Source organism: Sorex fumeus, unplaced genomic scaffold, assembly GCF_029834395.1.
Source record: "Sorex fumeus unplaced genomic scaffold, SorFum_2.1 ptg000035l, whole genome shotgun sequence".
Taxonomy (NCBI): Eukaryota; Metazoa; Chordata; class Mammalia; order Eulipotyphla; family Soricidae; genus Sorex; species Sorex fumeus.
In genome coordinates, this window is record NW_026606092.1 from 11,625,479 (window position 1) to 11,692,758 (window position 67,280).

Sequence of the window (67,280 nt, forward strand, 5' to 3'; positions counted from 1 at the left end):
AATATCCCAACTGCATGGCAGAGCCTGGCAAGCTAGCTGTGGTGTACGTGATATGCCAAAAACAGTAACAATAATGGGTCTCATTCCCCTGACCCTGAAAGAGCCTCCAGTATGTTGGAAAGATGAGTAAGGAGAGGCTGCTAAAATCTCAGGGCTGGGATGCTGGTGCCCACTGGAGTAAATCGAATAACAATGAGATGACAGTGATGACAGTAATACAGTGATATTCAGCAGTGTCAGGGCTTACTCCTGGCTCTGTACTCAGGAATCAATCCTGGCAGGGCTCAAGGGACCATATGTAATACCAAGGAGAAAAACTGGTTTGGTTGCATACAAGGCAAACCCCTTTCCCACTGTTACTATCACTCCAGCCCCTCAAAATGCATTTTAATTATAGAAGCTTAGTTTCTATTTGATAAGCACACTTGCTTCTCTATGGCACTAAGTATGATCACATGACATAATATACACTCTACATCTCAGAATGACTCTAAGCATGACACAGACTCACTATATAGTCATCTACTAAAATATACATATATGATATAGAAGATACAAACTCATATTTTAGGCATATTCTTGATCATTCCAATGTGTTGGACCTACTGTTTCCTAGATCTGATTAGATTGTCACATTTTTTAACTTGAAATCTGGTGAAGAGCTTGTGCTAAGAGCTTGTTTTTTTCTTGTCTGCTTGCATTAGTATTATTATTACTTGTAATAAAACATTTGCAGCAATCTTTGAGGCCATTGCAATACTACTGGAAGTGGGGGGGACTCTAAGATTTTACTACAAACTCGAACTCTTGCAATATTATTTAGCTTCAGTTTCAGAATAATATAAACTAGGATTCACTGCTTCTGACAGAAGAAAGCTAAGCCTTTCTCTTTTCTGAGACCCCATGAGAAAAACCTTATTGGAGTCTATGAAATGATCTCTAATGTCCCCGTGTGAAGCCTCAGGTTCAAAAATATCTGATTCTATATATTAGCTTGTTTCAAGATGTGCCCTTGAGTCAGTCTTTTGCAGCAAATCAACAGACATTGCTCTTAAGGATTCCACAGTTCCTACATCAGCTCTCTCGGAAAACATTATGGTGTCCCCAGTAAGATTTATAACTCTCCTACTTCAATAGTAACCTTTAACTTAATTAATTTCACCATAAGCAATGTTGCTTAGCAACCTATTTGACATACTACTTTAATCAGAAGTGGAGTGCCAACAAAAGGTCAAGATCTGACACAGAAGGAGAGAGGGGTTGTTAATGTTTATTTGTGTCATTGTGGATACCAATTTTGTGTTTGGTTAAGCAAGAGGGTATACATTTTTTGTTTTACTTAGCTGAGCACATACAGCCCAAATCAAATTACTATTTTTCAAAAGCCAATAACCAAGTGAGGATTCCTCTGCTGTCTTTACCTCAGAAAGATATACTTGTCTGAATACCTAACATACCACACGTGGTTTGGGGGCATTTGATGCATGGACTAGAGAGAATGGTGTGTGTTGTCCTCAATCAATACAGTATTTTCCATTTAATAATATGCTATGTCTTTAGTACTTAAATATTCATAAAAATGAAATGGTACCAAGATGGGAAACCACCTACCCCAGTAAATTCATAAATTTTTCCATTTTCAACTCCCATTCACCAGAGTGCTATACATTTGTTGCAACAGATTGTTCCATAATTGATTAATTTACAACACATCATAATCAGCAAAAGTCCACAATTAGGTTTAACTAAGGACAAATGATAGTAAAAGAATTGAGTCCACAGTTTCCAGTAGCTTGACAGTCACACCCACAAACTACCCCCAGCGCCATGTAATTTCATCAATGGCCAAGACCCAGAGACTATAAACTAAAGCTCCCGAAAGAGAATGATGCAGAATTTCCTGGACCTCTTCACACTATCTCACTTACTTATCAAAAGTAGCAATCATTTGTTTGGTTTTAACATACTTGCTTGTATTCTCTTATATTTAGGCTTAATTGGCTCCAGAATAAAATACAAAAACCTTCACACACTTTCCTCTTATTATGGTGGGAAGTGCTCAGTGGTGAGATTGGTGTTTGAATATTATCTGTAATGAACCATTGTGAACTACTTTTATGAAGGTAAAATATAAAAAGAGAACAAAGAGTCATGGAGAACATGATATAATGCCTTCTGACAGACTTTGATGCATGTCATTGAACATATAAATTCTCTAACTCCCATAACAGTAAATTGATGTTATTTGCACTCTATGGAATTTTTTTTAAATGAGAGTATCATACTGAGTGAAATGAGTCAGAATGAAAGGGACAGATATAGAATGACTGCATTCATTTGTGTGATATAAAAAAAAGTATGAGACTAATATCCAAGGCCAGGGCAAATAGGGACCAGAAGGACTGGTCAATGGTTGGTAGTCACCACAAGTGTGTGGTGGGCGGAGGGCAGTAAGGATAGAGAAGGGACTGGTATGGGACTAGTATGACAATAATAGTTGGAAATAATCACTCCGGACAAGAACTGAGTGTTGAAAGTGGGGTAAATATATATACATTATAACCTTTCAGTATCTATTGCAAATCATAAAAAGGAAGAAGAGGAAAAGGAGAAGGGAGGTGGAGGAGGAGGAGAAGGAGTAAAAGGGGAAGGAGGAGGAGGAGGAGAAGAAGAAGGAGGAGGTGAAGGAGAAGGAGGAAAGTGGCTGCCATATAGGCTGTTGAAGTGGGGGAAGGAGGGGAAACTGAGGACATTGTTGGTGAGAAATGTACACTGGTGAAGGAACAGGTGTTCGTACATGATATGACTGAAATCCGATCATGCACAATTTTGCAATTATGAATTTCACTCACTGTGATTCAATTTAAAAATAAATAAAAACTTTTAAAAGACACACTCAACAAATATTAGCTCTTATGACTCAAAAGCCAAAAAAAGCAGATAATAAAAATAAACATTTTGAATCTAAAGTACTGTGAGCTGTCTCTCGTATTCACCACGTCTCTGAATACACTGTTCTTAGTGGTACATGATCCAAACTCTGTTTACAGCACAAGCGTCATGCACTCACTTTGTGTACTCGGCATTATTCTTAGTGAAATTTTTTGCTGTTTTTCTTGTTTTTATTTCTCCTACTTTAGTGCTTTGCAGATGTAATATCACATGGATTACCTTGATTAAAGAAACTTTGGTACATCTATACAATGGAATACTATGCAGCTGTTAGAAAAGATAAAGTCATAAAATTTGTATATAGGTGGATCAAGATTAGAAGTATCATGTTAAGTGAAATGAGTAAGAAAAAGAGGGACAAACATAGAAAGATTGCACTCATTTATGGAATATAAAGTAACAGAATAGGAGACTAACACCCAAGAATAGTAGAGATAAGTACCAGGAAGATTACTCCACAGCTTAGAAGCCAGCCTTGTATGCTGGGAGAAAAGGCAGCTCAGATAGAGAAGGGACCACAAAGGAAAGGGTGGTAGGAGGGGCCCCTCAGGATCCAAGATGCTGGATGGAAGAAGAATATACACCGAACATGATGGCCACTCAATACCTCTATTGCAAACCATAACAGAGAGAGAGAGAGAGAGAGAGAGAGAGAGAGAGAGAGAGCGCAAAAGGAAATGCCCTGCCACAGAGGCTGGACGAGATGGAGGGGATGGGGTGGGAGTTGTAGGAGGGATGCTGGGACCATTGGTGGTGAAAAATGGGCACTGGTGGAGGGATGGGTACTCGATCATTGTATAACTGAAAGCCAAGCACGAAAGTTTGTAAGTCTGTAACTGTACTTCACGGTGATTCACTAATTTAAAAAAATTAATAAAAAAATTTTTAAAAAAGAACTGATTGTCTCTATGTGCTACAGATAATGAAAGAACAGTAAGATCATATTTGAGGAGAAAGGTTGCAGCCTGGTGGATCCCAGCTCAGGTTCACATGAGAATAACCTGGAGAGCTCTTGCACTACCTGACACTTGGTTTCCACAACAAATGTGGATTTCTTTATCCTAAAAAGTACACCTCATTAAATTTTTATTTATATAATTTACAATATAGTTAATGATAATGTTTCATATATACAATATTATACATTATACACATTATGTTTTTCTAGTTATATACATTATACTATATTATACACATCTGCATCCATTGAAATCCCACCTTACCACTTTATCCATCCTTTAGCAAACTCAGTTCTAGAGGATGATTCTCAGTGTTGGTTAATTTACCACTATTTTCTCTTATTATATGTTTCTTAATGCTCTACATATAAGTGACATCATTAAGTATTTGCTTTTAATGCTTTCGACTCACTTTGTTCAACATGATACCTTCCAATTTCACCCACATGGCTGCAAATTACAGTCCTTCATTTTTTCTTATAGATGAGTAGTGTTCTATGATGGATATACACCATCATTTCTTTAATTACTCATCTATTTGGGGTCATTTGGATTGTTTCTAAGATCTTGGCTATTCTGAACAGTGCTGAATTGTACATAAGACATAAGACATACATAAGACATACATACATAAGACATAAGACATCAGTCTAAATGACTGTACATCAGAACAGCACTTCTATGTTCATTGCTGCACTATTCACAATAGCCAATATCTGGAAAAAACCCGAGTGCCCGAGAACAGATGACTGGTTAAAGAAACTTTGGTACATCTACACAATGGAATACTATGCAGCTGCTAGAAAAGATGAAGTCATGAAATTTACATACAAGTGGTACTACATAGAAAGTATCATGCTAAGTGAAATGAGTCAGAAAGAGAGGGACAGACATAAAAACATTGCATTCATCTGAGGAACATAAAGTAACAAAATAGGAGACTAACACCCAAGAATAGCTTAGATAAGTACTAGGAGGTTCACTCCATGGCTTGGAGGCCAGTCACACACCCTAAGGGTAAAGGCAGCTCAGATAGAGAAGGGAACACCAAATAAAGGGTGTTGGGAAAATCCGCCCAGGATGGGAGATGCATGCTGAAAGTAGACTATAGACCGAACATGATTGACACTCAATTCCTCTTTTGCAAACCACAGTACCCAAAAGGAGAGAGAGAACAAATAGGAATGTCCTGCCACAGGGGTGGGGTGGGATGGGGGAGTGGGGTGGGTGGGAGGGATGCTGGGAGCATTGGAGGTTGGGAATGGGCACTGGTGGAGGGATGGGTACTTGATCATTGTATAACTGAAACCCAAGCACAAAAATTTGTAAGTCTACAGCTGTACCTCATGATGTTTCACTAATAAAAATTTTTAAAAAAGACTGTACATATTATTTTGAATTAATGGTTTAGGGCACTCAGGGTAAATGACAAAAAGCAAAATTTCTAGGATATGTGGCAGTTTAATTCTTAATTTTTTGAAAAGTTTTCATACTGTTTTCAGAAAGAACAGGAGAACATTCCCCTCATTGGGCAATGAGGATTCCTTTTCTCTACATGTCTGCCTGTACTAATTATTTCCAGTCTTTTTATGTGTGCTAGTCTCACTGGAGTGAGGTGACATCTCATATGATTTTGGTTTTAATTTCCCTACAATTATCCCTATTGAATGATTGTAGTGACAGTTGACATTTTTGTATTGTGTAAAATCTCAGAGGGAAGTCCTTCAATTTTTCACCATTAAATATGATATTAGATGTGGTTTTGTAATAAATGGGATTAACTATCTATATTAAGAAAGTTTCCTTCTCTTTCAATTGTGATGAGAGCTTTTTATCATGAAAGGTGTGTGTCAAATTCTTTCTTTCAATCAATAATACTGAACAAAGAATAAATAGATAAATCTGAAAAAGATAGGAAAAAATTATGAAAATTAAAAGATTAATTAAAAAACCTGTCCCAAAATCCACAAACAAACTGAAAGTTCAGAACTAGGTAGCTTTACCAATGAACCTTATCAAACTTTCTGAGAAGAGCCTAATCCTACTCTCCTCAGAGTCTTCAAAAATATGAAATGGAGGTTCGGTGCTGCCAGCAGGTCAATTTGTACCTGTGAGGCGAGTGCATCAGCAGCCTGATGGCACTGTCAGGCTTTCAGATACCCCAAATATTGCTGCTGTGCCTTTGGCCAGACCCCAAAAACTTGGGGCAAAGTTTACCAAGAAAGTAAACAGCCAAAAGTTAGGTATGTGGGAGATACACCCTCAAACCACCTCTGGCTCAGCTATATAATTGGAGGCATGGCCTCTCTGGTTCCTGATCGAACTGCTTAATGGCCATGATCCCAGAGACTCAGAAATGAATATTAGAACACAAAGGCTTCTTGGCAGAAATGCATCCTGTTCCTGCAGTAGGTTACTGGGGCTGGGCCACTCCAGGTGGGAATAGGTTTCTGCCTTGGCCTCTTCCCCCTGGAGGCCTGGTGACCACCATCCTCCAGAGGCCACAGGACAGTCAGGTTTGGGCCTGCAGTGATGAGACACGCAGGGCCTCACCAGATGGGGGTGGAACCAGCCCTTTCCTCCCCATCCCAAAAGGACCCCAAGTCGCCACCTACAAACGGCCTCTCTGGCTCCTGATCAAGCAGATTAACAGCCATGATCCCAGAAACTCAGAAACAAATCTCGAAACCCAGCGGCTTTTGGCAGAAATGCATCTGGACCACATACAAAGTGGCCACCGCCTCAGAGCTTCTTGGAAAGCCAGGTATGAGTCGGCGGTGACGGGGCAACTGCAGTCTCATGGGAAGGGGGGTGGTACTGGCTCGTCCTTCACACCCTACCGAGGTCACGAGTTGCCCCCAACAAGAGGCTCTCCAGCACAGCCATGGCTCCAGAGGCAAAAGGACTTAATGCAGAGCCCGGCAGCTTGCAGCAGAAAAGTGAATGGACCATTCATTAAACTACGGCACCATGCCTCCCAGGGAGGAAAAGGATGTTGCTCCCTTCCACCTTTTTCTCCCCCCAGCAGCAAGATGGCCACCACCTCAGAGCTTAATGAAAAGCCAGGTATGGGCCAGTGGTGACGGGGCAACTGCAGTCTCATGGGAAGGGGAGCATTACCGGCTCATCCTTCACGCCCTACCAAGGTCATGAGTTGCCCCTACTAGTGGCTCTCCGGCACGGCCAAGGCTCTAGAGGCAAAAGGACTTAGTCCAGAGCCCGGCAGCTTGCGGCAGAAAAGTGTTAAACTATGGTGCCATGCATGCCCAGGAGGGAAAGGGTGTTGCTCCCTTCCACCTTGCCCGCCCCCTCCCCCTGCAGCAAGGTGGCCGCCACCTCAGAGCTTATAAGAAAGCCAGGTATGAGCCAGCGTTGACGGGGCAACTACAGTCACATGGGAAGGGTGGTGGAATCAGCTCGTCCTTCGCGCCCTACCAAGGTCATGAGTTGCCCCCACAAGCGGCTCTCTGGCACAGCAATAACACCAGACGCACAGAAAACAATCTTGTAATTATTTGGCTCTTTGCAGAAATCCAAAATCACATGGCCACTATTGCGGCCATGTGAGATTATATGATTCTCATAACCAACTATAGAAAACAAAGTATTTCCCAATGCCTTTTCAGCAATTCTGATTGTTGGAGGGGGGATTCTAAACAATAATGGTATATCTTTTGTCAAAATAATGAATGTAATCAATGTAGAGAATAGGTAAGTGGAAATCATCCACCTCACAGGCATTGGGAGGGGTGGGAGAGGGGGTATACTGGGGTTCTTGGTGAAACATGAGTACTGGTGAAGGGAGAGGTGTTCGATCATTGTGTGACCGAGACTTAAACCTGAAAGCTTAGTAACTTTTCCCACAGTGATTCACTAAATAAATATAAGATGAAAAAATAATAAATAAATAAAATTATGATATGAAAAAAGTAAGATGGAGTTCATGCCCAATTCAATCAGCTAAGCAGTGGCTGAATAAATAGCAGTACTGCTACATATTAAAAAAATATGAAAGAAGGAGTTTTCTAAAATACTTTTATGACACTATCATTACCTTCATACTAAAACAATGAGAAAAGAAAGGAACAATATCTCTGAAAAACATAAATGCAAAATTCTTAACAAAGTATCAACAAATCACACTCTAAAAGACAATAAAGGAGAATTATATATTATATGTGTGGGATTTATTGCACATTCAAAGATGATTTCCTTACACAAATACTTATTAAAAGTAAAAGTAAGTAAAGGCCCTCCCATTGATCATCGATTTGCTCGAGCGGGCCCTGTAATGTCTTCATTGGAGACTTTGTTGTTACTATGTCTGGCATATCGAATACGTCACGGGGAGCTTGCCAGGCTCTGCCGTGCGGGCGAGACACTCGGTAGCTTGCTGGGCTCTCCGAGAGGGGCGGAGGAATCGAACTCGGGTCGGCCATGTTGGCCGCGTGCAAGGCAAATGACCTACTGCTGTGCTATTAAATAATTTAATAAATAAACATACAAAATAGATTAATGCAATATACTACATCAATGAAAAGAAAGACAAAAACCATGATATCAGTAGATGCTGAGAAAGAATTTAACAAGATTCAACAAACTTTTATGATTTAAAAATCTCAATAAACTGGGGTAGAAGGATGTATCTTAACATATGAAAGACCTACCCCAAAAACTATAGCCAATATACTCAATGCCAAAAAAAAATTGAAAAGTTTTTCACGTTAAGCTATGTACATCAAAGGGTAAGGGACAAATATTGGATATTTTCACTTATCTGTTGTAATAAATACAGTAGCATGAAAAGAGAATGGTAGGTATCAATGTTGGCAAACACTTGGCCCTGAATTACAGTAAAGAGTGTCAAAAAAGGGTGGAATGTCCCCAGAAGCACAAGGACTTAATGCAGAAAACCAGCAGCTTGGAGCAGAAAAGCGAACGGACTGTGCATTAATCTGCGCCATCATGCCTGCCAGGAGGGGAAAGGGTGTTGCCCCATTCGCCCTCTCCTCTCTGGAAAGAAAGATGGCGGCCGCATGGGAGCCTTGTGGAGAGCAGGTATGAGCCGGGGTGGGGACACGACTGAAACCTCATGGGATGGGGGGCGTTCCGGCCCGTCCTTCACACCCTACCGAGGTCACCAGTTGCCCCCCGCGAGCGGCTCTCCGGCACGGCCATGACTCCAGAGGACAGAAACCAATCTCTTAATTATTTGACTCTCAGTAGAAATACTTCCAGGATTAATAAGTAAAATAGCAGAAATCCAAAACCAACATCATTTAATTCTTGAACCCAGCTGTAGAAAACAAATCATTTTGCAATGCTTTTTCAGCATGGCTGATTTGGGGGGGGGGACTCTAAATAATAATGGTGCAACTTTTGTCGAAACAACAAAGCTAGTCAAAGTAGATAGTGTTAACTAGAATTCATCTGCCCCACAGGCATGGGGGGGGGGTTATTGGGGTTCTTCGTGGTGAAAAATAAGTATTGGTAAAGGGAAATGTGATTGATATTTGCATGACCGACCGAGACCTAAACCTGAAAGCTTTGTAACTTTTCCCACAGCAATTCAATAAATAAATAAATAAATAAATAAATAAATAAATAAAAAGGGTGGAATGAGAGGGGGCATAAAGAGAAGATAGACCAGTTATAATGAAGATGCATTGATTTAAAGTGAAGTAATTTTAAATATCAAAAACATAATAACAAACTCTAATAAATACATGTGTTCCAAACTATAATAATTAAACAACAAAAAAAAGAGTTAGATAAAGAAGGGGAAATATGGTGGAGTTCAGGATCACCAATGGAGGAATGCTGACAAGACTGGTGAGTTTTGTTTTTGTTTTGTTTTGTTTTGGTTTTTTTTTTGCTTAATTCTAGCTCTGTGCTCAAGGATCATTCATTGTGGGTCACAAGGGACCATATATGGTGCTACGAATAAAACCCAGGTTGGCCACATGCAAGGCAAATTCCATACCCACCCTACTATCATTCCGAACTTAGTGGTGGGTTTGGTGCTTACATTTATTTATTTTTTTATCTTTTTTGGGGAGGATGGAGGCACACCTGGTGATGTTCAGGAATAGCTGCTCACTCTACACTAAATAAATTAGTCCTGGTGGGATGGGGGAACATATAGAATACTGGGAGTCAAACCTGGATTTGCAAGGCAAGCACCCTACCTGCTGCGCTGTCTCTCCAGCTTCCTGGTGCTAACTAAATTTTTTAAATAAAAAATTTAAATTAAATTAAAAACTTTATTTTAAATTCAAGAACAAAATAAGGTTTTCCACTATTCCCAATTCTATTTACTTTGTTTTGTAGGCCTTAGCCACAGCAATTGGAGAACAATAAAATGATCCAGATAATATTTTATAAGAAGTAAAACATCATTATTTCCAAATGATATGATAATACATATAATAAGCCTTAAAAACAACAAAAGCAACTATTATAAATAATTAATATGATAAAACTTTTGTTTAAAAATGCATGAAAAAAGTTTCTCCCTCTTTTGCAAACCACAACACCCAAAAGGAGAGAGAGAACAAAAGGGAATGCCCTGCCACAGAGGCAGGGTGGGATGGGGGGGATGGGGGTGGGAGGGATATTATCCATGGTGGTGGAAAATGGGCACTGGTGGAGGGATGGGTATTTGATCAATGTATAATCGAAACCCAAGCACAAAAAATTGTAAATCTACAACTGTATCTCATGGTGTTACACTAATAAAATTTTTTTTTAAATGCATGAAAAAAGTTTCTGGCACATCGATCCAATGGAATACTACAGTCAGGAAAACTGAAGTCACGAAATTTGCCTATAAATGGATGGACATAGAAAGTATCATGCTGTCAACTGGTTCAGCCCTTCTGGAAAACAGTATGGACGATTCTCAAAAAATTAGAAATTGAGCTCCCAGTTGACCCAGCAATACCACTCCTGGGAATATATCCCAGAGAGGCAAAAATGTATAGTCGAAGTGACATCTGCACTTGTTTGCTCATTGCAGCACTCTTTACAATAGCCAGAAACTGGAAGAAACCTGAATGCCCAAGAACAGATGACTAGTTAAAGAAACTTTGGTACATCTACACAATGGAGTACTATGTAGCTGTTAGAAAAGATGAAGTCATGAAATTTACATACAAGTGGTACAACATGGAAAGTATCATGCTAAGCGAAATGAGTCAGAAAGAGAGGGATAGACATAGAAAGATTGCATTCATCTGGGGGACATAAAGTAACAAAATATGAGATTAATACCCAAGAATAGCTGAGATCAGCATCAGGAGGATTACTCCATAGCTTAGTGGCCAGTCGGGCATTCTAGAGGAAAGGGCAGCTCAGATAGAGAAGGGAGCACCAAATAAAGGGTGTTTGGAGGATCCTCCCAGGAAGGGAGATGCATGTCGAAAGTGGACTATGGACTGAACATGTTTGTCACTCAATGCCTCTTTTGCAGACCACAGCACCCAAAAGGAGAGAGAGAACACAGGGGATTGCCCTGCCACAGAGGCAGGGGGAGATGCGGGGATGGGGGTGGGGGGGATATTATCCATGGTGGTGGAAAATGGGCACTGGTGGAGGAATGGGTATCTGATCATTGTATAATCAAACCGAAGCACAAAAAATTGTAAATCTACAACTGTACCTCATGGTGTTTCACTAATAAAAAAAAATTTAAAAAAAAAAGAAAGTATCATGCTGAGTGAAATGAGTCAGAAGGAGGGGACAGATATAGAATGAAGGCATTAATTTGTGGTATATGAAAAGTATATAGTAAAAGACTAATATCCAAGGCCGCGAAATATTTTCCCACTACATATGCCATAGGAACCATAAGCTAACTTCTTAGATGGAAACTTCTCTATTTTAGCTCAGCCACTAGAAAACACAGTAGCCAATAACTCATAAGCCTATCTTAACTCACACTGCATATCAAAGCAGAATAGTAACAGTGAACGTGAAGGACTAAACCACACCTCTCACAATGGTAAAGCAACGCAAAAGCCCACCAAACTTTCATATTGAAGAGTCTAGCCCAGATGACACCAACAGTACTGTAGTGTTAGACAACCTCTCTGACAAGGAATTCAGAAGGGAGCTACTTAGGATGCTTAGGGAATTAAAAGAAACAATGGAAAGCAATGCCAATAGAAGACAAGAGGATCTGAAGGCAGAAATGAGGAAAATGCAATCAGAAATGTCAGACCTGAAAAATCTCGTAGGCGAATTGAAAAGCTCAGTGGAAGGCCTCAGCAGCAGAGTAACAGCTGCTGAGAAAAGAATCAGTGAGCTCGAAGATGAAGTTCAGAGACTCTCCAGAAAAGAGCAGAAAATGGAAAAGAGACTCACAATTCGGGAACAGATGGCAAGAGAAGATCGTGATGAAGCCAAGAGGGGTAACATAAGAATTATTGGAGTCCCAGAGGGACAGGAAGAAAACCTCGATGAAGAAGAAACTGTCAAAGAAATCATTGCTACAACATTTCCAGAGCTGAAGAAAACTTGTGACCACATTCAGGAGGCCCGAAGGGTACCAGCTAGAAGAAATCCGAATAAAAATACCCCAAGACACATTCTGATCAAAATGACCAAAACCTTAGACAGAGACAAAATTCTGAAAGCAGCAAGATCGAAGAAAGAAATCTCTTACAAAGGAGCATCCTTAAAATTCACAGCTGATTTTTCTGATGAAACCCTCATGGCCCGAAAACAGTGGTGGGACATAGTAAAAAAACTCAATGAAATAAATGCCTCACCCAAAATACTTTTCCCAGCAAGACTCTCATTCATAATAGAAGGAACAACACACAGTTTCACAGACAAACAACAGCTCAGGAACTTCATAGACTCAAAACCATGGTTACAAGAACAACTAAATGAGCTACTTTAAGGCAAGAAAGGCCCCTCAAATACACCAAATTTTAACAGAACAATGGGACAAAATCCCATAACAATAATCTCTCTCAATGTCAATGGGCTAAATGCACCAATTAAAAGACATAGAGTGGCAGGATGGATTAGAAAATTGAACCCAACATTCTGTTGCCTGCAAGAAACGCATCTCAATAGTCAAAGCAAACACAGACTCAGAGTCAAAGGCTGGAAAACAATCCTACAGGCAAACAGCTCCCATAAAAAAGCTGGGGTAGCCATCCTTATATCAGACCACATCGATTTCAGAGTGAGGAAGGTCATAAGAGACAGTGAAGGCCATTTCTTATTGATCAGAGGATCTGTACAACAGGAAGAACTTACAATAATAAATGTATATGCACCTAATGAGAGACCAGCAAAGTACTTAAAACAACTACTCATAGATTTGGAAAAAGACATCAATAGCAACACAATACTAGTGGGAGACTTCAACACTGCTTTGTCACCTCTTGATAGATCAACCAGACTCAAGCTTAGCAAGGACATACTTCATTTGAGGGAAACAATGGAAGAAAGGGACTTAGTAGATATATACAGGACACTTCATCCACAAAAAGCTGAATACACATTCTTCTCAAGCGTACATGGAACATTCTCCAAGATAGACCACATGCTGAGCCACAAAACATGCCTCCATAAAATTAAGAAGGTAGAGATTGTATCAACAATCTTCTCAGACCATAATGCGCTGAAATTAGAAGTAAATCACACACAAAAACAGAAAACTAAATCAAACACCTGGAAATTAAACAGTGCACTATTGAACAACGAGTGGATTAGACAGGAAATCAAAGAGGAAATCAAAAGATTCCTAGAAACGAATGAAAATGAGAACACGAGTTACCAAAACTTATGGGACACAGCAAAGGCTGTGTTAAGAGGAAAGTTTATAGCTCTACAAGCATTCCTCAGGAAGGAGGAGCGAGCACACATAAGTAACCTAACCTCACAGCTTAAGAGCTTGGAGAAGGACCAAAAAAAGGAGCACAACCCAAACAGGAGAAAGGAAATAATAAAACTCAGAGCAGAGATTAACGAGATGGAAACCAAAAAAACAATCCGAAAGATCAATGAAACCAAAAGCTGGTTCTTAGAGAAAATTAACAAGATCGATAAGCCTCTAGCAAAACTCACAAAGAAAGGGAGAGAGAAAACCCTAATAAAACGAATCAGAAATGAAAAGGGGGTCATTACAACAGAAACCACAGAAATTCAGAGGATCCTCAGGGAGTACTTTGAGAAGCTTTATGCCACGGAACATCAAAACCTCGAGGAAATGGATAAATTCCTAGACTCCTACAGACTCCCAAGGCTGAACCAAGAAGACCTGGAATATCTGAACAGACCTATCACCATCAAGGAAATTGAAATGGTAGTAAAAAGTCTCCCCAAGCACAAAAGTCCTGGCCCGGATGGATTCACTAGTGAATTCTTCCAAATGTTTAAAGAGGACTTACTCCCGATGCTCTTTAAGCTTTTCCACGAAATTGAAATATCAAAAACACTTCCAAACAGTTTCTACGAAGCAAATATCACACTGATACCAAAAGCAGACAGAGATACCACAAAGAAAGAGAATTACAGGCCGATATCCCTGATGAACACAGATGCAAAGATCCTCAACAAACTACTAGCAAATAGAATCCAACTACTCATCAAAAAGATCATACACCATGACCAAGTAGGATTCATCCCAGGGATGCAAGGATGGTTTAACATTCGGAAATCAATCAACATAATCCACCATATCAACAAAAGAAAAGATAAAAAGCATATGATCATATCAATAGATGCAGAGAAAGCATTTGATAAGATCCAGCACCCCTTTATGATGAAAACCCTAGCCAAAATGGGTATAGAGGGGACCTTCCTCAACATAATTAAAGCCATCTACCACAAGCCTACAGCAAGCATCATCCTCAATGGGGAAAAACTGAGAGCCTTCCCTCTAAGATCAGGGACGAGACAGGGATGCCCACTCTCTCCAATTCTGTTCAATATAGTACTGGAAGTACTTGCAATAGCGATTAGGCAGGAAAAAGATATTAAGGGCATTCAGGTAGGAAAGGAAGAAATCAAGCTCTCACTATTCGCAGATGATATGATACTCTACTTAGAGAACCCAATAACTTCCACCAAAAAACTCCTAGAAACAATAGACTCGTATAGTAAAGTTGCAGGTTATAAAATCAATACCCAAAAGTCCATGGCTTTCCTATACGCAAACAGTGAGAAAGAAGAAAGCAACATGAAAAAAACAATCCCGTTCACAATTGTGCCCCAGAAAATCAAGTACCTAGGAATTAGCTTAACTAAGGAAGTAAAGGACCTGTACAAAGAAAACTACAAAACGCTACTTCAGGAAATAAAAGAGGACATGAGGAAATGGAAAGATATCCCCTGCTCATGGGTCGGGAGACTTAACATTGTCAAAATGGCAATACTACCAAAAGCATTGTATAAATTCAATGCAATCCCTATAAGGATACCCATGACATTCTTCAAAGAAATGGAGCAAACACTCCTGAAATTTATATGGAACAATAAGCCCCCACGAATAGCTAAAGCAATTCTTGGGAAAAAGAAAATGGGAGGAATCAACCTCCCGAACTTCAAACTGTACTACAAAGCAGTAATAATTAAAACAGCATGGTACTGGAACAAAGGCAGAACTGCAGACCAATGGAACAGGGTTAAATACACTGACATCTCTCCTCAATCATATGCTCATCTAATCTTTGAAAAAGGTGCAAGTAATGTGAAGTGGAGTAAGGAAAGCCTCTTTAATAAATTGTGTTGGCATCACTGGATGGCTACATGCAAAAAAATAGGCTCAGAACTCTGCCTAACACCATGTACAAAAGAAAGATCAAAATAGATTAAAGACCTCAACATCAGATCAGAAACCATAAGGTACATTGAAGATAAAGTTGGCAAAACCCTCCATGACATTGAAGCTAATGGTATCTTCAAAGATGCCACGCCACTGGCCGAGCAAGTGAAAACAGAGATAGATAAATGGGACTATCTTAAACTAAGAAGCTTCTGCACCTCCAAAGAAACAGTGACCAAAATACAAAGACAGTCTACAGAATGGGAAAGGATATTCACCGAATACACATCTGACAAGGGGTTGATATCCAGGATATACAAAATACTGGTTAAACTCCACAAGAAGAAAACATCCAACCCCATCCAAAAATGGGGCAATGAAATGAACAGAAACTTTCTCAAAGAAGAAATCCGAATGGCAAAAAAGCACATGAGAAAATGCTCTACATCATTAATCATCAGGGAGATGCAGATCAAAACCACAATGAGATACCATCTCACACCTCAGAGACTAGCCCACATTCAAAAGAACAAAAGCAACTGATGCTGGCGTGGATGTGGCGAGAAAGGGACACTCCTTCACTGTTGGTGGGAATGTCCACTGGTTCAGCCCTTCTGGAAAACAGTATGGACGATTCTCAAAAAATTAGAAATTGAGCTCCCGTTTGACCCAGCAATACCACTCCTGGGAATATATCCCAGAGAGGCAAAAATGTATAGTCGAAGTGACATCTGCACTTGTTTGTTCATTGCAGCACTCTTTACAATAGCCAGAAACTGGAAGAAACCTGAGTGCCCAAGATCAGATGACTGGTTAAAGAAACTTTGGTACATCTACACAATGGAGTACTATGTAGCTCTTAGAAAAGATGAAGTCATGAAATTTACATACAAGTGGTACAATATGGAAAGTATCATGCTAAGCGAAATGAGTCAGAAAGAGAGGGATAGACATAGAAAGATTGCATTCATCTGGGGGATATAAAGTAACAAAATATGAGATTAATACCCAAGAATAGCTGAGATCAGCACCAGGAGGATTACTCCATAACTTAGAGGCCAGCCGGGTATCCTAGAGGAAAGGGCAGTTCAGATAGAGAAGGGAGCACCAAATAAAGGATGTTTGGAGGATCCTCCCAGGAGGGGAGATGCATGTCGAAAGTAGACTATGGACTGAACATGTTTGCCACTCAATGTCTCTTTTGCAGACCACAACACCCAAAAGGAGAGAGAGAACACAGGGGATTGCCCTGCCACAGAGACAGGGGGGATGGGGGGATGGGGGTGGGAGGGATATTATCCATGGTGGTGGAAAATGGGCACTGGTGGAGGGATGGGTATCTGATCATTGTATAATTGAAACCAAAGCACAAAAAATTGTAAATCTACAACTTTAAAAAAAAATAAAATACAATAAAGGGAAAAAAAAAAGAAAAAAAAAAGGAAAAAAAAAAGAAAAAAAAAAAAGAAAAAGAAGATGGAGGAAGCAAAAAATTACCTGATTTCATACTATATTACCAAGTAAAGGTAATAAAAAAATGCATGGTACTGAAATGAAAACAGACACATAGTCAATGGGGTAAAATTTCATTAACCACCCCCACCACACACACACACACACACACAGACATATATATATATACTACAAAGGATATCCATTCAAAGGAAAAAGATACTTGGAAAATAGCACAACAACATGCAAAAGAATAAAAGTTTACACTGTTTAATTCTTTTTTAACCCCAAAGACAAAAATAAGTTCTAAGTGGATTGAGGACTTGGGTGTAAGATCTGAAGCCACAGGAATAGAAGATAACATACATGAAACATTACATAAAAAAGTGTTAGAGAAGTCTTTGAGGATTTAATCCCAAGAAGAAAGAAACAAAAGCAATGAAAAACAATTAGAGCCGTGATTAAATAGAAAAGCTACTGTATAACCAAAGAAATTTATATTTATATTCATTTAATCACTTAATCACTTAACTTCCCATTAGTCGTCGATTTGCTTGAGCGGGCGTCAGTAACGTCTCCATTTGTCCCTGTGGCGTGCTAGTGTAGCCCAATGGTATCTGTTCGCTCCGGGAACATGAAGGGCCTCAAACCAATCATTCATGATCTTGACGAAGAAGTCTGATCATCTGGTAGGTGGGCGGCCACGCGGTCTTTTGACATCCCATGGAATCCAATCAGTAACAGCTCTAGTCCAACGGTCGTCTTTAAATCTCATTACGTGACCAGCCCATCTGATTTTCGACACCTTGGCAAATGAGACAGCGTCCCTGATTCTTGATCGTCCACGGATGTCAGAACTCCAGATTCTTTCTCTGATTTGAGTGAAACGTGATATTCCAAGCATAGTTCTTTCTATTCTTCTTTGGGAGACCTGAATAGCGTTCTCATCTTGTTTGCGTAGGGCCCAGGTCTCTGAGGCATATGTTAATGCAGGAAGAACAGTGGTATCAAAGAGATGTGCCCGGAGCCGGAGGTTCTTCGTCCCCTTAGCTATTTCTTTGACGTTCTTGAAGGCATTCCAAGCCGCTCTCTTCCTCTTGCGCAGCTCGGGTGCCAGGTCATTTGTCATGTTGACTTCTCGACCTAGGTACACATAGCTGTTGCATTCGGAGATGGTCATTCCATTGAGACTGAATGGGGCATCAGGAACGAGGCTGTTTCTCATAAACATTGTCTTCGTAAGATTCAGCTGTAGTCCTACCTTTCCACACTCACAGTCAAAGTCGGTCAGCATTTGTGCCGCTTGGCTGATGTTTGGTGTTATTAAAACAATGTCATCAGCAAAGCAGAGGTGGTGTAGTTGCCGACCATCTATCTTCACTCCCATTCCTTCCCATTCCAGTCGTCGCATGATGTTCTCGAGGGTGGCACTGAAGAGTTTCGGTGAAATGGTATCACCCTGCAGCACCCCTCTCTTGACATCAACAATCACTTCTTTGTAGAATGGTGAGATCCTGGTAGTGAATCCACAATACAGCTCACGGAGGATCCTGATGTATTGGGCTTGAATGCCCTGATTGGCTAGGGCTTCAATGACCGCTTCCGTCTCAACAGAATCAAAGGCCTTCTTTAAATCAATGAACGTTAGACAGAGCGGTATCTTGAACTCCCGAGAAACCTCAATGAGCTTGGTTATCATGTGGATATGGTCGATGGTGCTGAATCCTTTGCGGAACCCAGCTTGCTCGCATGGTTGTCCTTCATCTAGTGTTCTGCCAATCCGATTTAGGATGACTCAAGTGAACAACTTGTAGATTACAGACAATAGGCAGATCGGGCGATAGTTGCCAATGTCATGGATGTCTCCCTTCTTGAAGAGTAGTACGGTCCTGCTGGTTTTCCATTGGAACGGAACCTTGCATTCAGACAGGTAGCGAGTGAAGAGCCGAGCCAGTGTATTGATGAGTACTGACAGCAGGTTCTTCAGGTGTTCAGGTCTGACCTTGTCTGGGCCAGGGGCTGTTTGTTTCTTTACCGATGAAATGGCGTGTTGGATTTCGGAAGGGAGAACGTTGGGAACGACATATCCATCCTGTGGAATTTGGTATGTCGGCAAGTGGACATGGCTATCGAAGAGATTTGAGTAGAAGTCATGGATAATCTTCTCCATTGCCGTTCTGGAGGATGTGATAGATCCATCAGGACGTCGGAGGGCAGTCATCTTGGTCTTGTAGTTGGCGAAGGACAGGCGGGCGTTACGAATACTTTTCCCGGCTTCTGCCGCATCTACCAGTACTTCTGCTCTTCTCTCTTTGAGGTCTTCCTTGATCGCATCTCTGCACTGCTTTGCGAGCTCGGGCGTTAGCTTGCGGTTGCCTGAGGCATGCGCCAAACCACGCTGGTGAATTAGCTCAAGAGTTTTTGAAGATAGGCGATTTTTTGTGGCTATCTCTCTCTTGGCGTTCCTCACACATTCATGGAGGTGCTGAACCAGTCGATCATATTCCTCGTCAATGTTGTCAACAATGGCATCTTCCCATGTTGCCGCAATAGTGCAAAAGAGTTCCCAGTTGGTGGTCATTCTGGGAGTTCTCTTTTTGAACTTTGCAGCCCTTTCTCCCCGCTCTGTGAAGTAGAATTTTGCATGAAGGAGACGGTGGTCCGATCCCGTTCAAAATTTTGGGACAACAGCGACATCAGTCAGGCAAAACCGTCGATTGAATATGATGTGGTCTATTTCGTTGTGGAATCGTCCACCGGGAGACTCCCATGTCCATCATTTAGATTCTGCCTTCTGGAACTGAGTTACCATGAATGGTCTTGGTCGACATGATGAACTCAGACAGTCTCTCACCCTGTTCGTTCCATTCTAGGCCATGGGTCCCGATGTGAAGTTCTTCAGCTGATCTTCTCGGTCCTATCTTGGCATTAAAATCACCCACAATGATCTTGTAGAAGTTGTGGTCTTCTTTATAGAACTTCTCTAGCTCCATGTAGAACTTCTCGATTTCTTTTTCATCATAATGAGATGTTGGTGTGTAGACAATGAAGATAGAAACTGCAGGCAGTGAGCCACATCTATTCAAATGTAAACATCCGATTCGGGTTGTTAGGCATTCGAATGAATCAATGCTCTTGGCCAAGTTTGTGTTGACAAGGACACCAACGCATCCAACACCTCTTTTATCGCATGTTCCGAGGAACAATTCTTCTCCAGTGTCGAAAACGGCATGATGAGATTCGTGCCTTCTTGTCTCGGTCAAACCAATGATGTCGTACTTGATCATTCGCGCTTGTACCATCAGGTCCTCGATGGATGCATCTGATGCTAGCATACGTGTGTTGAAAGTACAGAGATCATTTTTGTCTTCCTTCGTTGTGGCAGCCTAGGTCGGCCTTGAGATTTTGTCAGCCTCTCCTTTCTCATCCTTCTCAGTGCTGCCATGTTGGTGAAGCCTTCAGGGTCAGGTGAATGAGACCAGTTGTAGTTACTGGTTTTGGCATATCGAATACACAATGGATAGCTTGCCAGGCTCTTCTGTGTGGGCGGAATACTCTCGGTAGCTTGCCAGTCTTTCCGAGAGGGATAGAGGCTTTTGGGGCGACCTCTAATCACCCTTGTAGGTGTTATCATATTTGAACCCTATCAAATACGGTACAAAAATTCCGGAAGATGGGTATTTAATGTCTTATGATGAGTCGCGCGGCCGCTTTGCGGTCCAGAAAGCGTCCTGGAGTGTGGCGACGGCTGGGTAGTGGGAGTAGTGTTGATAGTGGAAGTCTGCCAGTGGGGTATTTATCTGGGTAGGGTGGGTCTCCTGTGCGCAATTTGATCCCTGGGTGGTTGATGGAAGCAGACAGGGCAGGGTAGGGTGGGGCTCCTGATTAGAATCCCTTTGTCACCTGTGGTTGGTGGGAGCAAGCAGAGAAGCTCTGTCCCTGTGTCCGCCGAGCCTGGAGTCCAAGGTCTCAGAGAGTTCCGCTTATCTTGTTCTGTGGGTCTTCAGTCGTGCGTGGGTCTCGGCCGGAGCTGCCACGCGGGTCCGGAAAGCATCCTGCAGTGTGGCGACGGCTGGGTAGTGGGAGTAGTGTCGATATAAATATAATATAATATAATATTTATATTATACAAAATTTAAATTTTAAATTTATATTATACAAAAAGATTAGTAAATGAAGGACTGGAGAGATAGCACAGCACGTAGGGCATTTTCCTTGCACACAGCTGACCCTGGTTCAATTCCCAGCACCCCATATGGCCCCCTAAACACCACCAGGAGTAATTCCTGAGTGCAGAGCCAGGAGTATCTCCTGTGCATCGCCGGGTGTGACCCAAAAAGAAAAAAAAAAGATTACTAAATGAGAAGGTAGTTAATAGATATCTGATAAGGAGTTAATATCCTAGTTATATTTTATTTAAAAAACTATACAACTCAAGAATAAAAAATTAAAATATGAATAAAATATCTGAATAAACACTTCTCTGAAAGAGTTCATAGAGGGGCCAGAAAGATAGTACAGGGTTTATGGTGTTTGCATAATTTACACAACCCAGTTCAATCCCTGAAACCATGATCCTTGAGCAAAGAGCCAGGAACAAGTCCTAAGCACTTCTAGGTGTGTCCCAAAAATAGATGAAAGAAAAGAAAAAGAAAATGAAAAAATAATTTACAAAAATCCAGCAGAGATATGAAGATACTGACCATCACTGATTGTTTAAGAAATGTAAATTTAAAAAAATAAGATACTACCTCACATCCATGAGAACAACTTACATCAAAAGAAATAGTACAAGAAAAAGAGGATTTTATTGCCTTCTATGCAGCCTACCCTGGTTATATTCCTTGCCTCATATTTGGTCCTCCCAGCACCGAGTACCAGCAAGGAGCATTCCTGAGCACAGAACCTGGAATAGTTCTTGAGACAAACACATCCACAATGGCCCCTGAAGCACAACAAAAATGTTGGTGAGGATATTAGACGTGTTACGGGAAACTGAATCATCACTGTCAGTAAGAACATACATACGGGCAGCCATACTGGAAAATAGTACAGAGCTTCCCAGGATGGGAGTAGCATGCTGAAAGTAAACTATAGACCAAACATGATTGTCCCCCATTGCCTCTTTTGCAAACTACAACACCCAATAAGAGAGAGAGAACAAAAGGGAATGCCCTGCCACAAAGGCAGGGTGGGATGGGGGGGATGGGGGGTGGGATCTGTGGTGGTGGGAAATGGGCACTGATGGAGGGATGGGTATTTGATCATTGTATAATTGAAACCCAAGCACAAAAATTCGTAAGTCTACAACTGTATCTCATGATGTCTCACAAAAAAAAAAAAAAGAAGTCAAAACTAGAGATACTCACCAGTCCTGCAATTCTGTATCTGAAGAACAAGAGAGCATTTTTTTTAAAAAAAAGCTATATTTGCCCCAAAATATACTTCTGGATTATCTACACAAGTTAAAATATGGAAACAACTGAAGTGCCCAGCATAGATAGCTGGATTAGTATCAATGCTGTGGAGGTGTCAGTAATACGTATATAGGTAAATCACAGAATCATCAATACTATACGTATGTTACCCAAGCCACAATAAACTTTAACATATTCCTGCTCGGACCAGAGCAATAGGACAGAAGGTAGGGTACTTGTCTTGCATGCAGCTGACCTGGATTTGATCCCCAGCATCATATATGGTTCTCTGAGCCCACCAGGAGTGATCCCTGAGCACAGGTGTACTTTTCTCCCCCCACCACACAGACACACAAAATGTTTCTGTTAAAGCTGGGAGGGAGAGAGAAACTGAGACAATAGTGGAGGGAAACTGACACTAGTGTCAGAACACTGTATGGCTGAAACTCTTATTACAGATACCAACATATTTGTAAATCACAGTGCCAAGTTAAAAAATGTGTTTTTAAAAATATATGGTTCATATGCACAACAGAATACTATTCAGATATAAAAAGAAGGATTCTGCCTTCTGCTAACAAAATGGAAGGAACAAATGCTAAGCAAAGTCAAAGAAAAAGGCAAGAATTAGACAAACTCATCCATTTGTGCAACACAAGAATATATAATTTATTAAGAGAAAAAAAAACGGTGGACATTGATACAGAATACACAATAAACAAGTTTATTAAAACTTTTGTGCAGTTTCTTTAAAAACATGAATTTAAAAATAAGGTATTACCTTCATACTTGTAAGAATAACTTGAGATCAAAAAAACAAGTCTTGGGTTCAAAGAAAAGAGGGAAATAAAGACAATGTTTTTGTATAACATCCAGGTTTACAAACCATAAAACCCCAATGAGTACTGCTAGAAATGACACCCATGACAATGAGTACTACTGAACTCAAAAATATCGATAATAAAATAAAAAGACTAAGATAATCAATCGTGAGCTTTTAAAAAGAGAGAGATTTGTAAATACATAAGAAAGTCCTCTAGAAAACACTGCAGAGTGGGCCAGAGAGAATATAAAGTGGTTAGGACATTCTCTTTGCATTCAGCCAATCTGCTTCTATGCAGAGCATATCAAGAATAATCCCCAAGCACTGCTGCATATGGCCCAAAACCCAAAAAGGAAAAAGAAAAATCTTTTTAAAAATTCAGGCATTTTCATGAGGGAATCTGCAGAAAAACTCAGGTATACAGGACCTGTGACTGAAATTTCCAAGCTCACTCAGCGGGAATGGGCCTCCTACCCCCATCTTCCAAGTTTTCCAGTATTTGGCAGTCACACCCACAAACTGCCCCTGGCGCCATATAATCTTATCAATGGCAATGATCCAGAGACTCAGAAATAAAGCTCCCAGAAGAGAGCAGCATAGGCCTCACCCACGAGTGAATCTGCTTTATTATTGTATTCTAAATTTTAGAGTCCCTGGAGCAAACTCTCATACTCTATACTACTGTTGTACCAAGAGCAGCACACAACATTTGATTGCGTTTAACAAACATGTCTGTAATCTCTTAATGAAGGGCGTAATGGCTCCAGGCTCAAATAGAACAATCTTCACATATTGTCCTCTAAGGAAACTTTATTGGACCATTTTTAGCTGATTATTCATAACAAGCAATACAAAATTGATTGTTTTGTTCTGCTTTCGGGGAGCATGGTTTGAGATTTGGGGTAGAAACATTGGAAATATGGTGATGGGAAGATACAATACTGGTGGGATTGGTGTTTGAATATTAAATGTAATGAATTATTATGAACAACAAACAAAACAAACAAACACTGTCCTCCCGTTGTTCATCAATTTGGCTTTAGCGGGCCCAGTAACGTCTCCATTGTGAGACTTCGTTGTTACTGTGTTTGGCATATCGAATACATCACGGGTAGCTTGCCAGGCTTTGCCATGCAGGTGAGATACTCTCGGTAGCTTGCCGGACTCTCCAAGAGGGGCGCAGAAATCAAACTCGGGTCGGCCATGTTGGCTGCGTGCAAGGTAAATGCCCTACCCACTGTGCTATTGCTCCAGCCCAACTTTGTAAAAAAAAATTAGAAGATAAAAAATTTCAGGCATGTTTTAATCTTTGTAATTTTTCAAAAACATTTGTAAATTGGGAAAATACATAATTGTTACTTTTGGAAAGAGCCGCTAAGTGTGTCCCATTATCCATATCTTCTGTGTAATTGCAGCTATTATTACAAGTAAACCACTAAATTAATTTTATATTATAGATAGTACTACTTTATATTAACAGAACCCAATTTAGCTAAGAAATTTTATGCCCATAAAGCTTTTTCAAAGGTCAAGTCATCTTAGCTTCTTCTGAAATCTTAAATGCTCGCCTTCTTAAAAAAAAAAATCTCCCTACCTCAAGTGACTCCGTCTTAAAAAACTTACAGATACATGGGGCATCTTATAAATGATGGGATTTTCTTTCAGAAAAGCCCACAAAATTTGTTAAGTATTTTTCACTAACAGGTTTTTGAAAACTGAAATAATGATGTACTGCTTACTAAAAATATATTATTCTTGTGGGGTAATCAATTTAAATGTCACTCCTAAGAGTACCTGAGTTTTCAGCATAAATAAACCCTCTGCTGTAGACGTTCTGACTGCCATAATAAGTATGCTATGACTGGGTTGTTCACAAGCAGCAGAAATATATTTCTTACAGTACTAGATAGCACAGTGGGTAGGGCATTTGCCTTGCACTCGGCCGACCTGGCTGATGCAGGTTCGATTCCTCCACCCCTCTTGGAGAGCCCGGCAAGCTACTGAGAATATCTCACCCGCACGGCAAAGCCTAGCAAGCTACACGTGACGTATTCGATACGCCAAACACAGTAACAAGTGTCAATAGAGACGGTACTGGGCCCACTTGAGCAATTCGATGAGCAATGGGAGGACAATGACAGTGACAGTACTAGAGTCTGTGACATTCAAGACCAAGATGAAGTATAGATCTGGCTAGTGTCTGCTTCACCTTAACACCACATAATGGAAGCCATGAGGATCTTCCTTCCTTCCTTCCTTCCTTCCTTCCTTCCTTCCTTCCTTCCTTCCTTCCTTCCTTCTTTCCTTCCTCCCTCCCTCCCTCCCTCTCTCCCTCCCTTCCTCTTCGTCTATTCCTCTGTTTCTCTCCCTCTTTATCTTCCTCTATCTCTCTCTCTCTATGTGTGTGTATGTGTGTATGTGTGTATGTATGTATTTGGTGGGGGGTAGCACACCTGGAAATGCTCAGGGATTACTCCTGGCTCTGCACTCAGGAATTACCCCCTATTGATTCTGGGAGACCATATGGGATGTGGGCGATGGAACCTGAATCCTCATGTGCAAAGCAGGCACCCTATCTACTCTGCTCTTCCCAGCTCTGTCAAGTTTCTGCAGTAAGAGCTCAAATCCCAGGACAACTCGACAGTACAGTGGATAAGGCTCCTACCTTGCACGTGGACAACTGAGGTTCAAGCTCCAGCACCAAATGGGGTTCCTGGAGTGATTTATTAGTCCAGAGACACCATAGGTTGTGGCCGCTAAAAAAGCAACAACAAAACTCGAATCCCAGTCACAACATTCAGCCTAATCACCTCATGGTCTAATCACTTCCCAAAGGCCACTCTTCAGATATCACCGTATTGGGAATTAAGTAACCCCACAAAAAAGGGGGCTTACAATCATGGGCTCTACAACAATTGATTCAACAACTGTAGAACTAATAAAATATTGGTTCTACAACAGTCCTGCTTCCTGGTCTCTTTAACAACTTTAACTCAGGAAACTTGTTAGCATTACAGTGAAACAATGAAATTCATAGATCCCTTTTTGCTTTCTGCTCATTTCCTTTAGTGCAGGAATCATATCTGATCACATTTATTGCTATACCCTTACTCTGCACATAAGAAAAGACCTAATACTGGGGCTGGATTGATAGCACAGCGGGTAGGGAGTTTGTCTTGCACGCAGCTGACCCAGGTTCAATTCCCATCATCCCATATGGTCCCCTGAGCACCGCCAGGGGTAATTCCTGAGTGCAGAGCCAGGCCCCTGTGCATCACCGGGTGTGACCCCAAAAAGCAAAAAAAAAAAAAAAAAAGACCTAATACTTATTAAGTACATGTCTTTTTAAATGGGAGTTTGCCAGTAAACTAACTAGTAAATTGAAAAAAAAAAGGAATCCCCACATTAATAAACTAATGAATATATGTTATTTATTCTCAGACATAAAATTGTTAGAAGAGGGGCTGGAGAGATAGCACAGCGGGTAGGGCGTTTACCTTGCACGCGACCAACCCGGGTTTGATTCCCAGCATCCCATATGGTCCCTTGACCACCGCCAGGAGTAACTCCTGAGTGCAGAGCCAGGAGTAACCCCTGTGCATCGCCAGGTGTGACCCAAAAAAGCAAGAAAAAAATTGTTAGCAGAAATATACTATTGTATTGGTCAAAATTTAAATATTTAGCACTCGTTTCTTTATATAATAGATGATGGTAAAGAAGATAAATGGTCCCAGACCTACCAAAGCTTATAGCCTTGAAAGAAAGATAAATATTCAAGGATTTGGAGTTCAAACAAATCTCAGGAGACTAGTCGTATATTCTCTCTGCTACACAATAAAAAAGAGGCAGAAAATGAGAAGGGCTATACACTGAGCCAATACAACTCATCACATGCATCAAATCAAATAACTGCAAATGAACTTGATGAGATGTTTTAAAGCATATAATGAGCTCTTAAATCCAGTTTAAAAGAAGTAGATGAGCACTTTTTCTGTACCTGTTGGCCATCTATATATCTTTCTTTGTGGAAGAGGCTGTTCATATCCTTGACCCATTTATGAATGGGGTCTTTGGTTTTTTTGTTGTTGAGTTTTATGAGTGCTTTATAGATCTTGGACATCAACCCTTTATCTGATGTATGTGTGCAAATATTTTTTCCCACTCAGTAGATTGCCTTTTTATCAGAGTTTAAGTTTCTTTTTGCTGTGCAGAAGCTTAAGCACGGAATTTCAATCAATTTTAAAAAAAGAAAAAAATAAAGGAAGTAATTACACTTCCTTTATTTTTTATTAAAGGCATATAACTTTTTAGTGAGAGGCATATAAACTTATTATATGCCTGCCAAAATTTGTTATATGCCTGCCAAAGGGACAGGCTGGGGGATGGTAGGGACCCTGGGGCCACTGGTCAAAGGACTGGTGTTGCAACACTGTATGCCTGAAACCATTCTATTATGAACAGCTTTTTAACTCACAACAAAACTATATTCAAACTGAAATAAAATATAAAGATAAAAAATAAAGAAGTAGAGTATTCCCTAGGGAAATGCACTTATACTGAGACCTACACAAAGTTTATTTAGGAGAAAGGTGAGAAATATGGAGATTTCTGACTAAGGAAGTAGTTCAAAGACATTAAGGCAAGAGCCTGAAGAAAAGACTCCAGTGGACAGAGTTCAGTTGGGCTGAAGCACAAGTGTGAGATGAGGTTGAAGACAGCAGCAGGAAATAGATCATGCAGCTTGTAGTGCATTTTGAACTTTACTCTGAGTTCAATGCCAAGTCCCTGAGGACTTTTAAGCAGGGGAATAATGTGTTCTGATGGCAGTCCTGGAAGATCTTCCTGGCTCCAGCAACCACAATTACATCAGAATAAACCAGATAACCCTTCCCTTCTAATGATTATTATTTCATTTTTATTTGTTTATTTATTCTCCTGCAGTTTTCTGAACCATAAAATATCTCTGTTGTTTATAAATTACTTAGTGTTTCATCTTGAACCTTTTAAAGGCTTGCTGGAGGCATTCAGATGCTTATGGTCTTAAAATTTTCTCTGAATCTAATAATAAAAACATAATACAATCTTTGATTGTTCTTTCTCAGTAGGGCATACTACCTTAAAATCTTATTTTCATATGTTGTTAGCAACATTTCAATCAAATATTAAAGTTTCAGAAATTAAAATAATACTTCACATTTCAAAAATATATTTGAAAAACAAAGAAAAGATATATTAGTGTCTGAAAAGCAATACAGATTTCTTGCTTTGAGGAGAGAAAACTTACTAATTACTACCAATACTAGAAATATTTACAATATTCCACATGCTTTAGCTTCTCAGTACTATTCATCTGGTCCTTCACTTACAGAGGGCATATATTTTGATGAAAATGAGTTTAACATGTAACAAAATAAACAAAATATGTTTCTTAGCAGCATAATTCTTCCAAGAGAAGATAACTTTTTAAATTAAAAGATTATATGTTGAATTATTTGAAGGAGGAAGTATGAGAACCTCCATCAAAGGATAAGGCTCATAGGTAATATATAATTCTTCCTTTGCTACATTTCTTTTCACACACAGTGTTTTTTAAATTCTACATAATGTCCCTTACCCTTTTCAGGATAACTTGAATACTAGGTAAACACTAAATAAATACTAGGTAATTTTATGCAATTCAATAAAATTACCTAAATGGGTTATAAATAATATTGACATATAAAATAGATAATATTAGGGACATCATATAAAAATATTTTAATCTAAAATTTAAAGGCACCTTTTATGTATTTTGAATTTGTGTGTGTCATGATGGAAATTGTGCCCAGATATTAACACATGTGAAACATGAACTCTGGACTTCCAGTATTTTAAAGAAAATTTGACAACGCTAATTGTAAATTAGACAATAATATAAGAGGTTTTGTTTAGTAGTTGGAGATGTTAGGCAGAGACTTTGAGCACACCCAGCTGTGTGCTATGGGCTCTGGGCTCAGAGATAGTTCCTGAATGGGCACAGGGAACCATGTGTGGTGCCAGAGATCAAACCCAGGTCAGGTGCATACTGGCTGTATTATCTCTTCAGTCCTATCATTGGTTTTAAAGTGTACAACTGCTCAGCCTCAACTACACTTCGGCATATAAAAAAAGGAAGTAAGATATCTGCTCATTTCATCTATCATTACAATCAACATAGTTCATATATAAAACTATGAGTATACATACATTAGGTACATTCTACAAGCAGATAATTATAGTTTCTTACATGCATATACATCAGAATATTTAAAAATTGTGGTTACAAATTTGCCATGGTTACAAATACAGGTTGACACTGGTAGATTTCACTGGCCATTTAAATCTCATAAGTATCATACCTATTAATGTTGTAATTTTCTGAAATTGAAAGAAAAATACAAATTTCTTAAACAAAGCAAGTAGCCAACCTCCTTTGATTAGCATAGTAGATGCATTCCTGTAAAATCTGGTGTATGCTTTCTCAAAGAATACATATGCACAGCTAGTATGCATATGAAAAATTGTTCATCATTGCTTTTTAGTATAGAAAGAGAAATCAAACCAATAACAGTAACATCTCTCTCTCCCCTCTCTCTCTCACACACACATATATAAGTTTAAAGATGTTTTAGAAAATATAGTAATAAAGTAAAAACACACTTTATACAATCCCAGAGATTCCACTTTTTGTCACCTGCTATAAGATCACAGAAATGTAATTTGAAATGATACATGTACATCTATGTTCATTGCTGTGCTATGAGGTAGAGAATATACAGTGTGTGTGCGTATGTATATATATATCCATATATACATATATCAATAAACAAATTTATATATGTTATATATATGCTAGATATATATACATATATATGCTAGAATATATATGTATGTGTGTGCATATGTGTGTGTCTATATATAATAAAATACTACTCAGCAAGAAGAAAAGGTTAAATCTTGCAGCTGGCTGCAACTTGGGAACTTTGTATTGTTAGAGGGAGAGGAATAAATTCTAAATGATCTCACTCATCTATGGCTTATAAAGAAAGAAAACAAGGGAGTAGACAGAATCCAATGATGACAAATCCTTGGCCTTTGATTATGAAACTGAGTTTTTCAAGCAGTAAGTGGAGAAGTGGAATGGGGAATAATTGGACTAAAAGTGACACAAGGACAGTAGAGGCAAGTCCTAGGCTTTTTTGTGATTGTGAAGTTGTAGAAACCTTTGACATTAGAACTATAAACATAAGCATTACTATAACCATGCTATCATGCTATCTAAACTACAATAAAAATATTAAAATTAAAAAATAAAGGTGGAATATATAAAACTATGAACATACATTAGGCACATTCCACAAGCAGATAATTATAGTTTCTTACATGAATATACATCAAAATGTTTAAAAGTCGTGGAGAACATGATACAGTGCCTTATGTGAGACTTTGCTACTTGTAGTAGAGCACTTAATCTCTGGCTCCATCTAGATAATCGAAACCAATAATGTCCACCCTCTGTGCTAAACATCACAATTCCATTCCAGGGCTTGGGCAGGAGCTCAAAGGGTTAGAGCACATGCTTTGTATTATGAGACCTAAAGTTCAATCCCTAACAATCATCGTGGCCTGAACACTAAACTAACAAGGCCAGCATCTCAGAACTAATCACTAACAAAAGTGGTTGCCCAGGGTTCCTCCAGCACTGCTAAGGAGGCCTGTATTAATATAAATACTCCCAAAGATTTCCCTTACTGTCTGGTTGTACTCTCATTAAAACTACTAATTAAAGTCACAGGTCCATGGATATTGAGAAGAATTTTCTATAATAAATGAGTGAAGAGTTTAAGAAAATGAGAGAAAAGACAATTAGAATTTGATCAACATTCTTGTCTTGATACATCATGAAATCACTAGTTGGCCTACAAAATATTTGGTCAAATATCAATTATTCTTTGAATACGTTGAGTAAGGAAAAAGAAACACACTCTGAGACATAAATTCCTTCTCATTCTTCTGAACCCATTAGCTACGGAACAGGAGAAGGAACAGAGAAAGATGTAGAAGAGGGAAACCCCTTGTCAGGCTTTTAAAAAAGATTACCCACTGTGTCCTGGTTCTGCTGTTAATCTATTGATGTGGGGTTGCTGCAGAAATATGATGAAAGATTTCCTTATAATGGTGTAAAACTCTATACTCATGTCCTGTGTTACAGAGGCCCTTTTTAGAAATGACAGTTTTATCTCTTGTGAACTCTCTGGCCCACAGCCCAGGCTCCAGTGTTTTCTATAAAGTTTGGGATCTTTTATTTGGACTTCTCTTCTATGCTTGGAGAGAATGGAGGAATAAGGAAATTCACCACCTTATTACTTGCCAGCCACACTTCTACTCCACTTCCTAGACTAACACAGTTAAGTCAAGAATTTCATGTGGTAGTCCATTGACTTTCCTGTGTCACAAATCCCTGAGTCTCTGTCTCTATGTTCAAATATACCTGTAAACCTTAGAAGAGAAAATTCAGATCTCCCCCCGCCCCACCCTGACTTCCTTTTCAGAAGAGGCTGACAAGTGCCACACACTGGTTTAAGCCACTTAAGATATTCTTGGAAAGTATCTGACAATAGATACAAGGGCCAGGAAGATCGCTCCATAGTTGGAAGCCTGCCTCATCAGCGGGGTGGGGTGGGGGGCATGGGGCGGGGGAGTGTAGAATGCAGCTGGAATAGAGAAGGGATCACTAAAAAATGTGGTTGGAGGAATCGGTCAGGATGGGAGATGTGTGCTGAAAGTAGATAAAGGACCAAACATGATGACATCTCAGGTACTGCAAACCCTAATGCCCCAAAGTAGAGAGAGAGTATGGGGGAAATTGCCATGGAGGCAGTGGGAGGGTGGGAAAGGGGGGTATACTGGGGATATTGGTGGGGGGAATGTGCACTGCTGAAGGGAATGGTGTTTGATCTTGTGTGACTGTAACTCAAACATGAAAGCTTGTAACCATATCTCATGGTGATTCAATAAAATAAAATTTAAAAAAAGATATTCTTAGTAGTTATCTGAAGTGATAGATAAGAACTACGTAGAGCCTCGCCCTCCCCATGCACATCCTTTGTTACCATGTGGCTGTAATAAACTTGCTACCTATACTCACTCAGAGTCTCCTGCCCCCGTGCCTGGCTGTCCTCACGGGGGCCCCTTGGAGGGAGGCGGGTTGAGTTTCCCTCCCCACCCCGAGCAGAGCCCTGGCAGCCAAAGACCTCCAGAACCAGCCACAGCCATGCTGCCACCACTCTCCACATGTCCAGACAAATCTCATGCATGAAGGAACCGGCAGAGGAACCCAGGCATGTGGGTCCTGGGGCTGAGATCTCCAAGCCTGCTCGGATCAGGACTGGGCCTTCTCCACCCAGATCCCCCATCTGCCAGTAGGTAGGTGTTACACCCACCAGCTGCTGTCGGCGCCAGGTGGTTCCATCAACAGCCAAGAACCAGAGACTATAAAACCCAGCTCCCAGAAGCACGCAGCCGCACGACATCTTATTATCTCATTTTTACTTTGGAGAACCCGGCAGGCTACCGAAAGTGTCCTGCCCACACAGCAGAGTCTGGTAAACTTCCTGTGTCATACTCAATATGCCAAATACCAGTAACAATGGTAGGTCCCATTCTCCTAGCCCTGAAAGAGCATTGAATATGGCTCTTTTAAAAATCTCAGGGCTAGGAAGAAGAAGATGTTACTGGTGCCTGCTCGAGGCAATCGACAAACAACAGGATGATCGTGATCATGATAGTGACCTATACTCCTTTTTTTCATTCATTTTATTATCACTTTTTCTTTGTATTTATTTTTTTTAATTTATTTATTGAATCACTGTGAGAACAGTTACAAAGCTTTCAGGTTTAAGTCTCCATCATCTAATTAACGAACACCCATCCCTTCACCGTACATATTTTCCACCACCAAAAACCCCAATATACACCCCCCATGCCACCCCTCCCTGTGAGGCAGATAATTTCCACTTAACTCTCTCTCTCTAATCTGATTACATTCATTATTTCGACAAAAGATGAACCATCATTTGAAATTTTCCCAAAACAATCAAACCTGCTCAAAAGACATCATGAAATTATTTGTTTTGTATTGCTGGTTATGAAGACCATATGATGTCTTGCAGCCGAGGTAGCAGCCGCGTGATTTTGGATTTCTGATATTTTACTAATTATGTCAGGAGGGATTTCTGCCCAAAGGCGAATAGTTCTGAGATTGGCTTTGGCTCCATGGCTGTGTTAGAGACCTGCTCTTGGGGGGGGGGGGGGGGTGCGGGGAGCGGGCAACTCATAGTCTTGGCAGGGCAAGAAGGACAGGCAGGTTCCACCCCCATCCCATGAGGCCTCAGTTGTCCCATCACCGCCGGCTCATACCTGGCTATCCAATAAGCTCTGAGGTGGCAGCCACCATGCCACCAGGGGGGAAAATGGCGTAAGAGACAGACACCCTTTCCCTCCCGGGGGGAGTGGGGGCACAGCACCGTAGCTTAATGTATAGTCCATTCACATTCCTGCCAGAAGCTGCTGGGTTCCAAATTAGGTCCATGTGCCTCTGGGGCTATGGCTGTGCCGGAGACTCACAATCCTTATAGAAGGTGAAAAAAAATGCTTACAATCTGTACTTTGGCTTTAATCAAATCCTTGCTTCCTGTAGTCAGATATAAAAGGTTCACATGAAGCAGATGCAATTATATGTTAGAACCAAGTTAAAAAAATTCTTCCATTAGGAAACTGGAAACTGTCTCTTTGTTATTCTAAACCTAAGGGGATATTTCAAATAGCCTGATTCATGAATTACCTGAGTACTTAAACCCTCTTAATACAATGGGGAACTACTGTACAATAACCAACCCATTCATTTATATTGAGCACCACTGACTTCATTAATGAAAATTTTCTAATTTTCATTTTTGCTATGCTAATTAACAAAAATAACTGAAGCCAATGTACCCTTAGGAGAGTGGGATTATGATTAGTCAATCATTCGAATTTGAAATATTCTCCATTGGAGTTTGCATATCCAGTTAGGGGGCTTTAAAAATTAAACACCCATAGAGTAAGTACATTAAAACTATCTAGCATTCATGTATCATACTCTCTGTAATAATAGACTACTCAGACACTCTGACCTGGGAAAGTCCTCAATTATGGCTTTCCAGAAATAATTAAAGACGCCAATTTGGACAACAAATACATAATCATCCTATAAGAGAATTCTTCATTTCACAACACAGTCTTCATGAAGTCTCTTTCCATACAATTATGATGATAGTCTATTTGCGCTTGCAGGTTCTATAGCTCACTAAGCATTCTTTGAGAAACAAATTAGAGTTTTTCTGATGAGAAAAAATCTCCAACAGATACAAGGATTTCTCTAGAAATTCATGTTTTAGTGGCATGAAAATTCATGTTTTAGGGGCATGCTTTGCACTTGGATGACCCCAGTTCAATTCCTGCTCTCTGTATGTTCCCCTGAGATGTTAGGTGTGATCTCTGAGGCACAGAGCCAGGAATAACCCCTAAGAATTCCTTGGTGTGACCCCAAAACTAAAAGATAGAAAGGAATATGTGTCTCTTAGTTTGGGAAATGCCTCATAGGAAAGAAGTACATCTATTAATTTCACTGAAATCCTTAAATGCCGCACTTCAATCCTCTCATTCCCTTGTTTACTTTAATAAAAAGGCAGATGGGTGGTGGAATTGTTAGTTCTACACTGTCAGCTAGTTGTAAATCCACCAGGCTTCAAACTAACTCTAACTTCCAGCACTTAAGTACTTCCCATCTTTGGTCACTATGCTTGGATACCCTGTTTTGTTTGTAGTTTTATAGTTCCTAGTCTTTCTCTAAATTGTATCTTTTCATGAAAATTTCACGATGTACTACAAAGAGTACATTAACTAAAGAAATTAGTACATCAGCTGAAGAAGCTAAAGACAACAGCTAACAGAATTTTTCGTCATTAAGCCATCACTGCAAGATGCACTAAATGGTCTCATATAAAAGGCTAAAGAAAAAATGACATTTGAAACTACAGAAATATTAGAACATAACAAAAAGATGCTATGAAATTTCTTTATACTAGTAATTTTATTAAATGTCAATGATCTGAACTCACTAATTAAAAGGCACAGAGTACGTAGATAGATGAAAAACTTAACCTAGCCTTATTCTGCTTAGGAGAGACTTACTCTCATGACATATCAGACTTATAGTAAAAGACTAGATTTCTGGTCAACATAGCAGCAAGAACCAGAGCTGGCAGAGCAACAATAGTGACTCTGGGCAGCCGATTGGATAATAAAATTTCTGTGTGAGTGAATATGGGTGCCCCTTGGATATTCTGTCTCAGGAAGAGCGCCACTAAGCGAAACCGGCCCATCACCAGGCCATGGAACTCTGGTCCAGAGTGGGACTGTGTGATGGTGGTTGCCACCAGCTGGCAGAGCTATCACAGTTCTTGATGCTATAGATGGTGGCAGTTTTAGCATGTCTGAATAGGAATCTTTGGGTACAACTCAGCACCACCGCAGAGCATGGGCCTGGAGTTGAGGGGGCGCCCCAGGTTCCTACCATGGGTTCTGGAAATTCACCACTGGTGAGATGTTTCTACTGCCATTTCTTCTCCAGACCAGCCTGCGCTGCCCACAGCATATTATGTAGGAAAACCTTCCTGAGCATTAACTGTCAGGAGACCAAGGATGGGAGCATGTGTACCCTGGTTAGGTTCTGCTGGACTGGTGAATACAGCCTGTCTGGAGTGCCCAAGGTTTGTACGTAGCAGCCCTAATCCCGGGTCCTGGTCCCTCCCGTGACTGCTGCTGCTGCCACTGTGACTGGGCCCAAGGGTCATGGCATCAACAGCAGGTCAAGTTGGCCCCACATGGTGAATGCATCAGCAGCCTGAGGTTGTTTTGGGGATTCCTAACACTCCAAAATCACTGCTATGCCTCTGGCCAGACTCCAGTAACTCAGAATCAAGTTTCCAGAGTAACCAAACTGTCATAAATTAGGTATGTGGGAGCCACACACACAAACCATCTCTGGTTCAGCCATGAGAGTTCATTTATTGGCTTTATTTCAGAGACTCATAAATAAACCTCAAAAGAGATTAAAAAGGCGCAGTTAATCTTGGGCCTGTGCAAGGCTGAACAACTGGGACAACATCAGACAGGAGTGGGGGGTGAGTTATCCCAGTGTCTGCTGAAACAGAGCCCCGAGCTGCCTCTTGCTCCCACAATCCAAAACTACTGCCATGCCCCTGCCAGGCTCCACCATCTAGGGATGAATCTCTCTGAGATGTTAGCCTGCTGAAAATTTAGATATGTGGGTTTTGTGACTGAAATCACCAGGCTTTCTTGGGGTCAAGATGTGCTATCTCTCCCAACTTCCCTATACTCCCTATACAGAAGTCCCAGCAGTCACCCACAGGAACCAACTCAAATTTCACCATGTAAGCTTGACTACCAGCCTCACTTCAGAGACCCATATATAAATATCGAAAGAGATCAAAAGCTGCAATGAATCTCGGACCCATGTAAGACTGAACAGACCAGAGCACATTGAAGGGTGGCATGTCAGCCCGGTGCCCACCCAAACAGAGCCCCCTGGCAACTGCTTGCTCCCACAATCCAAAATGGTTGCCATACCCTCAGGTTGACTCCATGGTTCTGGGATGAACCTGACCGAGATATTAATCTGCTAAATATTCTGGTATGTAGGTTTTGTGAATGGGTCTCATTCCCCTGACCCTGAGAAAGTCACCAATATGGCAGCATTAAGAAGGATGAGGAAGGAGAGGCTTATAAAATCTCAAGGTCGAACTAGGCTGCCAAAACGAAGAAGGACAAAAATGACTGTCTGTACTTTCAATGCACGTACGCTGGCATCGGATGCATCCATTGAGGACCTGATGGTGCAAGCTCGAAAGATCAAGTACGGCATCATTGGTCTGACCGAGACAAGAAGGGATCAATCACATCATGCCGTTTTCGACACTGGAGAAGAACTGTTCCCTGAAATATGTGACAAAGAGTTGTCAGTGGTGTTCGCGTCCTTGTCAACACGAACTTGGCCATGATCATTGATTCATTCGAATGTCTAACAACCCAAATCAGAAGATTACACTTGAATAGATGTGTCTCACTGCCGGCAGTTTCTATCTTCGTTGTCTATGCACCAACATCCAATTATGATGAAGAAGAAATTGAGAAGTTCTACATGGAACTGGAGAAGTTCTATAAAGAAGATCACACCTTCTACAAGATCATTGTCGGTGATTTTTATGCCAAGATAGGACCAAGAAGATCAGCCAAAGAACTCCACATCGGGACCCATAACCTAGAATGGAACGAACAGGGTGAGAGACTGTCTGAGTTCATCATGTCAATCAAGACCATCCATGGTAACCCCTGTGCATCACCGGGTTTGACCGAAAAAGAAAAAAAAAATCAAGTCAGTAGGTCAGTGGAACCAAGAGCTGGTTTTTTTTGAAAGAGTTAATAAGATAAATAATCCCCTGGTGAGATTCAAAAGGAGAAAAAGAGAGAAAATCCTGATAAATCAAAATTTTTATTTATTTATTGAATCGCTGTGGGAAAAGTTACAAAGCTTTCAGGTTTAGGTCTCGGTTATGCAAATATCAATCACATTTCCCTTTACCAATATTTATTTTTCACCACGAAGAACCCCAATAAACCCCCACCCACCCCCAATGCCTGTGGGGCAGATGAATTCTAGTTTACACTCTATCTACTTTGACTAGCTTCATTGTTTCAATAAAAGTTGCACCATTATTATTTAGACTTTACCCCCCCCCATCAGCCATGCTGAAAAAGCATTGTGAAATGAGATAAATCAAAATTTTAAGGGGAGAAATTATAACAAGTACTTCAAAATGCAAAAGGTAATACTATGAATAAGTTTACATTGCTAAATCAAAGAATATAGAAAAATGGAGCGCCCAAGGCTGAGCCAGAAGGAAATAGAAAAGCTGCATAGATCTACGGCTATCAAGGAGCTTAAAATAGTTATCAGAAATATTCTAAGAATAAAATACCCACATCAGATGGGTTCCCCAAACACTCCCAGGAGCAACCCCCAAGAACTGGATCCGGACTAGTCCCTAAACACTGCTGGGAGTGGCTCAAACCCTCCCAAACTCAATGATATCATACATTTACTAAATTATATGGATTTGGGGAATGCTGGAAGTGGCAGCAGCGAATGCAGCAGGAGAGATAGTGATTTATCAGTGTGCTGCCCGAACTAGGTAGAAGATGCTTATTAAAGTAAAGACACTGACTGGGAAGGAGATGGAGATTGACACTACACCCACAGAGAAGGTGGAGCGAATCAAGGAGCAGGTGAAGGAGAAAGAGGGAACCCCCCAACATAGCAGCAGCAACTTGCCTACGGGGGAAACAGATGAATGGTGAAAAGACAGCAGCTGTGTCCTCGATCATTGTATGACTGAAACGTAAGCACAAAAGTTTGTAAGTCTGTAACTGTACTTCACGGTGATTCATTTAAAAATCAAAAAAATTAAAAAATAGAATAAAAGGAGGCCTCTTGCAATTGCTCTTTGCCTCGAGCCAGAAAAAAAGAAAAGAAAAGAAAAGAAAGGAAAAGAAAAGAAAAGAGAAGTAAAGAAAAGAAAAAACAGCAGCTGATTACAAGATCCGAGGTGGTTCAGTTCTCCACTGAGTGTCACCCTGAGAGGAGGAGCTGGTCTGAGGCAGTGAGTGATAGACCATCTTCCATTTTACCTCCTTTGCCCTGTCCCTCATCTTGAGACATCACTTATCCTCCCATTCTCTGAGATGTCAGAGTGACTGCCCCTTCTTCTGGATGTCCGGTCTTGTGTGTCTACAGGGGCAGACAGTGAGGGCCCCAGGATGCAGTGCTTCCCTCTCTTATGACTGTTTTCCAGGTTGTAAATAAATACTTTCTGGCAAAGAAGTAAATAAATTATATAGATTTATTTAAATCTCCTGGATGAGAGCTCTCGGAAGACATCGATGCAGTTTTTCCTGGAGACTGGGAACACCTGTAAAAGCGATTAGAGATCACCCCAAAAGCCTCTGTCTCTCTTGGAGAGCCTGAGAAGTTACCCAGGGTATCCCATTTGCATGGCAGAGCCTGGCAAGTGATCCGTGGTATATTCGGTATGCCAAAAACAGTAACAATCGTGGGCCTATTTCCGTGACCCTGAAAGAGCCTCCAATGTGACACCTTTGGGAAGGATGAGTAAGGAGAGGCTGCTAAAATCTCAGGGCTAGGACGAATGCAGGCATTACTGGTGCCCGCTCGAGCAAATCGATGAACAGCAGGATGACATTGATACAGTGATACAGTGACCTCTGGGAGGGTAGGATATACCTGGCAACGCTGAGGTTCTCCTGGTTCTGTACTCAGGAGTGACCCCTAGCAGTTCTCAGGGAACCATAATTGTGCCAGGAACCAAACCAAAGTGAGATTTCGCAAGCCAAGTGACTTAATTCCTATTATTATATCTCTGGCCCATTTTTCCTGATTAGAAATAAATAGTATTATCTAAAATACAGTTCATACACTGAATTTTTTATTTGGATGTTGAGTTTTCTTTCTTTCTTTTTTGGTGAAGCAAGATAGTTTTTATTTAAACTTATTTAGAAAGATATGAGGAAAGAGAAAGAATCAAGGGCTTCAGAGTGGAAACAGGCAAGCAAAGAACATAGAAACAAGCAAGTAAGATGCATGTTCAACAGAGAACACAGGCTTAACGAGCAAGCCCAGAAGCTGTTTTCTTTATATCCAGGAAGTGCAATTTGTGGTTTACTTGAAATCTAGAGTGTTTATTATTTTATTCAAGTTGTTCTCCACCACAATCAGCATCTCTGGTCATTAGAAGTCTAGTCTGTTTGTCTTACTTTTACCTCTCTCTATGTAGGAACTTGATCACTTGATCACTTGACTTCCCGTTAATCGTCAATTTGCTCAAGTGGGCGCCAATAATGTATCCATTTGTCCCTGTCGCATGCTAGTGAAGCCCAATGGCATCTGTTCGCTCTAGGAACACGAAGAACCTCAAGCCAATCACTCATGATGTTGATGAAGAAGTCTGACCATTTGGTAGGTGGGCGGCCACGCAGTCTTTTGACATCCCATGGAATCCAGTCAGTAACAGCTTTAGTCCAGCGATCATCTTTAAATCTCATTACGTGACCAGCCCATCTGATTTTTGACATCTTGGCAAACGAGACAGCATTCCTGATTCTTGATCGTTGACGGAGGTCGGAACTCCGGATTCTTTCTCTCATTTGAGTGAAACGTGATATTCCAAGCATAGCTCTTTCAATTCCTCTTTGGGAGACCAAAATAGCGTTCTCATCCTGTTTGCGTAGGTCCCAGGTCTCTGGAAATATGTTAATGCAGGAAGAACAGTGGAATCAAAGAGATGTGCCCGGAGCCAGAGGTTCTTCATCCTCTTAGCTGTTTCTTTGACACTCTTGTAGGTGTTCCAAGCCACTCTCTCCCTCCTGCACAGCTCGGGTGCCAGGTCATTTGTCATGTTGACTTCTCAACCTAGGTACACATAGCTGTTGCATTCAGACATGGTCCTTCCATTGAGAGCGAATGGGGCGTCAGGAATGAGGCTATTTCTCATAAACATTGTCTTCGTAAGATTCAGCTGTAGTCCGACCTTTCCACACTCACGGTCGAAGTTGGCCAGCATTTGTGCCGCTTGGCTAATGTTTGGTGTTATTAAAACAATGTCATCAGCAAAGTGGAGGTGGTGTAGTTGCCAGCCATCTTATCTTCACTCCCATTCCTTCCCATTCCAGTCGTCGCATGATGTTCTCGAGGGTGGCACTGAAGAGTTTCAGTGAAATGGTATCACCCTGCCGAACCCCTCTCTTGACATCAATGATTACTTCTTTGTAGAATAGTGAGATCCTGGTAGTGAATCTGTAATACAGCTCACAGAGGATCTTGCTGTATTGAGCTTGAATGCCTTGATTGGCTGGGGCTTCAATGACCGCTTCCGTCTCAACAGAATCAAAGGCCTTCTTTAAATCAATGAACATTAGACAGAGCAGCATCCTGAACTCCCAAGAAACCTCAATGAGCTTGGTTATTGTGTGGATATGGTCGATGGTGCTGAACCCTTTGCGGAACCCGGCTTGCTCGCATGGTTGTCCTTCATCTAGTGTTCTGCCAATCCTAGTTAGGATGACTCAAGTGAACAACTTGTAGATGACAGACAATAGACAGATCGGGCGATAGTTCCCAATGTCATGGATGTCTCCCTTCTTGTACATTAGTACAGTCCTGCTGGTTTTCCATTGGGATGGAACCTTGCATTCAGACACGTAGCATGTGAAGAGCCGAGCCAGCGTATTGATGAGTACTGACGGCAGGTTCTTCAGGTGTTCAGGTCTGACCTTGTCTGGGCCGGGTGCTGTTGGTTTCTTTACTGACGAAATGGCGTGTCGGGTTTCGGAAGGGAGAACATTGGGAACAACATATCCATGCTGTGGAATTTGGTATGTCGGCAAGTGGACCTGGCTATCAAAGAGATTTGAGTAGAAGTCATGGATAATCTTCTCCATTGCCGTTCTGGAAGATGTGACAGACCCATCAGGACGTCGGAGGGCAGTCATCTTGGTCTTGTAGTTGGCGAAGGACAGGCGGGCGTTACGAATACTTTTCCCAGCTTCTGCCGTATCTACCAGCACTTCTGCTCTTCTCTCTTTGAGGTCTTCCTTGATCGCATCTCTGCACTGCTTTGCGAGCTCGGACATTCGCTTGCGTTTGCCTGAGGCATGTGCCAAACCACGTTGGTGAATAAGCTCGAGTTTTCGAAGACAGGCGTTTTTTGAGGCTATCTCTCTCTTGACGTTCCTCGCACAATCATGGAGGTGCTGTACCAGTCGATCGTATTCCTCATCAATGTTGTCAACAATGGCATCTTCCCATGTTGCCGCAATAGTACCAAAGAGCTCCCAGTTGGTGGTCATTCTGGGAGTTCTCTTTTGAAACTTTGCAGCCCTTTCTCCCTGCTCTGTGAAGTATAATTTTGCACGAAGGAGATGGTGGTCCAATCCCGTTTGGAATTTTGGGACAACAGTGACATCGGTCAGGCAAAACCGTTGATTGAATATGACGTGGTCTATTTCATTGTGGAATCGTCCACCGGGACTCCCATGTCCGACATTTAGATTCAGCTTCTGGAACTGTGAGTTACCATGGATGGTCTTGGTCGACATGATGAACTCAGACAGTCTGTCACTCTGTTCGTTCCATTCTAGGCCATGGGTCCCAATGTGAAGTTCTTCAGCTGATCTTCTCAGTCCTATCTTGGCATTAAAATCACTCACAATGATCTTGTAGAAGGTGTGGTCTTCTTTATAGAACTTCTCCAGCTCCAAGTAGAACTTCTCAATTTCTCCTTCATCATAATTAGATGTTGGTGCGTAGACAACGAAGATAGAAACTGCCGGCAGTGAGCCACATCTATTCAAATGTAAACGTCCGATTCAGTTGTAGGAACTACTTAGTAATTTTCCCCCTTTCTTTGAGTAGGGAGATGCTTGAAATAAGGATCGTTACTGGATATGGAAGTTCTGTGATCAGGCAGTTGAGCAACAAGAAGTTTTCTAGTGCATGATTAAATATCAGGATGAACACGCTTGGTTCCCTCTTGTTCACTCTCCCCATCACACCTGTCCTCCCATTGTTCATCAATTTGCTCAAGCGGGCTCAGTAACATCTCCATCGTGAGACTTGTTATTGTGTCTGGCATATTGAATATGTCACAGGTAGCTTGCCAGGCTTTGCTGTGTGGGCGAGATGCTTGCGGGGCTCACCAAGAGGGGCAAAGGAATTGAACCCGGCTCAGCCAGACTGGCTGCGCACAAGGCAAATGCCCTACCACTGTACTATCGCTTCCATCACACCACTGAGAAGAATTTAGGTCCTTATCAGTCTTGGACTAAGCAAATTGACCTCCTAAAAAGATAAGAATTCTTAGGTTGGAGAGGTAACAAGGATAAGGATTGCAAGGTTAGGGACCAATCTTGGATTTGATCCCTAGCACCACATATGGTGCCTTGAACACCACCAGCAGTGATCTCTAAGCACAGACACAGGATTAAGCGATGGCCAAGCATGGCCCCCACACTTTTAGCAATCCCTACCTTGTGTCTCTGGTTGGTTGAAAGGTTTAAGGGAACTACATAGGGATAGGGCAGTGTTAGCAGTCAACTTCAGTTTCATCTTCTCTGATCTCTGATCTCATGATCTCATTATCAAATTCTGAGTATCACCCACATTTGATTTTATAGGATATTATGACTGAAAATTTGTTCAAAATAAATTCTTACTTGTTTGGTTATCTTAAGAAGGTAACAAAAAGAAATGACCCCCAAGCTACATATCAAAGTAACCCCGCCACCATAATGCCCAAAGGGAAGGGGAGAGAGTGTGTGTGTCGGGGAGAGAGAGAGAGAGAGAGAGTGTGTGTGTGTGTGTGAGAGAGAGAGAGAGAGAGAGACAGAGAGACAGAGAGACAGAGAGACAGAGACAGAGAGACAGAGAGAGAAGAAAAGTGCTTGCCAAAGAGGCAGGTATCGGGGGAGGAGAAGAAACTGGAGATATTGGTGAGAAATGTATACTGGTGAAGGGATGGGTTTTGTAACATTGTATGTCTGAAAATCAACTCTGCAACTGTGTATCTCAAGGTGATTCACAGATTCAAGAGATACAAGGTGTATCTCTTGAGGACAGGAGTTTCTTCTTAGTATGTGACACATGGAAGTGTTAGGTTTATTCAAGAATCATTCAACTTATGTTGAATAATTGATAAATGGGTGAGAAAAGGATGAGTGAGAACAATTGAGAACAAAAAAATGATGACTTTGGTCAATTTAGGTAAGTGGAGTAGTTTTCAATATTTGCTTTTAACCTAGAAGTGTTCACTAAAATACCACCTAATGGGGAATCTCATTATGTGAAAGTGGTGAACTGTACTTGTTGAACACAGAATACCTAGGTTAGACCTGCTTGGGTGTCTCTGGCCACTGAGTTGTTGCTCTCCAAAATATTTCTTTATTTTGGTGGCCACACATAGTGATACTCCAGGCATACTTCTGGCTCTGAGCTCAGGGATCACTCCTGGGTGGGCTAACGAAACTATATGGCATGTCAGGGACTGAACCCCCATAGGCCATGTATAAGGCAAGTACCCTTCCCACTTTATTCTTACTATGGCTCTCTAAAAACATCTTAATTCAGGGGAGTCACAACACTGCAACAAAAAAGACTTTTGAATGATTGCAATACTTATTTCAGCTACATTTACTTTTAATATCAATCATACCAGCTGAATCACTGGATTCAATGAACTGCATCAATTATTGAGATAGATTAAGTAAATAAATGAGTCATCCCTTTTATGAACAGCCCAAGCTAGTCATTAAGACAAAAAGATAAAACAAAAAAAACCCACAAGGCAGACGATCTAATGCAAAACTGGACAACAATTTCAAAAGAAAATTAATTGATTATATGTGAAACTTACAGTGAAGTTTTATCAGGTTTTAGAAATTAACTTACAGTAGTACTTGACAAACTAAAATTTTTTCCTAAATATTCATTAGGAAATATATAAATGGGAAGGGACCAGAGGGGTAATTCAGTTCAATATTTCCACATATGTAGATTCTTGCATTCATAACAACCATTGGTGCTTTTGAGGACAGGAACTTGCGCACAGTTAACCCCTGTTTGATCCCCAGCACTTCATATGGTACCCTGAGCATGTCCAGGAATGATCTCTGAGCACAGAGGCAGGAGTAATGCCTGACTACCCCTTCCCCAGATTTGTTGGGGAGACCTTGTAGCCTTAAAGCTATGTAGCCTAGCACAAGGGTATGACCTCTTATTAAAACAAAAGTTGTAAGTTGTAAAAAAAATAAAAATCATCAAAAGTATTTACAAATCATTTCCATCTATTCTACAGTTTTTAGACTATGAAATATACAAAGACATATATTAAAGATCCTTAGAGTTACGATGATTACAATTATCTCTTATATATGTATATATTGTTTATACATCTTTAATATATTCTTCGCTTTAACTGTATATACTTTACATACACCTATATATGTGAGAATATATATGGAAAATATCAATGAATATATAATTCTACATCTGTATAGCTCTCTATGTATTCCACAGATGGAATGTTGTGTTTAATATTTTTAAACAGATAATTTATTTAGGGCTATTTTAATAATCTAAGCATTAAGGAAATTAACTTGATTTTTTTGCCATACCTAGAGGTGTTTAGGGATTACTCCTGGCTCTGTGCTCAGAGATCACTACTGGACATACTCAGGATACCATATTTAGTGCTAGGGATCAAACCAGGGTCAGCTGTGTGCAAGGCAAGAGCCTTAACCCTTGTATTGTCTAACCACCCTAAGAAATTAACTTTTACTGGTCTTTCTTCACCTTGGACATTGGCCCGAATCTTAGACTGTTATGCATAATTTCTTTCTTTTACTTTATAGCTGGAGTGATAGCATAGTGGCAGGGCATTTGCCTTGCACGCAGCTGGCCTGGCTGATCCGGGTTCAATTGCTCCGCCCCTCTCGGAGAGCCTGGCAAGCTACCCATGAGTATCTCACCCACACAGCAAAGCCTGGCAAGCTACCCATGATGTATTCAATATGCCAAACACAGTAACAAGTCTCACGATGGAGACGTTACTGGGCCTGCTCGAGCAAATCGATGAACAGGAGGACAGTGACTGTGACAGCACTTTATGGCTTATTTCTTACAATGTAGATTGGTCCACATCTCAATCTTAGAAATGTACCGCTGGCTTTTGCCCTTCTGGAGAAACCTGTGATATTTCTAGAACATATTCCTCTCTGTCTTTCTCTCCTCTCATATTCCTCTAAGTACTCTGGCACTGTCGCACTGTAGCTCCAGCTCCCTCTAACTACATTTCTTTAAATAAAACTATTTTACCTCAAATAAACACTTTACTAAAAATTCTTAAAATATATACTGAAGTCACTTAAGACTGAGTTCAATAGTTTATGGTTTTATAGTAATATAGTTACATTGCTATATAATAATTAAAGAGAACAATGACTTTGAGCAATTATAGATCCGCAAATACCAAAGATCATATGAATCAAGAATTTCCTGGCAAAATTCTCAGGCACCATACTAAACCCTTAAGAAAAGAATAACTCTATTGAAAAAAATTCATGGACTCTGAGAAAGAGGTATTCCTCAGCTAGGTGTGAAACCAATACTAAAACCACTGAATGAGGTACAAATACATGACATTAAATGTTATTTATCTAATATTTATGATCATGTAGAGAATATCCCTGGAGCAAAGAATAGAGCTTTAGAAATTCTATCCATTGGTCCTAGGTAAAGGTGATGTATTAAACAAATGCATTTCACTTTACTTCCCAAATTCCCACTAAAATAACAATAAAGAGGTTTGTTGTTTTGGTTTGTTGACTGTTTGGGGTGTATGTGTTCTTATTTGTTTTGGGACACATGCAGGTGGTCTCAGGGTTTATTCCTGGCTCTGTGCTTAGTTTTCACTACTAGAACGGCCAGGAAACTGTATGTGATGCTGGGTATCAGACCCAGATAGATTGCATTCAAGGCAAACACCTTATCCCCTTTACTATTTCTCCAGCCTTTGTTGCTTTTAAATTTTACTTGCATACTTTTGGAAAAACAATATATTTACCCAGATGAGAACAGAAGGAAGAACGCAATAACAAAATTATGGAAATTTGGAAGCAGATGGACAAGTGATAATTAATTTAACATACAGGAGAAAGATGAGTTTTAAGCAAACAAGCGAAAGCTGAGAGGCAACCAGATTTATATAATAGAAATGCCAAGGACCTCAGAATTGGGGGCACTGAGAACCTCAGAAGGTAAGGTGAAAGTCAACTCAAAGCGATTACTTGAAAGTCCTGTCCCTCAACCTCTTCATTGTTAGTTTACTTCCTCCCACCCCAAATCTGGCCAGAGTCTGACAAAACAAAAAGTTCTGTGAAGAGAGTGAAGAAAACTGTTTCTGGACTAGGGATGCACAGGAAATGAGGGCAGGATTATAATATATATTTTTAAAATGCTATTGATATGCCAAAAACAGTAACAAATCTCACAATGGAGATGTTACTGGTGCCCACTCAAGCAAATCGCTGAACGACGGGATGACAGTGATACGGTGATACAGTGACTTAAAAAAATGATTAACTAAGGGTTTTTATATTATATATTCTCTTGATTTGGAAGAACAGATAGCAGGCAGCCTTTATCCTTCAGGCAGGAAATGGAACGGTGGTTTTCTCAGCATTTGATTAACTCGAGAGGAAAAATTTAAAGATATTAAAGGATTCCCTGATGAAATGGCCTTATCAAATTCCTGTATAAAGTAAACCTACACACACACACACACACAAACACACCATTCAGGCAGCTCTATTTAGTGTACAAGTCAGTGGATATTATCACATTCATGCACTGCGCGCTAACAATATCACTTTTACAGGAATTTTCATTTGTTTTGGGACCATACCCTGGTAGTCTCAGGTTAACATTGCACATAATAGCAACAAACACTCATTATGTCCTCCCCCAAAGTCACTGACAACCACTGATCCACTCTATATTCATAGGTTTGTCTATTCTATAAGCTTCATATGAATGGAATAAAATTTTAAAATGTGATCTTTTGATTCCGGCTTATTTCATTTAGCATACTTTTGCAAAGCCCATCCATATTATAGCATATGTCAGTTTTTCTTTAATTTTTATGCCTGGAAACTATTTCATTAATGTACAGAATTTACTCACCCATTCATCAGCTGATTGACATTTGGGTTGCTTGGCTTTTATGAATAATGCAACTCCACATTTTTTTGTTATCATAAATAATTCTATGAACCTTTGCTCTTTCCCCGAAAGAATATTACCACCTAATTGGCACTACAGTGTTCAAAAGGCCGTTCTACTATTCTACCATGTTTTCAAACCAACTGCTTGAGGATGGTGGGGAACATGCTAAGACATGTTCCTCACATATAAATTCCATATAAGACTGTGAATTCCATATAAGACTGTGAACATGTGAATTTCATATAAGACTTACCACACATTTTTTGCTGTGAAATTAATCAAGATGGATCAGTATTCTGTAAGAGCTTGAATGAATGCGTTGGCAAAAGGTTTGTGTGTAAGAGAAGGCACATTCAATTTGAATGTTGATTCCAAAGCGCTGCTCCTTCGATCCTGGAAGTGGTCTAAGATAATTAATCTGCCACCCTTTAACTGGCTGATCTCTCTCAGAAATGTTGTCCTGTTGGGGACTCAGTGTTGGTTTATGTTAGTTATGCTGCTGGTTTATGCTGCTGGTTATTCAGCAGTGGTAGTAAGCATGGGTTTATACTGATGACAGACTGGTTATTCAGCAGTGGTAGTAAGTGTCCCACCCTTGTGAGGAGAAGTCAACACTGCTAAACCTATGTATGATCTCCATCTTGGAATAGCTCTTCATCAGCAGCAAGATTCCTCTGCATATCCTTTTGTGGAATATCCTACCTCATTTTTCTGGTTTCCCTTTTCTTGTTTAATTCCCCACTTTGGCAGTCCACATTTTTCAAGTCCTTCTTGAGAAAAAGCTTGGGAATTAAGCTATACTTTAAAGCATATGTGTCTAATTATGTCACCCTTACTTTTATATTGGGAGCTAGAGCAATAGCACAGCGATAGGGCGTTTGCCTTGCACGCAGCCAACATGGCCAACCCGAGTTCGATTCCTCTGCCCCTCTCGGAGAGCCCGGCAAGCTACCGAGAGTATCTCACCGGCATGGCAGATCCTGGCAAGCTACCCGTGACGTATTCGATATGCCAAACACAGTAACAACAAAGTCTCCAATGGAGACATTACTGGGCCCGCTCAAGCAAATCGGTGAACGGGAGGACAGTGACAGTGACAGTGACATTTATATTGACTGATAATTTGGTTCAAGGCTGAAGATCATTGGAAGTTTTGCTCCATTCATTTCTGATCCCTCATGTTAATATGGAAACTTATAAGGCCATTCTGAATCCTGAGCCTTTGTACTTTACCTCTGGCCCCAATCTATCTCCAGAGTACAAAATTTTCTTCCTGTTGCAAGTCTCTTGAATTTTCTCTCATATGTTTTGATTAACTACTTTCTTTTTCCATTTTTGCTAAGCATTAAGTGGGGCTATTTAATTTGGACACGTATTTCCTCTTAGTCCTGGGAAAGTCTTAATAAAAATTTTTATTGCTCATTTCTTTCTTATTTGTTCTTTCTTTTCAGTATTTCTGATTTGAATATTGGTTCTCCTGGTCTAATACTGGTCTAAAAATCCTGATCTAATTATTCTATTTCTTTTATCCTATCTTTTGGTTCTTTTTCAGGCAACCGCAAGCGAACATCCGAGCTCGCAAAGTAGTGCAGAGATGTGATCAAGGAAGACCTCAAAGAGAGAAGAGCAGAAGTGCTGGTAGATGCGGCAGAAGCTGGGAAAAGTGTTCGTAATGCCTGCCTGTTCTTCGGCAACTACAAGACCAAGATGACTGCCCTCCGACGTCCTGATGGGTCTATCACATCTTCCAGAACAGCAATGGAGAAGATTATCCATGACTTCTATTAAAATCTCTTCAATAGCCATGTCCACTTGCCTGCATACCAAATTCCACAGGATGGATATGTCGTTCCCAATGTTCTCCCTTCCGAAACCCGACACGCCATTTCGTCAGTAAAGAAACCAACAGCACCCGGCCCAGACAAGGTCAGACCTGAACACCTGAAGAACCTGCCGTCAGTACTCATCAATACGCTGGCTCGGCTCTTCACACGCTATGTGTCTGAATGCAAGGTTCCATCCCAATGGAAAACCAGCAGGACTGTACTAATGTACAAGAAGGGAGACATCCATGACATTGGGAACTATCGCCCGATCTGCCTATTGTCTGTCATCTACAAGTTGTTCATTCGAGTCATCCTAACTAGGATTGGCAGAACACTAGATGAAGGACAACCATGCGAGCAAGCCGGGTTCCGCAAAGGGTTCAGCACCATCGACCATATCCACACGATAACCAAGCCCATTGAGGTTTCTTGGGAGTTCAGGATGCTGCTCTGTCTAACGTTCATTGATTTAAAGGAGGCCTTTGATTCTGTTGAGACGGAAGCGGTCATTGAAGCCCTAGCCAATCAAGGCATTCAAGCTCAATACATCAAGATCCTCTGTGAGCTGTATTACAGATTCACTACCAGGATCTCACCATTCTACAAAGAAGTAATCATTGATGTCAAGAGAGGGGTTCGGCAGGGTGATACCATTTCACCGAAAATCTTCAGTGCCACCCTCGAGAACATCATGCGACGACTGGAATGGGAAGGAATAGGAGTGAAGATAAGATGGCTGGCAACTACACCACCTCCACTTTGCTGATGACATTGTTTTAATAACACCAAACATTAGCCAAGTGGCACAAATGCTGGCCAACTTCGACCGTGAGTGTGGAAAGGTCGGACTACAGCTGAATCTTTTTTTTTTGTAAGAGGCACATGATGTATTAGACAGTTTTAGATTTAATAATTTAGATTTAATAATTAAAATACATTTTTCTTCTCTTCGATGCAGGCAGTAAAGTCAGGAGACCTGCTGCTACAATATTTGTGGACAGAGATTTGTGCCCCCGCCGCCCATTCCTTGTTGTTTAACTTTTAGTGTTCTTCACTTGCTAAAAATAAACTCAAATCCAGATTTATTTTATTGTGGTGGCAAACTAAATTAAATCAAATTTGTCTTTTTAAGAATGTTTGTTATTTTCCTAAGTTGATTGCCAGTTGTAAATTAGTTCCCTGTTAGGAAAGAAATGACTTTACTTTTTCAGGCTATGTCCTCAAATTGTTCTTCTCTGTCCCTCACAAGCTTCTTTAGAGACAAACTGTGAACGTTCCTATGACTAATTGTGTTCTATGTCTGTCACTGCATTTATAGAAGACTATACAATAGGGATAATCCTAGAATTTCAATGAATCTAACTCATTTTTAGTGTAAATCTAGAGGAAAGGTTGATTTCGTTTTATATACAGCTGAATCTTACGAAGACAATGTTTATGAGAAACAGCCTTGTTCCTGATGCCCCATTCGCTCTCAATGGAAGGACCAAGTCTGAATGCAACAGCTATGTGTACCTAGGTCGAGAAGTCAACATGACAAATGACCTGGCACCCAAGCTGCGCAGGAGGGAGAGAACGGCTTGGAACGACTACAAGAGCATCGAAGAAATAGCTAAGAGGACGAAGAAGCTCCAGCTCTGGGCACATCGCTTTGATTCCACTGTTCTTCCTGCATTAACATATGCCTCAGAGACCTGGGCCCTATGCAAACAGGATGAGAACGCTATTTGGGTCTCCCAAAGAGGAATTGAAAGAGCTATGCTTGGAATATCACGTTTCACTCAAATGAGAGAAAGAATCTGGAGTTCCAACCTCCGTCGACGATCAAGAATCAGGGACGCTGTCTTGTTTGCCAAGGCGTCAAAAATCAGATGGGCTGGTCACGTAATGAGATTTAGAGACGACCGCTAGACTAGAGCTGTTACCAACTGGATTCCACGGGATGTCAAAAGACCGCGTGGCCGCCCACCTACCAGATGGTCAGACTTCTTCATCAAGATCATGAACGATCGGTTTGAGGCTCTTCATGTTCCTAGAACGAACAGAAGCCATTGGGCTACACTAGCACACGACAGGGACAAATGGAGACTTCACTGGCACCTGCTCTAGCAAATCGACGATTAACGGGAAGTCAAGTGGTTCTTTTTATTTTATGTTCCAAACTTCCAGATGTATTTAATTCACCCATATTTTTAATCTCCAAGGTTGAAAAAGCACCTGAAGGTGTGGAAAAAAACTCAAAGGGCTGAAACAATTTCTTCCCACGAAGGAGGCCCCATTTTTTTTTTATTACCTCATAGTTTCCCCAACCACCATCAAGAGTAGCCTTGAATATTTCTGGGTGTGACCAAAAAAAGTTGTGTTATTTTGTTATCTGACTATTGCTTTTTTAAATAGTATCCTATTTTTGTAAAATGTATGTAATGTTTTTTTTTCTTTTCTCCCTTAAGAATCTCTACATTCTTGGGGCTTGAGTGATAATACAGCAAGTAGGACATTTGCCTTGCACACAACTGACACAGGTCTGAGCCCCGGGATCCCATATAGTTCCCCAAGCACTGCCAGGAGTAATTCCTGAGAGCAGAGCCAGGAGTAACCCCTGAGCATTGCAGGGTATGACCCAAAAAGCAAGCAGGCAGGCAGGCAGGCAGGCAGGAAGGAAGGAAGGAAGGAAGGAAGGAAGGAAGGAAGGAAGGAAGAAAAGATCTCTACATTCTTTATTTCTTCTACCTGCAGTCTGTTTCATCCATTATTTCTTTTCTGTAGCTTGTTTTCTCTCTTTTGTTAGAAATTTTCTTCAGATGCTGAGTAACTCTTGGATTTCTCTTTGTACTGAAGAGGTTGTACTAAAAGGACAACTAAAGATAGAAAGAATTGAAAACATCATCTAGTACAATGGATAAGGCACCTTGCACGTAGTCAGCCAGGTTCAATCACCAACACCCCTATGGTCCCTGAGTCCTACTAGGAGTGATCCCTGACCATCACCCTCATGTCCTGCCCCCACAAACAGAATTAAAACATTTGTTCACGCAAAGGATTTTTCTAACAAAATAGGAAAGTTTCCAAATAAAGGTGACTTCATTATAAAATAAAATAAAATACTGAAAGCAGTAGGAGCAACATTGCAATAATTTACACAGAGTAAGAATTTTGCAAGCACACCTGAGACTCTGTAACATGCTACACCCTCTAAATAGTTAGACTAGGTAAATAGGAGCACAAAGGAAAAGGAAAATCAAGGCAACATCCAGAAAATCAATAAAAAATAGGCGTGGGAAATCTCTGTCTTAGAGAAGGTGTAATGCAGAGCATTAAATAGTGTGTCCCCTACCCATTTATATTCACTTGCCTCATAAAAATCTTATTTGAGGAGTGGAGATGTTGTACATCTGGTAGGACCCTTGCCTTGTAGGTGGCTGACCCAGGTTCAATCCCTGATACCCCATAGGGTTCCCTGAACACTACCAAGGGAAATTCCTGAGTGTAGGGCCAGGAATAAGTCCTGGGCACTGCCAGGTGTGGCCCCAAACACCCCATTCTCCTCACTTCCTGAACACCACCACCCACACACACAAGAAATTATTTGAAAGGTATTGCAAAGAATTGTCACCCCATTCTCCTCACCGCATCCTTCCACGCACCTTTCCCTCCCACCCTCTGCCACCACACACAAGAACTTATTTGGAAGGTATTGCAGCGATTTATCAAAGACTTTTTTTTTGTCAAAGGCTTATCTTTACAGAGATAATTAAGATAAAAATTGGGCTAAAATTATATTGGATTAGGGTGATCCCTAAATTCAGTGAAAATATTCTTAATAAGGGATAGAAAAAAAAAACAGACACAGGAGGGCCAGAGATAGTCTAAATTTCCAGCAAGTTTTGGAGATAATCCAGGTTATCTTGCATGCAGTCAACTCTAGTTTGAATCCCTGGAACCACCTATGGTTCCCTGAGCACCACCAGGGGTCATTCATCATTCATGAGCACAGAGCCAGGAATAGTATAGGAATAGTCCTAAATACTACAACTGCTCTCTAAACACACACACACATGCAACATACACACATGTGTTATCAAAAGCAGAGACTGGTGTGGGATACCATTTGTTCTACAAGCCACAGGATACTATGAGGACCCAAAAGCTGAAACTGGAAAGGAAGATTCCTTCCATCGGAAGAAGTTTGGTGCTGACATTGGACTTCCAACCTCCATAACTGAGAGGAGACTTTGTTTATTAGTCCATGAAGCCTGTAGTAATTTGTTAGAGCAGTCCGTAAATCTACAGAGGTACAAGTTAACTGATAGTTCTTTTACACTACTAATCAGGATATGTGACTAAAAATAAATATCATTGCCAGTCATCCACGAGTGATGTAGAGAAGATGGTATAAGATGCCCCCAGGGGAGTTTTGGACTGCAAAGAGCACATTACATCATAAATCACTAGCTAGCGCTCTCAATTCCATGCTGATTATGGGTCAGTACCAAGGTTCCAGGTGACCTGGGAAATAAATACAGGCTACCACGAACAGCCACAAGTTAAACTGACCTTACCCAATTTCATATCCAAAAAATTAGCCTAGGTTCCTGGGGTGAGAACAGAAAGAACCTAGCTCAACTTGAATTGCCATCCAGATGCTAGAAGTTATTGAATAGAATTTCTTCCCATCCTTAATTTATTCATTCATGTAATGAGAACATTGATTAAATCATTGTCTACAGCTATCATCGTCTATTGAAGGACTCTATGGAGAGTTGGTGTAACTCTTACCTAGATTCCAGAAAGAGGGAAGTGAGTACTTTTCCACAAAATTTTTACAAAATTTTCATTAACTTTTACATCACGGTCCTAAGGCTAGCTCTTTAAGGTTGATGATTTGTTAGGTTGTGGTTTCATAAACAGTTTACTTAGAATCATAGTTTGGTTTTTTGTTTGTTTGTAACCAGAACCACTCAGATTCCATCCTTCCCTCTCATTCTTCAAAGGAAGAATGAGCATCAGTAGTAAATGGTATCTGCAAAAACAACACCTAGAAACGGCTTCATGCTTAGGAGAGGATGCTTTGGTTCCTACTCATGGTTCTGGTGTTCTACATGGTCAGATAAACTTCTCTAGCAATGAAATATAAAAATGATTCCTGAAAAATAAAGTCCTCAGAATCATTATATTTTTTTACAATGAAAATTATACAAGTTGAACTTGATAGAGGGTAAAAACACACATTCATCCATTCAGGAAAATTCAATTAAGTCATGGTGTCCAGGATTTTTACTTTTATAGGCATACAAAAATACTTTTAAGCACAAATATTCTAGAGGTTTTGTATTTTAGCCTTTATTTCTTTTCTTTTGAGGGGCCACAGCTGATGATGATCAAGTGTTACTCCTGGCTCAGCACTCAGGAACTACTCCTTTCAAGGCTCAGGGAATAATATTGGGTGTCTGGGCCAAGAGCCCTACTCACTATACTATCACCCCAGCCCCTGCACCCGACAGTCATGAGACACTTTAATATCAATAAATCAGTCATGTTTTACAACATTGAGATAAAGGTCTTTAGACTCCACTTTTTTAAAAGTTAAAATCTAAAATATTGTTTGACACTTTAAGTAGGGCGTACTTTGAAGTTTTAGTTCAGTGATTAAGTCATTTCAACCGTTCAGTATCTGGAGTATCAGTTCCATAAAATTATAATTTTTTCTTATATAACAATTCTATTTTGCACTTAATTCTACTTCTCACTTAGACTTACACTGAATATAGATATTTTCAATGCCTATAAATCTAGCTTATTCTTTTTTAATGGTAGTCTTCCCTTCTTTGGCTAAATAAAACATCAATCTCCTAAATGTGATCATTTAAGTTTGCTATTTCTAGCAAAAACATATGTATTATTTTATTGTTGTTTGTAAGATTATCTGATATTTGGGGTGGCAATAAGTTACTGAAATTATTTAAAATAATGTTCCTCATAAATTTATTTCTATGAAAATGTCTATTTTTCCTGCTATATGCTTATGGCACTAGAATAAGATTTTTCCCACTGACCCCATTTCTAGTAAAAATTTTAGTTAAAAATCAGTTCTGACTTTAAAATACAAACAATTTTTTTAATCTACAAAATAAACTTGTATTACTTGCTTATTTACAGATTTTTACCTGCCCTTATGGCAAGATTAAGATCTTTTTCTTTCTTTTGTTCTATTTTTTGGCTCAAACCTGGTGATGCTCAATACTTACTCCTGGCTCTGTGCCCAAGGATCAATCCTGGTGGGACGTCGGGGACCATATGTGGTGTTGAAGATTGAAACAGACTGGCTGCATGCAAGGCAAGTGCCTTACTCACTGTACTCCATCTCTTTCCAAGCTAAAATTTGTTTTAATCAATAAAATTTTTAGGAAACTTCTCTGAGAACTGTTGTAGTAGGTGTCTCCATTTAAAAAACAATTTACTCTATCAATTAAAAAAATGCTTCCAGTTGGATGCCAACATATTTTTCATTTTTTCTCTAGACCTGAAAATGGAAATATGTCCAATCTGAAAGTAAAATTTTATATGAAAACTAATGCAGAATAGTGCAATACACTCTATATATCAATAGGAACTTGTAACATACAACAGGGTTAGCACTGATTTTATTTAATGTAAAATAAAAACTCATTACACTTTTAGATTCAGTATTCTAGCTTTCACCCCACGCATTTTGTACAGCACTAAGGAATGATTATAACTTGCCTAGTAGTGTAATTGCTTTCTAAGTATCTAGCTAAAATACTGATATACAAAGTCCTATTTTTTTTGAAATATGAATTGTGCTGATAGATTTTAAGATTTTTTTTAAAGACTAAACCTTAAGCACATAATACCCACAAAAGTTTTTTTAAGTTAGGAATTTGTATTTACTTTTGAAATGCTTTAAAAAAATCCCTATCTTTCTTGGCATGTTACACTACACAGAATTATTTCCTGGTACACTCTGGAACTGACCCAAGTCACAAAGTTGCTGGTCTTATTCTTCTGTAAGAGAAGGAAAATATTAATTTAGAGCCCAGGATGGATCCGCTTCGAGTTAATTCCATGTGAGCAAGTATGAAAAATAATGTTTGTTCTAGGCCTAAGGAGAAGAGAAAGGAGTATGATGCAGGAGGAAGTGTGTAAAGAAAACATTTGGTTGGAAGGAAAAGGCTACTAGGAGTAAACTTCAGTCTTTTCCCCCTAGGGCATACTTCATTTTAGGGGCTTAATTATTTTCTGGGCTGGAGTGATAGCACAGCATTAGAGCGTTTGCCTTGCACTCAGCTGGCCTGGCCAACCCGGGTTCAATTCCTCTGCCCTCTCAGAGAGCCCGGCAAGCTACCAAGAGTATCTCACCTACACGGCAAAGCCTGGCAAGCTATCCATTATGTATTCGATATGGCAAACACAGATTTTGAACCAATACTAACTTACCAAGTTTACAATGCGTTGAGGATTCTTTTTTCTTCTAAAATAACTACTTCCAAGTTCTAAGGATCTTTTATTACTTCATATACTAGGAACGTTCAAACATCTAATTTATAAATCTAAGTTCTATTAATTTCCTTTATGATTTAATAAACCACTTACATAGGTGGTCATTCGTTTAAACACAAAAATCCAAGTGCAGAAATCACAATGGAAGTGTTTTTCCAAGCTTTGTGCACAGCTTTTACTGGAAAGTTGGTGGTGAACATGGTGAAGTTTAAAATTATAATTTTAAACATAAAAAGCCGAAGACCTCCTGAACCAGCCACCACCATGCTGAGACCATTCTCCGCACACATGAAGGTACCGGCAGAGGAACAAAGGCATGTGGGTCCCGGGGCTGAGATCTCCAAGCCTACTCCGATCGGGGCTGAGCATCCTCTACTCAGATCCTCCAAATTCCAGTAGGCGGGGGTCACACCTACCAACTGGCCCCCTGGTGCCGTGTAATCCCATCAACGACCAAGACTCAGAGACTATAAAACCCAGCTCCCAGAAGCGCGCGGCCGCATTTGTGGCTGCGCGACATCTTATCATCTCATTCCTACTTTGGACAACCTGGCAGGCTACTGAATGTAACCTGCCCACACGGCAGAGTCTGGCAAACTCCCCATGGCGTACCCAATATGCCAAATACCAGTAACAATGATGGGTCTCATTCTCCTAACTCTGAAAGAGCCTGAATATGGCACTTTTTAAAAATCTCAGGGCTAGGATGAAGGAGACGTTACTGGGGCCTGCTCAAGGCAATCGACAAATAACAGGATGGTCATGATCGTGATCGTGAAACATAAAAATCAAATTTTACTTTCTAAGAAAGAAATTTTATTCTAAAGTTAGGAAGTAATTCATGAAATTGAGGGAAAGGCCAGAAAACCAGGATCACAGAACATCAAGCCAAGGAAAGCTTGAAAGCAGAGATTATAAAATGATATACTTACTGGTATATAGGTTCATATATATATGTATGTATATATATGTTTCAAAAGAGCAAGCAAAAAATTGCTTGCCTATTTTTATGAGGGTTTTATGTACATTTTATACATTCTGACGTAGTGTCTTCATTGTTGTTAAACCTAAGTGTTCTTTTTATTAGTGAAACACCATGAGGTACAGTTATAGACTTATAAATTTTTGTGCTTGAGTTTCAGTTATACAATGATCAAGTACCCATCCCTCCACCGATGCCCATCCTCCACCACCACGGGTCCCAGCATCCCGCCACCCCCCATGCCCCCCATCACACCCAGCCTCTGTGGCAGAGCATTCCCCCTTGTTCTCTCTCTCTTCTTTTGGGTACTGTGTTTTGCAAGAGAGGCTTTGAGTGGCAATCATGTTTGGTCTATAGACTACTTTTAGCATGCTTCTCCCACCCTGGAAGGGTCCTCACAACACCCTTTATTTGGTGCTCTCTTCTCTATCTGAGCTTCCTTTTCACCTACCTAGCACATGTGGCTGGCTTTCAAGTCATGGAGCAAAATTCCTGGTACTAATCTCAGCCATTCCTAGGTGTTAGTCTCCCTTTTTGTTGCTTTATGTTCCCCAGATGAATGCAATCTTTCGGTGTCTATCCCGCTCTTTCTGACTCATTTCGCTTAACATGATACTTTCCATGTAGTACCACTTGTATGTAAATTTCATAACTTCATCTTTTCTAACAGCTACATAGTACTCCATTGTGTAAATGGTTAAAGTTTCTTTAACCAGTCATCTGTTCTCGGGCACTCAGGTTTTTTCCAGATTCTGGCTATTGTAAAGAGTGCTGCAATGAACAAACAATTGCAGATGTCACTTCGACTATACCGTTTTGCCTCTCTGGGATATATTCCCAGGAGTGCTATAGCTGGGTCAAATGGCAGATCAAATTCTAATTTTTTAAGAATCGTCCATACTGTTTTCCAAAAGGGTTGGACCAGCCGGCATTCCCACCAGCAGTGAAGGAGGGTCCCTTTCTCGCCACATCCGCACCAGCACCGGTTGCTTTTGTTCTTGTGGATGTGGGCCAGTCTCTGTGGTGTGAAATGATATCTCATTGTTGTTTTGATCTGCATCTCTCTGATGATTAGTGATGTAGAGCATTTTCTCATGTGCCTTTTTGCCATTCAGATTTCTTCTTTGAGAAAATTTCTATTCATTTCCTTGCCCCATTTTTTGATGGGCTTGGGTGATTTCTTTTTGTGGAGTTCAACCAGTACCTTGTATATCCTTGATATCAACCCCTTGTCGGATGTGTATTTGGTGAATATCCTTTCCCATTCTGTAGGCTGTCTTTGTATTTTGGTCACTGTTTCTTTTGAGGTGCAGAAGCTTCTTAGTTTAAGATAGTCCCATTTGTCTATCTCTGTTTTCACTTGCTCGGCCAGTGGCGTGACATCTTTGAAGATATCATTAGCTTCAATATCATGGAGAGTTTTGCCAACTTTGTCTTCAATAAACATTATGGATTTGGTCTGATGTTGAGGTCATACATCTATTTCTATCTTACTTTTGTGTATGGTGTTAGGCAGAGATCTGAGCCCACTTTTTTGCATGCAGCCGTCCAGTTTTGTCAGCACAGTTTATTAAAGAGGCTTTCCCTGCTCCATTTCACTTTTCTTGCCCCCTTATCAAAGATTAGATGATTATATGTTTGGGAGGAAATGTCAGTATATTCAACTCTGTTCCATTGGTCTGCAGTTCTGCCTTTGTCCCAGTACCATGCTGTTTTAATTATTACTGCCTTGTAGTAGAGTTTGAAGTTAGGGAGGTTGACTCCTCCCATTTTCTTTTTCCCAAGAATTGCTTTAGGTATTCGTGGGGGCTTATTGTTCCATATAAATTTCAGGAGTGTTTGCTCCATTTCCTTGAAGAATGTCATGGGTATCCTTATAGGGATTGCATTGAATTTGTACACTGCTTTGGGAAGTATTGCCATTTTGACAATGTTGATTCTCCCCATCCATGAACAGGGGATATTTTTCCATTTCCTCGTGTCCCCTTTTATTTCCTGAAGTAGTGTTTTGTAGTTTTCTTAGTACAGGTCCTTTACTTCCTTAGTTAAGCTGATTCCTAGGTATTTGATTTTCTGGGGCACAATTGTGAATGGGATTATTTTCTTCATGTCACTTTCTTCTCTTTCACTATTTGCGTATAGGAAAGCCATGGATTTTTGGGTATTGATTTTATAGTCTGCCACTTTACTATACAAGCCTATTGTTTCTAGGAGTTTCTTGGTAGAGGTTTTAGAGTTCTCTAAGTATAGTATCATATCATCTGCGAATAGTGAGAGCTTAATTTCTTCTTTCCCTATCTGGATGCCCTTAATGTCTTTTTCTTGCCTAATCGCTATTGCAAGTACTTCCAGTACTATATTGAACAGTAGTGGAGAGAGTGGGCATCCTTGACTCTTCCCTGACCTTAGGGGGAAGGGTCTCAGTTTTTTGCCATTGAGAACGATGCTTGCTGTAGGCTTGTGGTAGATGGCTTTAACTATATTGAGGAAAGTCCCCTCTATCCCCATTTTGGCAAGGGTTTTCATCATGAATGGGTGCTGGATCTTGTTAAATGCTTTCTCTGCATCTATTGATATGATCATATGATTTTTATTTTTTATTTTGTTGATATGATGGATTATGTTGATTGATTTCCTAATGATGAACCATCCTTGCATCCCTGGGATGAATCCCACTTGGTCATGATGTATGATCTTTTTGATGAGTTGTTGAATGCTATTGGCTAGTATTTTGTTGAGAATCTTTGCATCCGTGTTCATCAGGGATATCGGCCTGTACTTTTCTTTTCTTGTGGTGTCTTTGTTTCCTTTTGGTATTAGAGAGATATGGGCTTCATAGAAACTTCATAGAAACTCTGTATCTTCTTGATTCAGCTTTGGGAGATGATAGAAATCCAGGAATTTATCCATTTCTTCTAGGTTCTCGTGTTTCGTGGCATACAGACTTTCAAAGTAGTCTCTGATGATCTCTTGAATTTCTTTAGTTTCTGTTGTGATATCCCCATTCTTATTTCTGATTCGATTTATTAGGGCTCTCTCTCTCTGTTTCTTTGTGAGTGTTGCTAGTGGTTTATCTATCTTATTTATTTTCTCAAAGAACCAGCTCTTGGTTTCATTGATCTTTCGGATTGTTTCTTTGTTTTCCAAATCGTTGATTTCTGCTCTAAGTTCTATGATCTCTTTCCTTCTGCCTGATTTAGGCTCTTTCTGTTGAACCTTTTCTAAGGTCTTGAGCTGTGAGGTCAAGTTGTTTATGTGCATTGTTTCTGCAGACCTAAGATAGGCTTGCAGAGCTATAAATTTTCCCCTTAATACGGCTTTTGCTGCATCCCATTAGTTCTGGTAGTTCGTATCTTCATTCTCATTTGTTTCCAAGTATCTTTTGATTTCGTCCTTGACTTCATTCCTGACCCACTCGTTGTTCAGCATCGAGTTGTTTAATTTCCAGGTGTTTGATTTGGTTCTCCGTGTCTGTGTGTGATTCACTTCTATCCTCAGTGCATCATGGTCTGAAAAGATGGCTGATACTATTTCTTCTTCCTGATTCTGTTGAGGTATGTTTTGTGTCCTAGCACATGGTCTATTTTGGAAAATGTTCCGTGCGCACTGGAGAAGAATGTGTATTCTTTCTTTTTGGGGTGTAAAGCCCTGTATAGGTCCATAAGCCCTTTCTCTTCTATTTCTTCTTTCAAAGCCAATGTTTTCTTGCTGGGTTTTGTTCTTGTTGATCTATCCAGAGGTGATAAGGCGATGTTGAAGTTTCCAAGTACTATTGTGTTGGTAGTGATGTCCTCCTTAAAATCTGTTAGCAGTTGTTTTAAATATTTAGCTGTTCCCTCATTAGGTGTGTATACATTTAAGAGTGTGATTTCTTCCTGTTGTACGTATCCCTTGATGAAGAGAAAATAGCCTTAACTGTCCCTTCTAATCTTTTTCAACGAGAAATTAATGTTGTCGGATATTAGTTTGGCCACCCCAGTTTTTTGCAGGAGCTGTTTGCTTGCAGGATTGTTTTTCATCCTTTGACTTTGAGTCTGTGTTTGCTCTGGCTGTTGAGATGAGTTTCTTGTAGGCAGCAGAATGTTGGGTTCTGTCTCTGTATCCATTTTGCCACTCTGTGTCTCTTAAATGGTGAATTTAGACTGCTGACATTGAGAAAGAGTATGGTTATGGGGTTTTGTGTCATTTTTCTGTGCGGGTGTGTTGTGGTTGTAGGGTTTGTCTTGTCTTATAGTAGCCCCTTTAGTCCTTGTTTTAGGTTTGGTTTTGAGTCTATGAAGTTCCTGAGCTGCTGTTTATCTAGAAAATAGTGTACTATTCCTTCAATTTTGAGTGAGAGTTTAGCTGGATAGAGTATTCTTGGTGAAGCATTCATTTCCGTGAGTTTTTTTGACTATATCTTGCCACTGCCTTCGGGCTTGGAGGGTTTCCTCTGATAGGTCTGCTGTGAATCTAAGGGGTGCTCCTTTGTATGTGATTTCCTTCTTTGCCCTTGCTGCTTGCAGTATTGTGTCTCTATCAGCAGCATCGATCATTCTAACTATGATATGTCTTGGAGTGTTTTTGTTCAGATCTCTTTTAGCTGGCACCCTTCGGGCTCCTTGAACCTGAATGGCTGCATTGTGGAGCTCTGGGAATTTTTCAGCAATGATTTGTTTGACGGTCTTTTTTTCGTTGGGATTATTTCCCTGAGCTTCATGTAGTCCCATGATTTTAATGTTGTTCCTCTTGGAATCATCTGCTTGGACTCTGATTCTCTGTATAGCTATTTTGAGGTCCCTTGCCACTGTTTGTTGTTGCGTGTTGGCTTGGTGCAGCTGATCTTCCAGCTCACTGATTCTCTCTTCAGCTGCGGTCATTCTGTTGTTAAGAGAAGAGACAGTTTCTGATTTCATCTACGGAATCTTAATCGTGCCATTTCTGCTCTCATTTCTTCGCGTAATTTGTCAAGTTTTTCTGTGGTGTTACTGGCTGTCTGCCTGACTGTTTCATTGAGTTGATTGAACATCTTCATGACTTTCCATCTGAATTCTATGTCAGAGAAGTCACTTAGGTGAGCGGTATCAACAGAATCTTCTCCATTGTTTTCGTTGTCCTCCCCTTGTGGTGGGGATTTTCTTTGTTTCTTCATATTGCTGAGTAGGTTGGGGACTAGATTCCTTGGGGAATAGGTTCCTTAGTATGGGTAAACAACCTGTGGCTGCGTGAGCTTTGGCCCGTCAGAAAATAGGCCACGCCCACTTCTGAAGCCACGCCTACTTGTGAAGAGGCCACGCCTCTACGGAAACCTGGGTTTGGAATGAGATGGGTGCCGCGTGAGGAGTGAAGAGGGGAGGGCAGACGCTCAAAACTGCTTTTCTCCAGGAGTCTCGGGAGACTTGCAGGGAGAGATGGAGGTCCCAGGGTCGCGAACCGGCGGCTGAGCTGACCTGGGTTTGGGATGAGATGGGCGCCGTGTGAGGAGTGAAGAGGCCTAAGTGTTCTTTTTAAGTATTTATTCCAATACATAGAAAGGTAGAGACAGTACAGAATTTTAAAATCTTATTCGTTATATGTATTTGTAGGGCTGGTGGGTGGGTTTAGGCTCACTCAGCAGTGCTCATTGGACTGTGAGGTGCTGAGGATTTAACCCAGGTTGGCCACATGCATGGTGAGTACCATAACCCCTTGTATGATTTTGCTGGTCTCAAGATTCGTTATCTCCCAGTGGGTTTTGGCAGAAATGCCTCCGGACTCTGCAGTAGGTTACTGTCGCTGAGACACCCCACGGGGGAAAGGGTCCCTTGACGTGGTCCCCCTAAGCAGCTTGGTGGCTGCCATTCTCCAGAAGACATTGGACGGTCAGGTTTGGGCCCTCAGTGACGAGACACACGAGGCCTCATGGGATGGGAGTGGAGCCGGGCCTTTCCTCCCCGTAGCAACGAGACCCCGAGTTTCTGCCCATGAGTGGCCTTTCTGGCTCCTGATCAAGCTGCGTAATGGCCATGATCCCAGAGACTCAGGAACAAATCTCGGAACCCAGCAGGTTTTGGCAGAAATCCCTCCAGATTTAAGTGTTAAAATTTCAAAATTTCAAAATTGCGTGGCCACTACTGCAGCCATGCGACATATGTTATTCTTAATCAGCAATAGAAAACAAATTGTCTACTGTTGCCTTTTCAGCCGATCTGAGTGTTGGGATAAAATCCCAAATAATAATAATGGTGGGTCTGGTGTCAAAATATTGAATGTAATCAAAGTAGAGAGAGAATAATGTGGAAATCATCTGTCCCACAGGTAGGGGGAGGGTGTGGGATAGGGGTATACTGGGGTTTTTGGTGGTGGAGAATGGGCACTCGTGAAGATACAGGTGTTTCATTGTATGAGCAAGACTTAAACCCGAAAGCTTTGTAACTGCTGTCAGGTGATTCCATAAATAAAATTATAAAAAATGAAAAAAAAATAAGGTGGAGTTCATGTCAAATTTAATCAGCTAATCAATAGTTGAATAAATAGCAGTACTCCTACATTAAAAAAAATGGGGGTATGGTGCCGCCAGCTATGAGGTGAGTGCATCAGCAGCCTGATGGAGCCTTCAGACTTCCAGATACCCCAAAATTGCTGCTGTGCCTTTGGCCAGACCCCAAAAACTTGGGGCAAAGTTTATCAAGAAAGTCACCGTCACTGTCACTGTCCTTCCGTTGTTCATCAATTTGCTCAAGTGGGCCAAGTAACGTCTCCATTGTGACAACTGTTACTGTGTTTGGCATATCAAACACGTCACGAAGCTTTGCTGTGCAGGTGAGATACTCTTGGTAGCTTGCTGGGCTCTCCGAGAGGGGCGGAGGAATTGAACTTGGGTCGGCCATGTTGGCCGCTTGCAAGGCAAATGCCCTACCCGCTGTGCTATCACTTCAGCCCATCAAGAAAGTGAACAGCCAAAAGTTAGGTATGTGGGAGACACACCCACAAACCACCTCCGGCTCAGTTATATAATTGGAGGCATGGCCTCTCTGGTTCCTGATCGAACTGCTTAATGGCCATGATTCCAGAGACTCAGAAACAAATCTTGAAACCCAACAGCTTTTGGCAGAAATACATTCGGTCCCTGCAGTAGGTTACAGGCGCTGGGGCCAACACAAGTGGGAATAGTGCCTTGGCCTGTTCCCCCTGACAGCCTGGTGGCTGCCATCCTCCAGAGGCCACTGGATAATCAGGTCTGGGCCCGCAGTGATGAGATACGCAGGGCCTCACAGGATGGGGATGGAGCCGGCCCTTTCCTCCCCACCCAAAGACCCCGAGTCGCCGCCCATGAACGGCCTCTCTGGCTCCTGATCAAGCTGCTTAAGGGCCATGATCCCAGAGATTCAGAAACAAATCTCGGAACCCAGTGGCTTTTGGCAGAAATGCGTCCAGACCCCGCAGTAGGTTACTGTCGCTGGGCCACCCCAGGGGGAAAGGGTGTTGTCCCTCCACCTGCTCCCTCTAGGCGGCTCAGTGGCCGCCATCCTCCAGAGGCCACTGACAGTAATGATTTGGGCCCTCAGTGACGAGACACACGGGGCCTCATGGGATGGGGGTAGAGCAGGCCCTTTCCTCCCTGTCCAAACTAGACCCCAAGTCGCCACCCATGAACAGCCTCTCTGGCTCCTGATCAAGCTGCCTAACGGCCATGATCCCAGAGACTCAGGAACAAATCTTGGAACCCAGCAGGTTTTGGCAGAAATCCCTCCAGATTTAAGTGTTAAAATTTCAAAATTTCAAAATTGCGTGGCCACTACTGCAGCCACGCAACATATTTTATTCTTAACCAGCAATAGAAAACAAATTGTCTACTGTTGCCTTTTCAGTCGATCTGAGTGTTGGGGTAAAATCCCAAATAATAATGGTGGGTCTGATGTCAAAATATTGAATGTAATCAAAGTAGAGAGAGAGTAATGTGGAAATCATCTGTCCCTCAGGTAGGGGGAGGGTGTGGGATGGGGGTATACTGGGATTTTTGGAGGTGGAGAATGGGCACTGGTGAAGGTATGTGTTTCATTGTATGGCCGAGACTTAAATCCGAAAACTTTGTAACTGCTCTCACAGTAATTGAATAAATAAAATTATAATAAAATGAAAAAAAAAGTAAGATGGAGTTCATGCCCAATTCAATCAGCTAATCAGTGGCTGAATAAATAGCAGTACTCCTACATTAAAAAAATAGCTTTGTTATCTATTTTGGTAACATTTCAGGTAGAATTTAAGTTGAGGCATAAACAAATTACTGATGAAAAAGTAGACTAACTTTGAGTTAGAGTTGTTCTAAAATGCTTTTGAGATCACTGAGACTTCAATTACCACAGGTGCACTTATCCCCTACGTACGTATTTCAGAAGCGAAATTTAAAGTTACTTGTAAAGTTACTTGTAAATTCACCTCATTCAATCTCGTAATAGAGATGGATTCCTGCTGCTAGTAGTTAAACTCATCCTGACTCCTTTTGCTGAAAATGACAAAATCCATGTTGAACAGCAAGATCAAAGGAGGAATTTATTAATTCATGTATGCAAATTTCAAGGAAGGAAGGGTCACTGCTGGGCTTCTGGGATTTCTGAAT

The 67,280-nt window shown here is 40.8% G+C and overlaps 1 non-coding gene and 1 pseudogene across 1 annotated transcript; one reads left to right on the forward strand and one right to left on the reverse strand.

Moving 5' to 3' along the window:
* The first annotated feature begins 38,724 nt into the window (after positions 1-38,724).
* LOC130026988 (NEDD8-like) lies at positions 38,725-39,189 on the forward strand (annotated as a pseudogene).
* Positions 39,190-55,155: 15,966 nt separating this feature from the next.
* Positions 55,156-55,362, reverse strand: LOC130027038 (small nucleolar RNA U3). Its single transcript, XR_008792977.1, has one exon. It is a non-coding gene; the product is annotated as a small nucleolar RNA U3 (small nucleolar RNA).
* Positions 55,363-67,280: the final 11,918 nt, after the last annotated feature.